The sequence below is a fragment of the Nelumbo lutea genome, chromosome 2 (genome assembly GCF_056320005.1).
Source record: "Nelumbo lutea isolate HS-2025 chromosome 2, American lotus-T2T, whole genome shotgun sequence".
In the NCBI taxonomy this organism is placed as follows: Eukaryota; Viridiplantae; Streptophyta; class Magnoliopsida; order Proteales; family Nelumbonaceae; genus Nelumbo; species Nelumbo lutea.
Genome location: NC_142685.1, coordinates 66,239,705 through 66,309,778, shown reverse-complemented (window position 1 = coordinate 66,309,778; position 70,074 = coordinate 66,239,705). Strand labels below are relative to the sequence as shown.

At 41.9% G+C, this 70,074-nt stretch overlaps 1 protein-coding gene across 2 annotated transcripts; it reads left to right on the top strand.

Annotated features, from left to right (window-relative positions):
• The first annotated feature begins 16,990 nt into the window (after positions 1-16,990).
• On the top strand, positions 16,991-50,328 carry LOC148871293 (TLD-domain containing nucleolar protein). Of its 2 annotated transcripts, none has more exons than XM_088971426.1 (8): positions 16,991-17,126; positions 17,215-17,317; positions 17,451-17,555; positions 31,982-32,067; positions 47,189-47,430; positions 47,958-48,147; positions 48,753-48,936; positions 49,727-50,328. In XM_088971426.1, exons 1-8 carry the CDS (start codon positions 17,074-17,076, stop codon positions 50,027-50,029), a joined length of 1,266 nt encoding a protein of 421 aa, XP_088827552.1. In that variant the 5' UTR covers positions 16,991-17,073; the 3' UTR covers positions 50,030-50,328. The 2 variants fall into 2 exon arrangements, with proteins under 2 accessions (XP_088827552.1, XP_088827553.1); XM_088971427.1 differs by having other exon boundaries at positions 17,024-17,126; positions 17,284-17,317.
• The last annotated feature ends 19,746 nt before the right edge of the window (positions 50,329-70,074 follow it).

The following is a 70,074-nucleotide window of genomic DNA, read 5'->3' as shown; positions in this document are numbered from 1 at the left end:
GACACTGAGAGTTGCAGGAACCTAAAGGACGAGATCGAGGAATTGATCCGTTATGGCTACTTGAAGCAGTTCATCAAGTGTGACGATAGAAGCTAACATGTCAACTAGCCTAGGGAGTCGAATAGGCACCAAGATCGTGATCAGCCACCTCGAGATCCACCACCACTAGAAAGGTCTATTCCCGAGGTGATCAACATGATCACTAGAGGTTCCATAGTGGCAGGATGCAACATAGCAGCGGAGAAGAACTCAATCTGAGAGATAGAGCATGAGGACGAGAACCTGCCGAAGCGCCCTCGTGTGGAGGAGGTTATCTACTTTATTGAGGATGATGCTCAAAGGGTCTAGTATCTGCATAACAATGCCCTTGTAGTCAAGATGGTGATCAAAAACTTTGAGGTGAAGCGGGTCTTGATCAACTCTGAGAGCTTTCCCGACATCATTTTCCTGGAGGCCCTCGAGAAGATGCAGTTGGAGCGGAAGGATTTGCAGATAGCAGAGTGCCCTTCATTAGCTTTAGCGGAGACATGGTAAGGCTCATAGGTCAGATCAAGGTACCGATAGTAGCAGTTCAAAGCCCAATACAGTCTGATTTGAGCACAACTTCCTAGTGGTCGCCACCTCATCCCCCTATAGCGCAACCTTAGGTCAGCCCATCCTACATGCACTATGCACAGTGGTGTCAACCTACTACCTCGTGATGAAATTTCCAACGAGGTATGGAGTAGGGGTTGTATGGGGTGACCAGTTGGAGTCATGAAAGTGCTACATCACAACTTTAAAGGGAAAAGGAAAACTAGCGGATGACGTCGAGATGGAGCCACCCCTCGAGAATACAGATGAGAGCTCAACCAATGGACCCTTTAGTCGCAGCTGGTAAGTTTCTTCAAATTTTAGATGTTTTTGAATGGTCGGCAACAAAAATATCTAGTATAAGCCCATTAGTAATTACTCATAAACTTAATGTGGACCCTTTAGTCAGGCCAGTCAGGCAATGGAAAAGGAACCTCGCCCTAGAGAGGTGGAGGGTAGTAGATAAGGAGATTGGAAAGGTCCATACAACAAAATTCATTAGAGAGGTCTAGTACCTAAGCTAGGTAGCAAACCTAGTGCTCATGAAATAAGCCAAAAGCAAGTGGCACATGTGCGTCAACTACACTGACCTCAATAGAGCCTGCCCAAAGGATAGTTTCCCGCTCCCCAGAATAGACTGCTTGGTTGACGCGACCTTGGGGCACAAGTTGTTGAGCTTCATGGATGCTTACTCTGACTACAGCCAAATTCAGATGGACTTAGAAAACTAGGAAAAGACCGATTTTGTAACCGATCTGAGGTTATACTGTTATAAAATAATGCCCTTTGGATTGAAAAATGTTGGAACAACTTTTTAGGGAATTGTAAATAAAGTTTTTCCCCATTACTTGGCAATAAAGTAGAATGTTATGTGGATGACATGGTCATGAAGACCTAGTTTTCGAACTCTTTAGTGGATGATTTAAATTCTATGGCTACATAGTGCACCTATGTGGCAACGAAGCCAACCCGGAATAAATCCAGGCAATCCTAGACATGAGACCACCTAGGTCAATAAAAGAAGTATAAAAGCAGGTCGGATAGCCACCCCGAACCAATTTATGTCTAAGTTGGTTGGGCGGTGCTTACCATTCTTTAAGACAATAAAAAAATGAGGACTTTGAGTGGACTGAAGAGTGTCAGTTTGCATTTGACGAGCTTAAAAGTTACCTTAGCTCACCCCCACTGTTGACCCAACTTGATCCTAGAGACGAGCTAAAACTCTACCTATCTACGAGTGACAAGGTAGTGAGATCGGTACTAATTAGAAAAGTAGACAAGGTGCAATGACCTGTCTACTACATAAGTAAGGTTTTGCATGCAACTAAGTCCAGGTACCTTGACATAGAGAAGCTAGCCTTCACCTTAGTCTTGGCAACTCAAAAGCTACATCCCTACTTCAAAGCCCACACCATCATAGTCCTGATTGATCTACCTCTAAGGCATGTTCTTCAAAAGTCTAAGGTCTTAGGAAGGTTGATGAAGTGGGAAATCAAGCTGAGTGAGTACGACATCTAGTTTAAGCCATGCCCAGCAATTAAAGCACAGGTCCTAGCAAACTTTGTTGCCAAGTGCACGTTCTACATGCCGGCCCCTGGGGTGACTAGGCCAATTAGCACATTGGAGGCATCAACCAGCGTGGCACCCATCTCGGATAGGTAATTCCCGACTTAGGATGAGGAACCCTAGATCCTCCACATCAATGGCTCATCTAACCAGCTAGGAAGCGGAGCTGGGCTAATACTTTACAGGCGTAGTTAGGTGAAGCTAGAGTATATTCTTTGGTTTGCGTTTGAAGCATCAAACAATGAAGCGGAGTATGAGACATTGATAATCGGGCTAACATTGGTGAGGGAGGTCAGTACAAGGCACGTTGTGGTGTGTATCGACTCTTAGATGGTCGTGAAACAGGTGAAGGGACAATATAAGGCTGGAGAGCTTGCCTTGTTAGCCTATTTGGCTAAGTTGACTCTCTTGCCTGGCTCCCACTCCTGGTACATCCAACAAATACTGAGGACCGAGAACATGGAGGTTGATGCACTACCCAAGATGGCCAGTGCAACCAACGTCACAATGAGGATAGTCTACATGGAAGACCTACAATGACCTAGCATCGAGAGGGTGCTAGAAGAGGTCACTCCTATTTTGGCAATAGAACCGAGCTGGATGGATTCGCTCATTGATTATCTAGGAAATAGGACCTTACCATCGGACCACAATGCAGCTTGGAGGGTAGAGCGCCAGTTAGCTCACTTCGTTATTATTGGTGAGTTGTTGTATAGGAGATCTTTCACCCTCTCCTACCTGCACTGCTTGCATCCTTCAGAGGCAAGCCAAGTGCTACACGAGATCCACGAGGGTCTTTGTGGAGGATACCTGGGGGCTAGGGCATTTGCCCAAAAGGTGCTAAGGCAAGGCTACCACTGGCCTATGATGAAGGCGGACGCACTCAAGCTTGTCTAGAGGAGTGACAACTACCGGAGGCACGCCAACATACCCCACCAGCCCATTGCCGACCTCAAGTATCTGGCCAACCCGTGGACTTTTGCCTAGTAGGTAATAGACATCCTTTGTCATTTCCTACTGGTAACTGGGCAGGGAAGGTTCTTGGTCATGGCAGTTAACTATTTCACAAAGTGGGTGAAGGCCGAGCCACTAGTAACAATCAGAGCTCGGACTATATGGAATTTTTTCTAGAGGAACATTGTATGTAGAATTATACTACCGAAGGTGCTAATATCTGACAATGGGAAGAAGTTCGAGGACATAAAGTTCCAAAATTAGTGTGCCGAGATGGGGATCCTACAGAACTTCACTTCAGTGGCTCATCCACAGGCAAACGGGCTGGCTGAGGTGACAAATAGGGCGATCCTCTACAGGCTCAAAGCTCGGCTCTCTTGAGCTAAGGGTTTGTGGGTAGACGAGCTACATAGCGTCCTTTGGGCCTACCCGACTATGATCAAAATGGCGACTAGAGGAGGCCAATGACGTCGAGTTGTGGACCAACCTCGACTTGGTGGAAGAAATTTGTGACCTAGCCTATATCTGGACTATGGACTACTAGCAACGAGTAGCTCGGTACTATAATGCCTGAGTCAAGAGACGTCACTTTTGAGTTGGTGACCTTGAGCTTCGTAAAGTCATGGTACCTGAGCCTAGTGTAGATAAGCTAGGTCCGAACTAGGAAGGTCCCTATAGAGTACTATGGGTGATCAAAGAATGAACGTACAAGCTCAAGACGTTGGAGGGGAGGTAAGTGTCCCGTGATTGGAATGTGGACAATCTAAGGAGGTACTACCTATGAGCTCGGGAGTCCAGCATCTGTGAGTTCAACAAAATGCTAAAAATTTCACTAAGTATAAAAGACCACCCACCTTAGTGACCTGGTCAAGTCGTCCTACTTAAGGAGTAGACCTGTTCATGGGCCGGGTCAGGCCAGGCTCGGGCCGGGCTTTCACTTGTCATTAAGGGAAATATGCTAGGCCCGAGCTCGAGCCCGGCCCGACCAACGGGCCTATAAATTGGGCCCAAGCCCGTCCTTGATTAAAAGCCTGAAGCTTGACCTAATAAAAAAACAATTTTCCCTATTCAAATTAGAATTAAAAAGTCAGATAGTTTTTTTCCTATTTAAATGAACAATGGGCCTACAAGATGGTTTTTTCCACTTTCTTTTATATTTTAAAACACAGTTTTACATTCTTAAATAAAAAAATTTATTCAAATGGGCATAATCACATTACTCACTTTAAGTCTAATATTAGGTCGGACTGGGTCAGGCTCGGGTCGGGCTATTTTGACAAAACCCGAGCCCTGCTCAAATTTATTGCGGGCTAGGCTTTTTGGCTTGAATTTAAGCCTGCGGGCCTATAGCCAGGTTCAAGCCCGTCTGGGGGGTGGCCCGATGTCGGGCCACCCGGCCCATGAACAGGTCTACGAAGGAACATGTCGGCTAAATTACACTCCAAAGGGGATGCCAAGTCGCTTTAAGCCTAAAGGCCCCCTATGCCAACCTTGTATTGACCTCGACAGTTAAACAAGCCTAGCCGCTTCAGTATATAGGCACTTTGGGTATATCTCATATTATGCCTAGTTGGAACATAAGCATTTTGGGTTATATCCCTTGCTATGCCTAGTTGCCTCGGCATACAGCTACTTCGGGTTAATCCCATACTATGCCTAGTCACTTTGGGAGCTAAGGCATCTCGGGGTAATCCTACACTTAGTTTATTTTTTGAGGTTTTAGGTTTACCCGAAGTACTAAAATAAGAAATGGACGCGAAGTGTGCAAAAAATCTATTTCATTAAAGTTGGGAAAAGAATACATCATCATCAAAAAAAAAAAAGAAGAAGAAGAAAAGTTCTTTAGACCAAGCTTGAAGGCTCGACACTTTTCATATATACAGGGGGTCCAAGAAAAGAGGCAAAAATTTTCAAACATCTTGGGGCTCATCATCCCCATCACCAACTTCGATAGCAGTGGCCTCCTCAGCAGTGTCTCTCAGCAGCAACCTCTTCAGCTTCCTCCTTAGCATCCTCCTCGTTGACCTCATCCTCATCCTCTTTAGAATCTGGTTCTAGGTTGACCTGGTCAGACATCTCGTTGGTGCAATCTGAGGACTTGATGGGTGCAAGGTCGAGCTTGAGGTACACTGACCTACAACTTCTCTTGCAACCAACCTGACAAGACCTTGAACTCCTCGATGGCTTGAGTCCATGTGGCCTAGACCCCATCAAGAAGTTGAACCTCCCATTCAGCAAAGTGAGCTTCCTTCTCTTGAAGATCCTTCTTAAGCCTTGTGTTTTGAAGCTCCAGTTCCCTGACATGGTTCCACTCGGTCATCAGATCATTTTTTAGCTTGTCGATGACATCGAAAGTTCATTCCACTCGGGACTAATATTCACTTTCCGCCACCTTGGCACTGTCAACCCTCACTAAATGATGATCAGAATGCTTTATAAGGGAATGAACTACGGAGTTTGTCTACAAAGAAGAAGAAATAGGCTAAGTATCAAGAACCAGTTCGGAAACAACATAGTGAAGAGATTGGAAGCTTACCACCGTGAGGCATCGCATTGCTTTGGCGCCCAGCTCAGCAGATTGCATCTCGGACATGTTAGAGACCTCCTCAGGAAAGATGGCCTCCTTGCTTTTGATCAAGGCAGTCCTAAAGTCCATGATGAACCACCTCTCCATGGGGGCCTCCTTAGCTATTGGAACCCTAGGTTATAGAGGACGCGCCTCGAATGTTTGGGCTACCTCAGTCTCCTGTGTAGGCCCTTCTGCCAAATCTTCCTTGACCAGGTCAAGTACTAGGACCTCCTCGGATATGGTTGATGCGATGGGCTCGGGAATGGATGCCCGAGGTGCACCTCTATGAGACAACTCCCTCCCCTTCTTCTTCCTCATGTCCGTGAGGAACCCCGAAGTCGCGATACCCAACATGTACCTACATAAGAAGCCTGAGAGTTAGTCAAATCAATGTGAAATGAAGGAAATAAACACCCAAACCTAAGACAACAACCTACCCGGAGGACTTAGTCCATCCTAAATTAGCTTCCCCTTGGCTAAGATGCCATCCAGCTTCAGCTCACACTCTACCAGGTCCCGCATCCTGGCCTACATTTGCTCACTCAACTCTTCCTCAACTTCTTTGATTTCCTTTCTCCAGTGTGTTAGGAAAGGCCATCCACTGGACAACATGAGGAAGAAGTACTTACTCTTCCAGGTCAGGACTTTAGAGGGAAACTCATGAAGAAGTTTGTACCTAGGCCGATAGGACAAGTAGTAACTGAACTTTTTAGGGAGCTAGCTGGATTTTGTTTTATTTGATAGAGGAAGGCGAAGGTCTTGATGTCAAGGCCAAAGTGGAAGAAAAGTGAAACCGTACCGAACAAGGTACAGGCAGAGTTTGGATGTAGTTGGTCAAGGGTGATATCGTAATAGTTTAACACCTCAGGAATAAAGGGGTGGAGTGGAAACCGGAGACCTGCTTTCAAAGCCTCCTCGAAGACGGCTACCTCACGCTTGTTGTGCTCCCAAGGAAAAGCACCAGTGGGAAGGGAATAACTATAATGGTTTGGGAATCTATACCGAGTTGCCAGATCACAAATCTCCTCAACAGATAGGTGGGTAGGACCGAAGTGGCCCAACACTCTTGGCCTAGCTACCTGGTGGGAAGAAGAGGCCCTTTTATGGGAACCTCGTCTGTCTCGGACTGAGGCCCCCTCCTCGGCCAGACGGACTGGACTCTCTCCTTGCTAGACTCACTACCAGACATACTAAAAGCAAGGAAAACTAAAGGAAATGAATGAGCAAAGGAAGACAAGTTACCTAAAAGGAAAGATTGACCTTGCCAACTGAACTAACAACATCGATGACAACACGCTCTGCGACCTCCGAATACACGAGAGTTCAAAATGGGACGAAGAAAATGGGTCCCCAAGGGCCCTACTTATAGCCGAGTTATCCAACCAAGAACAGTATAGATCAAAAAGATCCAATAGCTCCCAAGTGTCCAACAACTCCCAAGGATCCAACAGCTCCCAAGCTTCAACGGTCTAGATCAAACAGATCCATCGTGTTTTTGATGTCCACGAAAATTATAGTTCGCGTGACATCCGTGCGTACCTGAGATGTGGCCTCGCCCCTTAAGGTCAAGTCGATTGGGTCATTTAGGTTCGACCCATTGTTGGACCTCGGCTGAACCAGAGATTGAGCCAAATCCATCCAGCTAGTCAAAAACTCCCACCCTGAGTCAGTTACCTCAGGTTCGAGAGTAGGGGGCAAATGAGGGATAATTTGGCCTGACCAGTGACATGATGACACATGGAGCAATCCATTGGCTTGGTGTCATCTCAGCATTGTCGGACACCTCAGTAGTCCAAGTCACCTCGGGCACCTTGGGTCACTTAGCTAATACCGGGGCCCAAGTAGCTCGCCATACTCACCGACCTGCTAAGGTACCACGTAACCTCCTTCTAGAAGCTAGTCAGTTGTCTCCAATCTCCTCAGGATCACCCCGCACGCCAATGGATCCTATCTCTATCCCACTCGAATCAAATGAACCTAGATAAGCCTTATCAGCTTACACGGAGTCCATGTTAGGGTGAGGAACGAACTCCGAATTAGTCAGACTCATGATCTAGGACATGTTTCATGAGGCCCACGGTAGCTCGCATATATAAAGGCTTCGCCTCCAGCCTCACAAGGTACATGTGATTTAGCTCTCACTTGCTAGTATTCACAAGCTATTAGCACTCTATAATCTCCTATGCTAACTTAAGCATCGGAGAGCCCACATCAAGTAAAGTACCCCAGGACCTCTGATCTCCTTCCCTTGCAATTCGACCCGGTCACATAACAGTCCGACGTCCGAGTTGACTTCTAGCAAGGAGTGACCAGATCACGCTACATCAGGCCCCATATTGGCCTAGCTATCGCTACAAGTATTTTAAATACTTTACATGCTTATGGAATTGACAATAAACTATTTTCTACTAGTTTTGATAATGCTAGTAATAACAGTTCATAAATAATTATTTCATACCAGATGTGCATGTCACATCTTAAATTTATGTATTCAGGATTCTCTGAATATTATTTCTAATCATATTTCTAAAATTAGAAATTGTATTACATGTATTAAAAGTTCTGGAGCAAGAAAACAATAATTTAAATATTTAAATCAAAATCATGGTTTAAAATATAAAAATTGTGTATTATATGTTAAACATAGACGGAATTCTACCTATGCTATGTTAAAAAGTTGTATTTCTTACAAACAAATTCTTAGTGACTTTTATAATGCAAAAATGCCACATAATGTTATATTTGAGGAAGGCTAGGAAATGGCAAGTTGTATAATAGATTTTTTAAAACATTTTTATGATGTAACTAATGGATTATCGATCAGGTCTTTATACCCAACTAGTTGTAATTTAGCTTATTAATTAATGATTATTAGTGATTGTTTTGCAAAATATATAAACAATTTATAATTTAAAAGTATTGTTGAAATAATGGAAAATGAATTTAAAACATATTGGGAGAACATTTCTCCTCTTTATTGCTTATCTACAATATTAGATTCTAAGATTAGGAAAGATGGTTTAGATATTTTACTTGAAACATATTGTGAAAATATGAATATTGAAATTAGAAATAAAAAAGAAGAAATTAATAGTTTATTATTTAAAATGTATAGCTTATATGAATATGAAATAATAGGGCATAATAAATCTACAACTTGTACAAGTGAATCTTCCACATATGAAACTAGCTTCGGTAGTAGAAAAGAAAAATTTTTGTTTGTAATAAGTAGGAGGAAAAAATCTACAACCTCTTCATCAATAAGTTCATTTACTAAAATTGATTTTTATTTACAAACAATTTTTTCTAGTTTAGATGATTCCTTCACCTCGGAGAAAATGAATAATTTTAATATTTTAGCTTGGTGGAGCGGACATGAAAAAAAAAATATCCAGTCCTTGCCACCATGGCATGTGAACTACTAACCCCTTTGGTATTTACAATTCCATCAGAGTCTTGTTTTAGTGCAGGTATTAGGGTGTTGGATGACAAGAGAAGCTACATGAGTGATGAAAATCTGGAGATGTACATTTGCATTAAAGATTGGTTGGATAATGAGGATAGATTAAGGGACAAAGGAAGGCATGACACAACACCAAGTGTTTCACCTAAAGCAAATGATCAAAGCCAAGGAGATGGAGGTGCAAGTGGAATTTAAAGAAAATGTTGAAGTCAATATATATTTTTTGTACACTCAATAGTTGTATAGAATTTTTTCAAATTATTATAAATTTTTTAATTTTATTTAAATTATTTAATATTTTTTCAACAATGCAATTTTTTATTTTCAATTTGTAACTTGTTGTATTTTTATATTTTATTAATTTATTCCATTTTCCGTATTTCATTCATCCAACCATTGTATCGTTCTAATTTGAATGAAATAAAATTCATATTTTTTTCAATTTGTTGTCCACTTTGATTGTTTGACTTTGTAGTTAGTTAAGTATTTTTTTCATTTCTTTGTTAGATTTCTTGTTTTTTTAATTAGTTCCCCAAGGAAAGTTAAGTATTTTAGTTTTACTTAGCAAAAAATCAAAAATGTCAAAAAACAAAAAAGAAACAGTCTGGCCTGGCTTGACTTAGGCCCATGGCATGGTCTACAGCTTGCCCAGCCTAGGCCACGGCATGGCATGGACCCACATGGGCTCAGGCCGTGGGCTATGCTGAGTCGACCCCCAAATTATCCCAATAGAGGAAAGCACAGCCCAGAATGGCCCACAGGCCAGCATGGCATGACTTGCACTTTGCACGGGCCACACACAGGTCGTGTCATACCAACCCAACACGGCCCGTTTTACTCTTTGTCATTCCAATTCTTGACAAAGATTTGGAACTTCCTTTCACTATACCTAGATGCCAATCTCCTAATTTTTCATTGCTCCCATCATATGTGACTTGAAATATTCTCTATCCTTCTAGATTGTCCTTAAGAAAGCTGAAACTGCAAGTGTGCTTGTTAAGGCTACAACACCCATCGTGAAAGTTAGAGCGCCTCATCCCAGCTTCTTTTTTATCTCTTTTCTATAAGTGATGGAAAGAGAAGAAGTTCAAACAGTATTTGGAGTGAACAGGCTTATCTTCTTGTCCCGTCTTCTTCTCTTTCTCCTCTTTTTCATACCTTTTCCTTCCTTTCTTTTTATTTCAAACCAAATACAGCCTATGAGTGAACAGGCCTATATCAAATTACATATTTATGCTCGCAAGATACATGAATAAGAGACAGACAAGAAGAGCAATTTTGTAAATTGAGGGTAACAATCATAGAATCTAGCATGGCGACCATGCAATGTGCACTTTGCCAAAGGCAACGGGACTACCAAACAGGTCCATAGCGATGGTATAGGTAAGATCCCACGGGAGAACCTCGCCAGGGGAAGGTTGACTAAAAGCCCAGTTGGCTATCCGGTCAGCCTTGCTTTGGTTGCCTTCTTCTACTCTTTTATCTTCTGCGTTAATGTTCAGTCACTACTGCGTTAATGTCCACTATTCACATATTTTTGTTTTTGTTTTCCAAGAGTACCCTCAAATCACCTTCTCCTTTTATGTTTGAGGACCCCACATGGAATGATAATAATCTCCTTTTTCCTTTATTGTTAGAAAATAATAAAATATTAGAAATAATATTAATTAGAAATATATTCATAACAGAATAATAAAACAATAAAACATTAATAAAATGATAAAATAATTTTACAATTAATACTTAACTATCTCTCAAATGCTCAATTATTCAATTATTTTGTTAATTATTAAAATAATTAATAATGATTACAATTTTAATTAAGTAATTAATTAATTAGTTACATAATTTTTAAATAAAAAACAATAATTAATTACATTTTCATTAATTATATAACTACATGATTACATAATTATTAATTATTTTAATTTAATTAATTTAATTATTAGATATTTAATTAATTATTAAGTGCTTAGTTCTTCAATAATATGTATTTATTTATAATATTCCATTATTTATTAATCATTTTATACTCATTTAATTAATTATTAATTAGTTTATTAAGTAGTTAAACAAACTTTCTTATATCTAGGGTTAAAATGGTTAATTGTCATTTTCAAAACTTAGCATTAGATTTCAAAGCAACATCCTCTACATTAAGATTTAAGGACCAAGAAAAGTTCACCAACTCCAATGCATCTCTAAAAGTAATTATACCATTTCAAATGCATTTAGCTATCAAAATTTAGTGCAAATGAATAGGCCTCTCTAGGATGGGGATGTAAGTTTAAGTTGGGGAATGGTCTCTTTGAAAGACGAAGAGAAGCCTCGAGAGTGAGGGAAAGTGAAGGTCTTTAGGTAAAGGGCTTAGAAAAAATGAGACGGTCATGGATACTCGAGAGTATCAATAACAAATGCTTAAGATCAGATGAGTTCTAATGTGAGGAGGACCTCTATTTATGGAGGAGGTCCCTAGATCCTAAAAGGTAGGAGATTAAGATATTCGCTCCGTATTGGGGAGGGAATATTTGATTCATTGTCAATCATTGGGTGTGCTATTGAGGTATCACCACGTGATTCATGAGGATCTTCTCAAGGATTATATTTCCTTATCCTTGAGATTCCTCATTACTCGTGTGTGCTATTACCTTTTTGCGCATCATAACTAATCTTATGTTTTAACGGTGACGTCACCGTTTGGTGATACTTCGTCAGTTCTACAAGGCGGCTTGCAAAGTCCTTTGTTGTCTTGAGTTTGCATGTGTCTGGGTACACGTGGGCCTCGCCGTGGGCTCAACCTACTATCCTTTCTATCCCGTTATCCAGAGCGGGCTCGCAAGTCATGAGCTCATTGCACGTTATAGCGGGTGTGGCTTCACTGCACACTTAGTTGTGTTTGGATCTCTTGGATGGGTCTTTCTAAGGTTAATTTAGGTTTTGACGTTAACTAAACTTGGTGAGCCATGGGTTTATCACAGCTTTGCTTAATATTTTGTGGGTTCATTGCAAAGGTAGCAGTGTACCACAAGTTCATCACAGCATGGGAGTTGATTGCAAGCGGCTCGTGAATGCTTCTATGGCATTACTTTTGGTGTCTGAGTGTTCTTTGAGGGTTTGGGTGAGCTGTACATACCTACGCCCTCAATAGGCGGTATAGATGCATTCTAGGCTGGGTTGAACTTGAAGCATAAGCCCAAGTCTGACCCAAAAATTTGTGGTCATAATGTAGGCCTAGGTCAAGTTAAGTTGGGCTAGAGGATCATTGTGGCTTTGATCAGTTAAATCTAAAAACTAAACCAAAACTTTTGGTTTCATTTTTTTAAGTGAAAAAGTAGGAAATAAAGTGGATTTGAATCACTCTAAACCCAAGATCACCATGCATTACCTGACTATTTTTAATTTTTATTTATTTTATACTTGTAAGTTGCCCAAAATATAGCTTCCAATTAATATGAATTTTTTGGTGGAAAATCTGATAATAATACCATTCCAACTAGCTAATTGATTCCTCCAAAGGAAATCACACTGCTCCCTTTCTTTGTAGTTTTTTAGCACTTAGTTTAGAATTAATTGGGCACTAAAATAGAGCAGTTCTATTTCTCCTTTAGGTCTAGTCAAAATCTTATCTCTGAACCCTCTAAATATCTTATATATTAAGAGAAGCAGAGCTCTAAGGGGGGTGTGAGATCCTATTAGGGTTTCCATCCTTAAGGATTAGGGTTTCTCAGGAAATACTCTATCTCTTTACTCTTGGATTGAAATCTTCCACCTACTTTATCTAAATTGTGGTTAGGGTTAGAAAGACTTCCTAAAGCTGCAACAGTGTCGAACTACACTTTTTAGTTAAGTACTTAAGTCTTGAAAATTATCACATTAACCTCTACATGCAAAGTAAAAAGATAATTAAATCCTTTTGCACAAGTGTTCGAATCTGACTAGGAAAATTATCACATTAACCAAGAATTTTTCTCTAACTAGAAAAGCTCATTAGATTTAGTTTCTTGCTTTGAAACTATTTTAAGGTAATTGCTAGCAATTAATCACCCGGGTATATTGAGGATTCCCAAATCAATTAGGACACTATATGACAAGCTCTTGAAATTTCTGAGAGTCCTAGTGCCGCAAGGACTTTCCATATTCATTCCAAAGACTTCCGAGAGTGGAATACTAGAGTCATAGTTCAACTAGGATTCTTCCCAGGTGTTTCAATTCAACTAAGATTCTCCCACACTCATTTTGGCATTACCTAAGGACTCATATAGGAGTATTATTGTCACTAGGATTTCTCCACCAAAGTCCTAGTCTAATTAGGATTCTTATGTAGAGTCCTGATTTGAATCAACTACTTGGTAGTGACACTTTCATATTGTATGTAGGAGTACTCAAGATTCGAATTATTGATCCTGTGTGTTTTGATGATGATAAATTCATTAAGAGTACTAATATTTGTGTAGCTATAAAAAATGAACCCTTAATTGAACTCAAGAGACTTGATAAAGCAAATGGTGATCTGCAGCACAAAGGAGCAGCAAAATCAAATGATGGAACTCCCCAAGCCAAAAAAAGCAAAAATAGATGCTACAATGACAACATAAGAAAGAAGAAGAAGACATCAAGTTCTAATAGTTTCTATGTGTTTTATTTATATAAGACTTGATGTAATCATTTGCAAGATGCACAACATTAGGCTTAATTATAACTAACCTCAACATTACCAAGACCTTAGAGACCAATGGTTAACATAGTTTTAGGTGGCTAGGCTTTCCCCAAACTTTATCATAGTGTGAAAGCTTAAGGAGTCGATTTCCACACTCTAAGTGTCATAGGCTAAAATTTTCTAATTAAAGTTGGTCATATTTTATAGTCAACCGCTTGTAAGGCAATAATCAACTACTTGTGACAATTAAGATTGGTGTTATTAAGTATCAATTACTCATAGAGCAATAGTTGACTACCTATGACAGTTAAGCTTGGTGTCACATTGGCCCTAACTAGTAATCAACTAATGAGAAAGGGATATGTAACTATCCTTAATGGCTGAAAACTTAAGTGCATGACTAATAACAGGTCATAGTTGATTATTAGAGAGAAAAAAAATATATTTTTTATGAATAGTAGCCAATTACCTAAGACTATTAGTTGACTACCTACTCATGGCAAGCAAGGTTCCAATTATTGAAAATGCTAAGTGGATTAGAAAAACAAATTAAGAGGCATATCAAGATATGCCTTAGATGCGCATGGATATAAACAAATTTTTAAATAAGTAATTAAAAAATTATAGTTATTAATAAATATTCAAAATTTCAACATTTAGCATAATTTACATTAATCATTGTAATTTAATAAATTTTCTTTACAATTTTATAATAATAATTTATTGATAAAAGATATTACTAATTAGCGTAATTTACTAATTTTATAAAACCGATAACTATAGTTAACATTTAGCAAATTATTTAGGGAAACTAATAATCCATTATTATTATTCAACTAAATAATTATTAAAAAATTTAGGAAAATTAAATTAGGAAATTAATCTATCAGAAATTGTTTCATAATTATTTAATAATCCATTATTATTATTTAAATAAATAACTATTAAATAATTTAGGAAAATTATTAAGTCTATCCACACCGATCTAAACAACAAATGGTTTTATGTTGATTAACAACAAATGGTTTACTTTTATTTAAAAGTAATGTAATTTACCAAAATTACATTAATTTACTATAATTACATTTACTTTGATTAATAGTAAATGATTTAGGCTTAAAAATTAAATAATTTACATTAATTTATTGTTATTGTAAATAATTAATTTACTATACCTTACTACTAATCAATAGCAATTTCAATAATTTTTTGAAAATCATCATAAAATATTTTAATTTATTGTTATTTAATTGGTTATAGAAAATTATTAGAATTGTAGAGATGACAATTTTCCTTGTAAAACTAGGGCCCTACCTTGCCCCAACCTGAACAGGGGCAATGGACAAGGAGCGATGCCCTATCCCATGCATCACATGACCCCTACTAATTATATATATAGAAAAAGAGGGAGTGACGAAGAGAGTAATGCAAGGACATTTGGACAAATAAAGAATGGGGAAAATTTCCGATCAGTGCCTGTACTTTGGCTCAAGTGACAATTTGGTCCCCAAACTTTAAAATGCAATAATTCAGTACCTAAACTTTTGAAACGTGACAATCTAGTACTCGTCATTAAGTGGCATATGAAAAGATACAAATGCCCTTTAACTATTATCTAATTTTCTTTATCAACCGTCCACTAAAATTAGAACCAACCATCAAATTTTTCATCCCTTTTAATTTTTACCTCTATGAGATATCAACCAAATAGTAAACTGAACAAAACAAGAATGATCTATTAAGAGAAGGGGGGGGGGGATTGAGAGAGTATAGATTGAAACACTATAGTACTACGCATTTTGGAACTTGGAAGGGCCAAGCCTGGAATTCTTTATTTTCATTTGTGACCTATTTTTTCGGTAGTTTCATTTGTGGCCCAACACAATGACACAACAATGCAAAGCAATTTACATTTTTGAATTGGGTACCAGTCAAGTAGTCAACTAGATTTTCCTACATAATCCAGCGGTCTTCGACCCTACAACTCACTTTCTCTCCTCTACCCGTTTGAGAGAAGACATGAAACCCTATAATTAGTCCCGGGAGAGAGAGAGAGAGAGAGAGAGAGAGAGAAGATGGCTTGCTTAACCATGGTTTTCAAAACCGGACTGGATTGGACGGTTAGACTAGAAAAACTGGGATCGATTTGGTTTTTTCCTAAAACTGCTTTTTCCCCAAAATCATTGATTTTGGTCAGCAAACCGCTGAACCAGCTGGTTAATCGTTCAAACAATTTTGATTGTTTTTTAGTTTATTTATTTATTTTTTAATTTTTTAATTTTTTTGTTAGAAAGGGCTTGTTGTTCGGGTCAAACAGTTGGACCATTCAAACCGGTAACCGGCCCCATGACTGGTTCGGTTTTAAAAACCATGTGGTTAACTCAATTTCTAGCGGTTGTACCATTCCTTGCAATAAGGGTTCTTTTCTCTTCCAAAATCTTCGGATCAAAATCAGATGGTGGATATTCGTCGATGCTATACTTCTTTTTGAAGCTCGCTCATCTCTTGTGTTTCTCTGTTGCTTTTGACACAAATCTTTGGGTTACCTTTATCGTCAGAATTGTCATGTTCAAGTATGTTAACCCCTGCTTCTCTCGTCTCCCACTCTATCTCTTATTTAATCCCAAAATTTCCATCCTTCTAGTAACTATAGACTGTGGTATGAATTCTGATTAGAAATCTAAAACTTGTTCATCGATCTATCAATTACTTGTTTCTTTCTTGTTCTAGGAATCTTTTGAGGCACTAATTCAGGAACCTGTAGACCAAGATGTTTCCAACATATTTCTTGATGGTTGGGGTCTGTTGTGCAATATCTGTGGCATCCTTGGAGTACCTCCATCTGTGGCGCTCATTGTCCTCTCAAGAAAGATATCAACTTGGGTTTTTGATATCTACCTTCACCTTCAATCTCGCCAAAATTTTCATGCCCAGGACCATCCAAGTAATTCATCAGTGATAATAGTGTGAATTCAATTAATCAATCAAGGGTGTTTTTATCTTGAAACGACGATCTAAACTGATTGGGAATCTTCCTTAAGGATAAAGATATATTATCAATTTAACTTTTATGAATTTCTCCAAAGCCAAAGGCAAGTATTCCCTTTATATATAATATTTAATGAAATTCGGTTTAACTGAAATAACCGAAATCTGTTTTGTAGTAATTCGGTTTCGGTTCGATTTTTATCCAAATTTCGGTTTATTCGGTTCGAACCGAATGTTCACCCCAGCACTCAACGCTTCAAATCGCAATTGACGAGGAGATTGAAGAGAGAGGAGCCATTAGTCATGGGCAATGCTCAGTCACCCTCGATTGATCCACGCTTCACTTCGGCCACTCGGTAAATCATCCGCATCTCCTCTTCTCTTCTCTCCACTCTCTCATTGATTGTCTTTCTTTCTTTCTTTCTTTATTTTTTGTTGTTTCAGCTCTTTCACTCAAAACGAGCTCGAAAATCTAAAATCTCTCTTTGTGTCCCTTGCCGCCCAATCGCAAAGCAATTGCAAATTCATCTCTCCCTCTGTTTTTAAGGTGAATTTTTAAGTCCTCCGTCATGTAGTTCAGTGCACATGATTCTTTTGTTTGAAATGTTCTATGTTTATCTCAATTGTAGATTTCCTTCGTTTCTATCTCACTCCTGGGTGATTTTTTTTTATTTAATTAGGCGTATTTTAGAATTCCTGGGTCTCTTGGGCAGAGAATGTTTGATTTGGTCACGCATAAGCAAAACGATCAGGAACTCACTTTTGAGGATCTTGTAATTACTAAAGTAAGCTCTTTTCCACTCAAAATGTTGTAATGGATTGTGGCTTATCTTTTTATCCTCACCGTTTTTCTTAAAGTAATTGAAGCTATGATGTTTCTTTATCTTTTTTTTTTTTTTTGTGGTTCATTTCTTCTCTATGTTTTAATGGCATTTCTGTTGCAAATTGTTGCAATCAAACTCGGTTCAACCTTGTTTTTCAACATACATTTTATAACCAGACTAATTAAAGTTCTTGGAAGGAGAAGAGTGGTTGCACTTAAAAGCACAGGAATGTAATATCTTTATTTTGTAATTTGTTGGCATGATAATTGACCTATGGCTGTATTTCACATTCTAGTGTTTGCATGGCAATATATATATATATGTGTGTGTGTGTGTGTGTGTGTGTGTGTCTTTTATGGATAGTGTTAAATGTTCTTTTCTCATCCATTTCTGCGGTTACTATTGTGCACTACTTTCGCACTACTCATCTTTTCATTGTAGCAATCCATGCCCAGTTCAAGGTCCTCTGGCATGATTGCCCCAACAGTTTTTGTGTTCGTTATTTTGTTTTTATATTTCAGAATTTTACCTTTTATCTATCATTTTCAGGTCCTACATTATTGTTCACAATATTTCCATGCCTATTAGGACTTCAGATTCTTTTTTTTTTCTTTTTGAGATGTTTTGACTCTGCAAACCAGATTGCCAGATTGGCAATTTAATAATTCAGGTGTTTTGTTTAATTATCAATTTTTTATTAAATGTTTGTGGAGTGTTTATACTTAATAGTAGCCTGTTTGTACACTAGTACATATCTGTACTCTGTATATTTCTTTCACCAAAACCTTTTGCTACAAAATTTCATCAACTTCTGAGTGTTCTTCACAAGATTTTGGAGTTTGTAAACCTTTTGGAACTGGTAAAGTAAGATTATATTAATTACAAAAAGAAATACCTGTGTACAACAAGAGACTGTACATTGGGGAATGTGCAAATTGGATCACTATGCTCATTGTATATAATTACAAAGAAAAGGACCTCTGAATCGAAAAAAAAGCTGCTGTATGATCTTTCCTTTGAACAAAAATTGTTGCCCAACCACGAAAATAACTTTCCTTTTATAATCTCTACCACCATGTGTGCTGCATCACATTTGTGCTCAAATATGCAAGAATCTCCTCTCACAAAAACACTGCTGTCGGATTACGAAAAAAAAGTAGTGCTGTCGGGGCCATGCTTCAGACTACCCTACTTCTTCTGCTCAAAGCTTTGAGATGCCATGCCTTCAAAAACATAAGCATTGTTTCTGGAGCAGTCTTACAGTCCAAAAATGTTTAATATCTGCTCTGCAACACTGAAACAAAGCTGTAATGAAGGAATATGTGATCTGAAATTTCAATGCTGCTGGTGCAGAATATGCAGTTCAGGTTATCTACAACCATTCCCCTTTTCATGCGATTCTCAGTAGTTAGGTATTTATCTAAGGAAGTTGTAGAGAAGATGGGCCGAATGGCCCATAGGCTGTTTATCCTTTTTTATCTTTTATGTTATTTGCTGTAATGGGTCTTAATCTGGGCTTTATTCTTTCTTATGCTATGTCTTTTTAATTCTCTGCCCAACTAGGGGCTTCTCTGTAAATTACTAAAGTTTAACTTAATGAAATAGAATTAAGGGTGTAAGAGAAGAGATCATGTTCAAAAGTCTCTCTCTGAACCCAAGTTGCCGCCACCTTCTTTTTCTTCTCTTCTCTTGAACTCTGATTTTTGCTACTCTTTTTTGAATTTTTGCAACTTTCTAAACAGTCCTTTATTCTCAAAAGATTGTTTTTCTTCTTGGTATTAGAGCAGACTCGTTTTTCCCTTTTTTTCACATTTTTTTCCCATACATAGTGTGTATGGAGAACTGAATCATATGAATAGTTAAAGAAAGAAACCTATTTCAGCCTAGTTGTTAGTGGTTTCTAGAGAGAAGGGGACTGGTTTTGTCACCCTCTTGACAGATTCAAGCGTGTTACCCAAAACCCTAATTTTTTGAAGAAATCTGATTGCGGGATCCACAAGGAGTTTGACCTGGGCGCTTGGTGATTGAAGGCATTCTCATTCTTCTTCTTGAAGATCGAATCAAGTGGATTGATGTTCTGTGAAGTCTACAAGGAGCGACTGAGTTTTCTTTGTTTCTCCCAGCTTTCGGCTGTGATGCAGGTTATTGGTACGGCTGCATAGAGGTTGGCTCACAACACAACTTTTGTTTTGTCTTCGTTTGTTGTTATTCAAAGTTGTTTGAAGTCATTTTTGAAGTATTTAAGACGATGAACTCCTCAGACTTTGAAAACAAGCATGTTGCTGAATCTAGACAAGTTCTAGGAGCCTCTGTAGATTCTCTACTAGCTGTGACTGCAGTCAAGCTGGATGGAACTAATCATCTGGCTTGGTCATAATTAGTAAAAATTCATATTTGTAGTAGAGGCAAATGGGGTTTTATCTCTGGGAGCAAAAAGGCTCCTCTAGAAGATGATCCATCATATGAAAAGTGGATACAAGAAAGTTATATTGTTATTGGATGGCTTGTGAACTCAATGCAACCACAAATTAGTTAGCACTATTTGTGGATGAATTCAGCAAAGGAAATTTGGGATGCTGAAACATATTCCCAAAAATTAAATGTGGCAAAGGTTTACAAGTTGAGAAGTGATGTGAAGAATTTGAGACAGGGGGAGAAACCATTAGCTGTATACTTCTCAACACTGAAGTTTTTATGGAAAGAAATAGATTTGATAGAAGCTATAGCCTGGGATACCACTAAGGATGTTGAGACCTATAGAAAACTGGTTGAGAGAAACAAGGCACTTGAGTTCTTGACAGGGCTAAATCTAGAGTACGACATTACAAAGCAAAATATTTTATCCAAGGATAGTGTCTCACTGTCTTAAGCATATGCCTTGGTAAGTAGTGAAGAAAGCAGAAGACTTGTCCAGGTCCAAGGGGCTGGTCTAAATGATCACTTTGCTAATATGGGAGTGAAACCCAAAGGGGTTGCAGGGACTCCATGTAGCAAAGGGAAGAAAGAGATTATCTGTGAGTACTATAAAAAGCCAAAACACACTAAAGACAAGTGCTGGAAATTGCATCCTGAGCTCCTACCACTTTGGTTTCAGAAGAAGTCTGATAATATAAAGGCAGGGAGTGCCAAGGTTGCTGTTGGTCCAGATAGTGACAGATACCAAACTAAAGAGATGACGGCTAGTGAGCAGTTAGCAGCTATGAAGGCAGAATATGTGAAGTTTGGGAGGATGATCAGTCACCTAGAGGGTGTGACCTCTTCTTCCAACACTCCAGGAAATTCAACCTCTTTTGCATTTGCTCATTTAGGTATACGGGCTTCTGCCAACCATACAACCATTTCAGGTAATCGTAGGATCCCTTGGATTATTGATTCTGGTGCTTCTGATCATATGACCAGCCTTTCTACTTTGTTTGTTTCATATGATTAATTCCTGGACATGACAAAATCACCTTAGCCGATGGCTTTCTTGCCCCTATCTCTGGTAAGGAACCATCAAGGCTACAGACTCCTTGGTTCTTCCTTCTGCTCTTCATGTACCCAGACTAAATACAAACTTGTTATCTGTAAGTAACCTAAGTCATTAAACTGTTGTGTAACCTTCTTCCCTTCCTACTGTGCTTTTCAGGATCTGGAGTCTCAGAAGGTGATTGGGAGTGGCCGTGAGGCGAATGGAATATATCTGCTGTATACTCCTGGACAGTGCCATGAACAACCTAAAAAAGCTGCTTTTGGGTCTACATCTACAAAGTCCATCAGTCGAGTCATGTTATGTCATTTTCGTTTGGGTCATATTTCTTTTTCTGCATTAAGTCATTTATTCCCAAAACTATTTAAGGGAATTAGTTTGTCCAATCTTCATTGTGAGTCTTGTGAACTGTCAAAACATTATAGAAATAGTTATCCTCTGAGTAATAAAAGATCTTCTTCTCCTTTTAATATTGTGGATTCTGATGTGTGGGTGCCTTACCACACCTTCTATAGGTGGCTACAAATATTTTATCATGTTCATTGATGACTTTTCTCGATTCACTTGGATATTTTTGATGAAGTCCCATGATGAAGTTCCCAGACTTGTGAGACAATTCCATGAATTTGTCCTAACCCAGTTTGATACTAGAATTAAAATTTTCAGACCCGACAATGAAATAGAATATTTTGAGAAAAACCTGACTTGCTATCTCACGGACTGTTAAAGAGACTTTGTTCATCCCAGTTGTTAGTGGTTTTTGGAGAGAAGAGGACTGACATTGTCGCCTCCTTTGCTGATTCAAGTGTATTGCTCGAAACCCTAATTTTCTAGAGAAATCTGTTTGCGGGTCCCACAGGGTGTTTGGACTGGGCGCTCAGTGTCTGGAGGATTTCTGATTTTCCTTCTTGAAGATCAAACCAAGTTGTTTGGTGCTTCGTTAGTCTACAAGGTGCAACTCCATTTTTTTCTATTTCTCCCAACTTTCGGGTGTGACTCAGATTTCTGGTACTACTGCATAGAGGTAGGCTCACAACACAGTCCTTGTTCTATCTTCATTTGGTGTTCTTTGAAGTTGGTTGAAATCTTTTTGAAGTATTTAAAGAGATGAACTCCTCAGAGATTGAAAACAAGAATGTTACTGAATCCGGGCAGGCGGGAGCCTCTGTTGACTCTCTACTGATTGTGACCACAGTCAAGATGGATGGAACTAATTATCTGGCATGGTTACAATCTGTAAAGATTCATATCTGTAGTAGAGGAAAGTGGGGTTTTATCTTCGGGAGAAAAAAGGCTCCCTCAGAAGATGATCAATCTTATGAGAAGTGGATGCAAGAAAATTATACTGTTATTGGGTGGTTTGTGAACTCAACGCAGCCACAGATTAATCAACACTATTTGTGGATGAATTCAGCAAAGAAAATCTGGGATAGTGTTGCTGAAACCTATTCCCAAAAATTAAATGTGGCCAGAGCTTACAAGTTGAGAAGTGATGTGAAGAATTTAAGACAAGGGGAGAAACTTTTAGTTGTATACTTCTCAACGCTGAAGTCTTTGTGGCAAGAAATAGATTTGATAGAAGCTATAATCTAGGACACCACTAATGATGCAGAGACCTACAGAAAACTGGTTGAGAGAAACAGGGTGTTTGAGTTCTTAACTGGACTAAACCCAGAGTATGATATTACAAAACAAAATATTTTATCCAAGGATAGTGTCTCACTGTCACAAGCATATGCCTTGGTAAGTAGTGAAGAAAGCAGAAGGCTTGTCCAAGTTCAAGGGGCTGGTCTAAATGATCACTTTGCTAATATGGGAGTGATCCCCAAAGGGGTTGCAGGGACTCCAAGTGGCTCAGGGAAAAAAGAGGTTGTCTGTGAGTACTGTAAAAGGCCAAAACACACTAAAAACAAGTGTTGGAAATTACATCCTGAGCTTCTACCTCTTCGGTTTCAGAAGAAGCATGATAATAAAAGGGTAGGGAGTGCTAATGTTGCTGCTGGTCCAGATAGTGACAAATACCACACTGAAGAGATGACGACTAGTGCGCAGTTAGCAGTCATGAAAGCAGAATATGAGAAGTTTGGGAGGATGATCAGTCACCTAGAGGGTGTGACTTCTTCCAACCCTTTAGAAAATTCAACCTCTTCTGCATTTGCTCATTCAGGTATACGGGCTTCTACCAATCATGCAACAATTTCAGGTAATCGTAGGATCCCTTGGATTATTGATTCAGGTGCTTCTAATCATATGACCAACATTTCTACCATGTTTGTTTCATATGATTTACATCTTGGACATGACAAAATCACCCTAGCCGAAGGTTCTCTTGCCCCTATCTCCAGCAAGGGAACCATCAAGGCTACAGACTCCTTGGTTCTTCCTTCCGCTCTTCATGTACCTAAATTAAATACAAACTTGTTATCTGTAAGTAGTCTAACTAAGTCATTAAACTGTTGTGTAACCTTCTTCCCTTCCTACTGTGTTTTTCAGGATCTGGAGTCTCAGAAGGTGATTGGGAGTGGCTGTGAGGCGAATGGAATATACCTGCTTGACACTCCGGGACAGTGCCCTGAACAACCTAGAAAAGCTGCTTTTGGGTCTATATCTACAGAGTCTATCAGTCGAGTCATGTTATGTCATTTTCGTTTGGGTCATATTTCTTTTTCTGCATTGAGTCATTTATTCCTTGAACTGTTTAAGGGAATTAGTTTGTCCAGTCTTCATTGTGAGTCTTGTGAGTTGTCAAAGCATTGTAGAAACAGTTATCCATTGAGTAATAAAAGATCTTCTTCTCCTTTTAATATTGTGCACTCTGATGTATGGGGGCCTTACCACTTACCCTCTATGGGTGGCTACAAATATTTTATCTTGTTCATTGATGACTTTTCTCGGTTTACTTGGATATTCCTGATGAAATCCCGTTATGAAGTTCCCAAACTTGTGAGGCAATTCCATGAATTTGTCCTAACCCAGTTTGATACCAGGATTAAAATTTTTAGATCTGACAATGCAAAAGAATATTTTGAGAAGAACTTGTCCTGTTATTTCACTGATTTGGGGGTTATTCATCAAAGCTCTTGTGTTAGGACCCCATAACAGAATGGAGTTGCTGAAAGAAAAATAGACATATTGTTGAAGTTGCAAGAAGTATTCTATTTGCCTCACATGTCCTTACAAAATTTTGGGGTGATGTTGTTTTCACTGCTACCTACCTTATAAACCGTATGCCATCTAGGGTTTAGGGTTTAAGTCTCCCTTCAATTTTCTTCATTCGGACAATGATCTTTTTCCTATTCCTCTTTGTGTCTTTGGCTACATTTGTTATGTATATATCCCAAGTGTCTAGAGACATAAATTTGAACCAAAAGCCCACAAGTATATCTTCCTTGGTTGTTCCCTCACACAGAAGGGTTACTGTTGTTTTGATCCGAAGACTAGCACTCAGTATGTCTCAATGGATGTCACCTTCGATGAGCTTTCTTCCTTTTATGGAATTTCTCTAGAGAGACATTGTCCAAAGGGGGAGGAGTTGTCACAAGTGTTTGCTTTTCCTCTTCCTGTCCCAATTTCGTCTTTGCTGAGTCTCTTCCTCCTTCAAATGAGTCAAGGGAGGATCAGTCACTTCACTCTCATTCCAGTGTTCTTATTCCTCTTCCTTTACCTCCTCGCCCTCTTTTTAATCCCAAGTTGTACCAACGGCAGAGAACTAGAAATGAACAGATTGTTTCCTCTCTAACACATGAGCCTCATGCACTTCCAATTACAGATGAGACAACGGGTACTGTTACAGCTCCTTTGGAGCCATCATTCCCAGACCTTGATATCCCCATTGCTATTAGGAAAGGAAAAAGGAAGTGTAGCACATTGCATTTCCAAGCACCTTTCTTATAGTTTGCTCTCTCCTTCATATTTTGCCTACCTTTTTTTTGTTGCTTCTAACCCAATTCCCAGGTCCGTGTCAGAAGCTCTTACTATTCCAGAATAGAAGGATGCTATGAGAACAAAAATTGATGCCCTGCACTAGAATGACACTTGGGAAGTGGTTGATTTGTCTGAAGGGAAGGATCCACTAGGCTGTAAGTGGGTTTTTACTATCAAATATCTTGCTGATGGCACCATTGAAAGGTACCAAGTTAGGCTGGTTGCAAAAGGCTATACACAGACATATGGGATTGATTATCTAGAGACCTTTGCCCCTGTTGCCAAGATGACTTCTGTGAGAGTTCTGCTATCTTTGACTGCACACTCAGATTGGCCACTTTATCAACTGGATGTAAAGAATGCATTTCTGAATGGAGAGTTACATGAGGAGGTTTATATGTCTCTTCCTCCAAGGATGTATGAAACAAATATGAAAGGAAAGGTCTACAGGCTGAAGAACTCTCTTTATGGACTCAAACAGTCCCCTAGAGCATGGTTTGAAAGGTTTAGGGCTGCCCTTGTTAGCTTTGGCTATGTACAGGCACAGTCTAATCATACTCTCTTTGTGAAGAGGAGAGTATCCTTGGCCATTTACCTGATTGTGTATGTTGATGATATTGTTGTGACTGGTAATGATGTCTCAGGGATTAATGATCTCAAATCTTTCCTTCATACAGAGTTTGAGATCAAAGGTCTGGGGGAATCGAGATACTTTCTTGGCGTAGAAGTTGCTAGATCCAAGGATGGGATTCTTATCTCTCAGAGAAAGTATGTTCTTGATTTGCTCTCTGAAACAGGGAAGATGGGTGCTAGACCAGTTGCTACTTCTATCGATATACTCTTTGCTTCAGATGGAATATTGTTAGAATATAAGGGAGTCTTCCAGAGAGTACTTGGAAAACTTCTTTATCTATGCATGACTTGGCCAGACATTGCATATACTGTCAGTTGCATCAGTCAGTTCATGCATGCTCCCCGGGATACTCATATGGAAGCAACAGAGCGAATTCTGTGTTATTTGAAGGGCTCCCCTGGAAAGGGAATTCTATTTGCTAAGCATGGCCATAAGAAACTTGAAGCATACACAGTTGCTGACTGGGCCGAAAACATTGATGACAAAAGATCTACCTCTAGGTACTGTAGCTTGGTGGCAGGTAATATTATCTCTTGGAGAAGCAAGAAATAATCAGTTTTTACTCGATCTTCAGCCGAAGCAGAATACAGAGCCGTGGCTTGTGGAGTTTCTGAACTATTGTGGCTTAGATCCTTGATCGAGGAACTAGGTATTGAGCATGATAAGCCAATGATGTTATACTGTGATAATCAAGCCGCCATCAACATTGCTCACAACCCAACGCAACATGATAGAACTAAGCATATTGAAGTTGACAGACAGAGTGGGTTCTAGAGAAGTGTGTTTACCTTTCATCACCTCAGAAGGACAGTTAGCTGATTTCCTCACCAAGGGCATTCCCAAGGCTAAACTTCAGCATGATATTGGCAAGCTTGGCATGATTGACATCTATGCTCAGCTTGAGGGGGATTGTAGAGAAGATGGGCTGAATGGCCCATAGGTTGTTTATCCTTTTTTATCTTTTATGTTCTTTGCTACAATGAGCCTTAGTTTGGGCTTTGTTCTTTCTTATGTTTTGTCTTTTTAATTCTTTGCCCAACTAGGGGCTTCTCTGTAAATTACTAAAGTTTAACTTAATGAAATAGAATTAAGGGTGTAAGAGAAGAGATCATGTTCGAAAATCTCTCTCTGAACCCAAGTTGCCGCCACCTTCTTCTTCTTCTCCTCTCCTCTTGAACTCTGATTTTTGCTTCTTTCTTTTGAATTTTTGCAACTTTCTAAATAGTCCTTTCTTCTCAAAAGGCTGTTTTTTTTCTGAAGCCATCCAAATAATGGAAAAAGTTTTGGAGGGAATGGAAGCATTCCACACTTTAGCACTCTTGGGAATGGAGTACCTTCATTAGATTAGAGCTATATAAAAGCCGCAACTAGGGATGTCAATGGGCCAGGTTTGCCACAACCCGAATCTGACCCAATGGCACTCTAGCCCAAACATGAAGTGACCCGACCAAATAGAGAGGGTCTATCGATCCAATTAACAGCAAGAAACCCAAGAAAAGAAGGAAAAAGTAAAGGAGAGAAGAGGGAGGAGGAAGGAGAAGAGAGAAGAATTGATTTTGAGTAAGAAAAATCAGGCTAGTGGTGCCAGCTGTTCTTTTTATATTAAGAGGTAAAAAGTAAAAACAATAAAATGACAATAGTGCCCCTACGGCACCTATAAAGATAAAACAATAAAAAACAACATACAACACTCCCCCTCTTGGAGAATAGATATCTATCATGCCCAACTTGTCACAATGACCATTGTGCTACAGGTGAAGAAGCCCCTTAAAACACATCTACAAGTTGCTCCTTGGAACTAATATAGGGAGTGGAGTGCATACTTCCCCCACTTTGAAGCTTTTCTCTAATAAAATTTTCATCCACTTCTATATGCTTGGTTTTGTCATGCAGCACCGGATTGGCTGCAATATTAGTGACTAAGTTACCTCCTATAAAGATACAATATCCACTGGTGGGCCTTCTATCATTAATTCACCCAGCCCAATTAGCATCAATGTACACTTCAACCTTTAGGTGGCTGAACAACAACCCAGTTCTAGGGAATTTCTTGAGATACCTAAGAACGTGCTCTGCAGCCCCTATGTGAGCAACCTTAGGGACATGCATAAGCTGGCTAAGTATACCACAACATAGGCATGGATGGATCGTCGCCCATTGATGATGCTTAAGATATTTGGAAGATGACCTAGAGTTATCGGGAATACCAAACAAAAATCATTTGGATTTGCATCCCCTTTGCAATGTGTTGGGAGGTTTGGAAGGAAAAAATAGAAGAATATTTGAAGGGAAAAGGACAAGCAATGAAGATTTAGGGGTGTTAATCAATTCCAAGACTCTCCACCAATTCCCATGTACCATTCTTATGCATGGCATTGATTTCCTTCTTCATTACATTTGTCCATTCAGGAATAGTAAGAGCCTCTGCAGCATTTTTAGGGATGGGGACATTGTTAATGGATAAGAGGAAAGCATGAAAAGAAGGTGAGACATTTTCATAGGAAACACAATGTGAAATTGGATGATTGGTGGTACAAGATCTGACACCCTTCCTTTTGGCAATGGGAAGGTCCAAATCACTAACAACAGAGGTATTAATATCAATAGGATTAGAAACATCAATCGGGATAAGGGTACCTGGCTGAGAGGGATCTTCCCTAGAGATTTCATGATATGGGTTGCACAGCTTCAGGTTGATCCCTGGCTCTTGAGCTTTACTAACCCTTAAGACGATGGAGGGAAACATAGAAGAGAGGAGGATCAAGAAGAGGAGGGAACTGAACCTGAATTGGTTTCTCCTCAACCCTACTCTCCCCTTTAGGAGAAACAAGGAAGGACTTAGTCTTAAAGGACACATCCATGGAGATATAGTACTTTTGGGACACGAGATGAGAACACTTATAGCCCTTTTGTGAAGAGGGATAACTGAAGAAGACATGGAATAGCTTTAGGATTAACCTACCACAAGTAGGGGACAAATAATGGGCAAAACATTGGCATCCAAACACACACATGGGAATTGAGAGCAATGGAGCATTATGAAAGAGAACTTGGTGTGGGGTCTTATAATCTAACAACCAAGAAGGCATCCAGTTGATAACATAGGCAGTAGATAGCACAACATCCATCCAAGAACGGTTAGGGACATGCATATGAAATAGCATGCCTTGAGCAACCTCAAGGAGATGATGGGAAAAGACTCGATAGGATGATGGTACAATAGAGAAGTACAAGGCTAGGCTAGTAGCAAAAGAGTTCAAACAGGTGTATAGAGTGGATTATATAGAGACTTTTTACCCTGTAGTCAAGATGAATTCCATTAGAGTTCTACTATCTTTGGCTGCTAACCTAGACTAAGATCTTCATCAGCTGGACATCAAGAATGCCTTCCTGAATGGTGACTTAGAGGAAGAGGTATACATGGTTCAACCCCTTGGTTTTCTTATTTTGGTTTGATCTTGGCTTCACTCAACTCCTGAGCCCACTTCGGCTTTCCAATAATGTGCCAACAACTTTCTAGAGTATGCCTTGTTCGCTGACAATAAGTGCACCATAACTTATTTTTGTCCACCTTTATTATGGAAATCACCCTTTCTTAGAGTATTCATTGTACCCCTAACTTCCAAGGCTATTGACTCCTCCTCAAGAGGATTCATTGCATTCTTTCTACTTTCTTCGGATAGGATCAAGGCATGCACTTCTTGAACAAATGAGGGATTCTTGCTACCTAAAATTTGAACTCTAATAGGCTCATACACTAGGCTCATTCTAAGTAAGAATGCAAACACACACAACTGGGATGCCAATTTCTTGTAGGTCTTAGCATCCTTATTACTTTCCCATTCAATGCTCTGATAATGGTCCAGTTCCTTCCAGATAGTTGTGAGTAGACCTGTTCATGGGCTGGGTAGCCCGACGGGCCAGCCCGGCCCGACTCGATCTAAGTTGGGCTTGGACAAGATTTCAGGCCCGTGGGCTCGGGCTCGGGCTCGGGCCTAAAATATTGGGCCTGACTTTTTTTTGGGTTAGGCTTGGGCTTTCTCAAAAAACCCTGGCTCGAGCCCGAGCCCGACTTGATAATGTATTATATTAATAAAAATATATTTTATATAATAAAAAAGCATATATATAATATATTTTTTCTTCTCTTTTTTCAAGTAATAATGAGGCTTTTCATTATTTTTTTAGGTTTTGAGGTCTTTTAGTATAAATAAAACAACTTTTAATTGAACTAAAAAGGAAGAATCTTTTTTTTTCAAATTTCTAGTCGGTCTCGGGCTTGGGCTCAAGACCTAGGCCCAATGGTCGGGCCGGGCTTGGGCTTGGGCCTGAACATTTTCTGTTAATGTAAAGGCAAAGCCCGGCCCGGCCCGTGAACAGGTCTAGCTGTGAGAGCTGAGTGATAAACAGATAGGCTGCGTTTGCCCCACTTGCATGTAGAAGACTCTGCTTACAACTGATAGATCCTGGCAGAGTGTCTCTGTTTGAACATGTAGTGTTTGCTTGTTCCCAGATTTCACGGGCTGTATCTACCCACATAAAATTCTGTTTGATTGATGACACCATGGAAGTAAGAAGCCAAGACATAATTAGGCAACATTCCTGATCCCACTTACTATGTTCTGTAGTTCTAGGCTTCGGTTCCTTCACTGTTCCATTAATATTAGTCTATTTTCCCCTTAGTTGTATTGTACACCTTTATCTCCTTGGACCACACTAGGTAATTTTTGCCATCAAGAGGAGTGATAGTCATGGAGAAGTTCATATGATCTACCCCCTAATCAGCCCTCATTGGCTAGAAGTCATTCTAGATGAGGCAGTATCATTAGACACCATTGTGATAAAACACCAAAGTCCTTATAATTCACACTAAAAGAGGCACAGGAGCAACACTACTGAACACAACTAAAAAATTGCTGCACCCTTTAAAGACAATCCAGACCATCCCAAGCCTGGATAGAGGTTACTCCCCACCAAGTTAGGTCACACGATCACAAAAAACTAGGTGATCACTGCTGTTAGAGCAGAAATAGGTCATATCAGGCCCAACAAAGGTACTAACCATGTTACAGAGGAATAAATCAGACCACACATCCACCAAACAATGGCTCACTACTGCTGTTACTGTGAAAAACTACCATACCAGACCTGGAACTGGCACGTACCTGGTTACAGAGGATCACATGATCCACACAGAGGTTGGAAAGAATTCTTAAACACCCTAACACCATCTAGCCACATTGTCACTGATTTGTCTTGGTACCACGGCTAAGAAGGAAGGAAAAGGCTACTTGAACTGTTTCAGACCCAGCCAATGTGATCTTCATTGAGTTTCAATCCAGAAAAAGTAATAAACAAAGGAGGCTTGAACGATCTGCTCTCAGGTTCCAATGGTGCGCTCTGATAACATATTAACAGCAAGGAACCCAAGAAGAGAAGGGAAAAGTATAGGAGGGAAGAGAGTCGAAAAAATTAGGCTAGCAGTGCCAATCATTCTTTTTATATTAAGAGGCAAAAATAAAAACAATGAAATGACAATAGTGCCCCTGTGGCACCTACAGAGATAAAAAAATAAAAAACAGCATACAACAGATCCCTATCCAACCTGTCCCACGATACATCTATGCTCAAACAGACCTATATATATATAATATTTCAATGTTACAGTGCCGGCAAGTTGGCTTCAGCAAAGTTCCACTGCAACCTGAACCCAACCCGAAATCTGATCAAGGTTGACCCAACCCTAATCTGACAGGGACAGATCAGGGCGGGTTTACCACTTAACCCGATCCACTGACATCCCTAGCTTCAACGGCCCATTCATTCAAACTTTTTCTAAGCAGGGGGCACCAAACAATAGTGTGGTCATTCTGGACGTCATGGTTTTCCACAATTCTAGATTCCTTAGTTACAGCAATATCAAAAAGAGAAGGGAATAATACATCATTCAAGGGCCTCTTGGGACACCAAATATCTTCCCAAAAACTCACACTTTCTCCATTTCCCACCACATACCTGGTACTCTTAAAGAAGCTTTTATAAGATTTTTCTATCCCTTTCCAATTACAACATCCATAAAAAGAATTACCCCACCTTGGGTTGCATCCTTTTTTTCTTGAACCATATTTTGCTTATCTCTCTGTCCTTTCCAAACAGCACATGTATATTTTGGAGTTTGTAAATGTTGGTAGGGCTATTGATTGTTGGAGCTTCTTGTACTTTTGTTTGGAAATTATTAAAGAAACTAAGTTGTATTTATAATTGTATACATGTATTTATGTGTGCTTATCTCTCTGCCCTCTTACTTCTCTAGTTTGCAATATCCCACTTATAATACTTGCTATAATTTCCATAATGTAGGGAATCTATGAGAAAGGATCAAGAGATGAAATTGAGGAGTTCATTTATCAGTTATTAGATGTAACTGGGGATGGCGTTTGGGGAAGGTACAATCATTATTCCATTTATTCATGACTATCTCTAGGCTCAAGGGAAATTGATTATTGTCTTCTTTAAATCATGTGATTCAAAAACCACTCTGCTTTTGCTGGCAACGTTTAGGTACCTTTTTTTTTTCCTTTTCTAGGATCAAATATTAAGAGTATCTAACTATTATGCCCAAATATGGATATGGATATGGGAAATGGGGATCAACTCTCCATTTCCTAAAATCCTGGACACAAATATCTAACTCTTCATTTCCCATGCAATGTTTGCAAGTTGTTGACCTGCCTGGTCAGATCATTCAAACTGTCAACCGGACAAGAAAGCAGGTCTGTTTCACCCTAAACCTGGAATGTAAGAATAAACCATAGACTTTAGTCAAAAATCGATGACCCGGACAATCAAACCAGTGAACCGCTCGAGTCGTTTGCAGGTTGCGGTTCAACCCAGAGTCAAATATATATAAAAGTTAAAAAACCCTACTTCTATGTTTTCTTCTCTTTTCCACATTCTTCATCTTTTGTTTCTTCTTATTACACTAGCCTGCAGCTTCTTTTTACAGAAACCACCATTCTATCATATTTCTAACATATCTTTGCTTCCATTTATAATAACCACACTAACCCACTGCTATTGACTTCTTGCCACTGCCATAGATCCATCTAGCATTCTTGTTGCTGCTAGGCAACTTCTAGGGATCTATTGCTGCTGCTATGCAAGCAAGGTGCTGCCGATGTGTGCTCTTTGGGTGAAAATCTCTCCAAGCAAGGAGATACTATACTTCTCTCTCTCTCTCTCTCTCTCTCTCTCCCAATGCTCCTCCCCCTTTGCTGCTATTGCAGCTGCTAGAGAGCCATTGTCATCTTACTGTTACCACTGCTCAACGTTTCACCTTCCTCCCTCCATCTTAATTTCTCTCCCTTGTCTCTATCTCTCTCCCCCCTTTTTTCCTCTCAATCCACTAATCCTAGATCTAAGGGAGTATAGACATGATTCCAATCCAAAGGTTATAATGCAGTTGCAGGTTGAACTGCTGCCCTGGATGGTTGAACCACTGACTTGTGACCCAGAAGAAAAAATGGTTCCGTTTCCAGGTTGCTTTTTAGAACACTTCTAGTTTATGAAGTTAAATGTCATTTTTAAAGATTTTAAGTCTTGCTAAATTTAATAAATTTCTAACATGTACATATCTTTTTGTAGTATAATTTGTTATAACTTGTAACATACTATTTTACATATTTTAGAAGTGTTAATTCCATAAACCATGTCTAGAAGTATTTGTGCAGTATCTGGTATCATATCCGGCACTGATATGCTTTGTAGCGGGATACTCAAGGAAGACATAACTTTAGGATCAAATATGACACAAGAGAGGCTCAGATCATGCAAAACAAACACAACCAAAGACTCTTGAGGGAAGATTGAAAGCATGTTTGTCACAATGCAACAAGTGATGTGGGGATTGGGACTTAAGGATTCTTGACAGCAATCTATTAGTTAAGTACATTGTGGTTTGAATAGCGTCTCTCTGAAAATGAGTGTGGACGTTCATTTGAAAAGTAAACATCTTGTTACTTCTACAACATGCTTGTTCTTTCTTTCTGCTACACTATTTTGTTGAGGTGTATACATGCAAGAGCTTTTATGAATAACAACCCTTTTCATCAAGAAACAAAGTGAGTCCCTTCTCAAAATATTCCTCTTCATTGTTAGATCTAAAACTTTTATTTTCTTCTCAAATTGATTCTCTACTATCTGGTAAAAATTTTTGATAATTTGTGGAACCTCTTCTTTGCCCTTAAGGAGATATAGCCATGTGAATATAGAGAAATCATCAATAAATAACATAAAGTATCTGTAACCATCCATGCTGGCCAGAGAATAAAAGTCCCATACATCATGCACGATATGAAATGGAAAAGCACTTCTTCTATTGCTTGGAAAATAAGTTTCTCTACAATGTTTTGAGAATTGACATGTTTTGCACCGAAGACTAGCCATCGACATAGACATAAAAAGATTGGGAAACAATATTTACAAAGATTCAAAGGACACATGGCTCAAATGACTATGCCACAACTTTATTTGATTCACCTACTCATAATCACAAGGACATTGAGAGGAACATGCCAAAGATTGAGCCGTTTCCTGGTTGAGAAAGTAAACTCCATTGTTTTCAACTCTTCATTTCCACTTCCAATCATCTTCCTAGTTTTTAGGTCCTAAAAAACACAATGATCAGGATAAAAAAAATTAGACAACAATTCATGGTTTTTATAAGAGAATTGACAAATAACATATTAGCATGACTTGAAATCTATAAATCAATGAAATAATAAAAAATTACAAGAGAGAAAGATGGAAGATTAAGAAGAAAGGGGTGCTGAAAAAAATGTGCAGCTGTCCCCATGTATTGGTATATCTATCGATTTACTAAATAGGTGTACATTGACCAAAACACCTATGGTTGCCCCAAGAATATAAAAAAGAATAAACAGCTAGTAAACAAATAACATAAAGGTTATGTAAACAAGAACAAGTACACTCTCAACACTCCCCCTCAAGTTGGGAATATATATCATTCCCAACTTGCTTAATGCTCCACCTTGTTCTTAATAACTCCTTTAGTAAAGATGTCATATAGCTGCATACTTGATGCAATTGATGGCAAACAAACTTCACCATAAGATATCATCTCTTTGATGAAGTGTCTATCTACCTCAATATGCTTGGTCCTATCGTGTTGAGCTGGATTGTGCGAAATGTTAATGGTAGCCTGACTGCCTGATTGCCACAATACAACATCAAAGGCTGCCTAAACTAAAACCCAAGCTCTCCAAGGTTTGGATCCATAAAAGATCAAACACACCATGAACCACGGACCTATACTCAACTTCTACATTGGAGTGAGCAAGTCTGTTTCTTAGGGCCCGTTTGGTTTGCGGGAATAGGGGTCTGGAATAAGATGTTTGGTTGGGTGGAGCCGGAATCGCATTCTCATTCCTGGTGAAATGGCATTCCTCCATTTGAGGGAATGGACATTAACTCCCCCTCTCTTGGGAATGAAATTCCATTCTAGCTGATTTAATTCCCATTCCTATTCTTGTTTGAACCAAACAAACTATGGGAATAGATCATTCCAATTCCGATTCCGATAAATCTTGATTTTGATTCTGCTTCTGATTCCAACTGCGAACCAAATGGACCATTACTTTTCCGAGATACTAATTTTCCCCCAACAACAATGTAGGAATCTGATGTATACCTTTTATCCTCTAAGGAACCTGTTCAATCTGTATCTATATAAGCTTCCACCTTTATGTTGTGGGCCCGGGAATAGGATCTTGTCACGGGTCAGTCCATGGGGAGAACCTCTAGTTTCCCCTTGCCCCTCCATTTTTGTGTAGACCCTATCGTGGCGACCTAAAGGGGGTGATTTGTTCAAGAGATCACCCTAACTCTCCCTTACTTTCTTTCTTGACTGAATTGGATGCTTTATTCCATAAACGCAGCTCCTTAAACAGGAGATTACAAGAGGTAGAGTCCTCCTTGTAGGAAGACTCCTTGTTGAATTCGACTGCTTATAGATAAGACTCCTAACTTAAGAAGGATAGGACTCCCTAAGATAAATCAGACTCCTACTAATCTTCTACTAATCCTTATTGGAATAGATAAGGTAAGAAACAAATAAGATAGGATAAGATAGATAAGATGAACTGTGACTAGCTAGATAATTTGATGAGGACACCTCATCACTGCTGCTGCTGGTGGTGGTACTTCTTCCCAACGAACGCATCCACAACATTACACCCCTCTTGGGCGACGAGCTTGTCCTCAAGCTTGAGATCTGGATATGTGTCTTGGAGATCAGTCAAGGGGATCCAGGTGGCCTCGACCGATGGTAAGTTATCCCATTCCACCAGGACTTCGAGAACACCCCGATTGACTCTGGATCGAACAAGAGCTCGAGGTTGGGGAATGGGTCTACCATCCTTCAAGGGTGGTAGTGGGGGTACTTGGTCAGGTGGAGTGCCCGTAAATGGCTTGAGCAGGGATACATGGACAATATCATGGAGTTTGCTATGCTCTGGCAGTTCTAGCTGATATGCAACTGTGCCGATCCGCCGCAAAACCTTGAAGTGTCCAAAAAATTTAGGAGCATTGTCGATAGGGCTGGAGCTTCAACCACACAAACTGTCTTGGTTCAAGTGTTAATTCACGATGGTGCTGGTCATAGGCGTTCTTCATGCATGATTGTGCTTGTTGCAAGCGGAGAGACACTTCAACTAGGAGGGCATCGCGTTCTTGCAGGGAACGATCAATCTCATCCAACCGCGTCGAACCGGGCTCATAGGATAACAAGCAAGGAGGGTCTCGGCCATAGACAACCCGGAAGGGTGTCATGCCAAGGGAAGAATGATAGGCCGTGTTATAACAATATTTGGCCCAGGGAAGCCAATCAACCCACCGACGTGGTTGGTCTCCCACAAAATAGCGGAGATACATCTTGATCGTACGGTTCACGACCTTTGTTTGACCGTCTGTTTGAGGATGGTAGGCGGAGGAAAAAGCTAGGGTCGTACCATGCAACTGAAACAGTTCCTTCTGGAAGGCGCTAGTAAAAACTGGGTCCCTGTCGTTGACGATGGATTCCGGTAGCCCATGTAAGCGGAAAATATGTGTAAAGAAAACGTGGGCAACTGAAACCGCACTATACGGATGGGACAGGGGGATGAAATGGGCATACTTAGAAAAGCGATCCACCACCACAAATAGAACAGATTTCCCGCCAACCTTGGGTAGGCCCTCAATGAAATCCATAGAGATATCAGCCTAGATTTGTGTTGGAAGTGAAAGGGGCTGGAGAAGGCCCGCCAGGTGCAGGTTTTCCCATTTGTGCTATTGGCACATGGAGCAGTTCTGGATGAAGTCCCGAATAGAAGTCTTCATGCCTGGCCCATGGAAATCGGCTCGGACGCGATGCAATGTCTTCTGAATGCCTTCATGGGTGGAGTTATGTATATTGGAGATGACAGAGGGAATTGAAGAAGAGTCGGCTGGGAGGTATATCCGTCCTTTGTATAGCACCAGCCCGTCGTGAACGGACCAATTCGAGTCAGTCGTTCCGAACTGTATTTTCTGAACAAGGTCCCTCCATTCTGGTGATTGGGGCAGCGTACTCCTAATGCCTTCTAACAAGGTGGCTCGGGGCCGTGAAATCGCACAAAGGAGCATAGCATCTTCGTTACGTCTGGACAAAGCATCTGTGGCCTGATTTAGGGATCTCGCCTTGTAATCTACCTGGAAATCAAACCCGAGCAGTTTGCTAGCCCAATGTTGTTGAGGCGGAGTGGTAAGCCGCTACTTCAATAGATACTTAAGGCTGTAGTGATCAGTTTTGATGACGATGGACTTTCCCCACAAGTATGGCCTCCAGTGTTGCACTGCTTTAGCTAACCCAATCAATTCGTGCTCGTAGGCGGGTAATTTTAGATGTCGGTCTGCCGGTTTGCGGCTAAAGAAGGCAATTAGGTGTCCTTGATGCTGCAGTACGGCTCCAATACCTACACCAGATGCATCGCATTCGATTGTAAATTCTAGGTCAAAATTTAGCAACTACAGAACTGGTGTGGAGGAGAGGGCATCCCTTAAGTTTGCAAAGGCGGTGTCGGCTGCGTCATCCCACTAGAAGGCATTCTTCTTTAGCATATTGGTTAATGGGGCAGCCAATAGTCCATAATTTTGTACAAACTTGTGGTAGTACCCTGTCAGTCCTAGGAACCCGTGGAGAGCCTTGGCGGATTGAGGTTTGGGCCATTCCTGGATTGCTTGAATTTTGGAACTATCCACCGTGACACCTTGCTCACTGATTATATGTCCCAGATAAAGAACAAAAAGAACATTTGGACTGCTTCAAGAAGAGCTTGTGTTGGCGCAGAAGTTCAAAAACAGTCTGTAGATGATGCACGTGTTCTATCCATGATTTACTGTAGACGAGGATGTTGTCAAAGAACACTAAGACGAATCTGCGAAGGTGGGACTGAAATACCTCGTTCATCAGAGACTGGAATGTGGATGGGGCGTTGGTGAGACCGAATGGCATAGCTAGAAATTCAAAGTGACCATGATGCGTTCGGAAGGCTGTTTTCTCTACATCCTCGGGCGCCATCTGAACCTGAAAATATCCCGATCTGAGGTCCAGTTTCGAGAAGTACTGGGCTCCATGGAGTTCATTCAATAGCTCGTCCACCATGGGGATAGGGAATTTATCCTTGACGGTTTTGTTATTGAGCTCTCTGTAGTCCACACAAAATCTCCAAGTACCGTCTCGCTTTGGCACCAATAAAACCGGCGAGGAGAAGGGGGAGCGACTGAGACGAATGATTCCTTGTTTCATCATGTCCGCACATTGCTTCTCTATCTCGTCCTTCTGCAGATGTGGGTAGCGATACGGCCGGACGACGATTGGCTCTGAACCCGTTATCAGAGGGATCCGATGGTTGCAAGCTCGGGCGGGTGGAAGTTCCTTGGGTTCTTGGAATATATCTGAGAAGTCGGTGAGGAGTCTTTCCATATTTGCTGTGTGCGTAGTTTCGCCTTGAAGTGTATGTACCTGCGGTTTTTTTGCCTTTACTCTGGTTCCTTGCCAAGTAACTTGTTTTCCATTCAGGCGGAATGACATTGTTAGGGCGCTGAAATCCCATAGGATAGGGCCTAGGGTGATCAACCATTTAACTCCAAGTACTATATCAAGTTCATCCAAGGGTAGCACAAATAAATTAGCAGAGAAGGGTTTGGATTCAACCTGTATTTGGATGTTCTTACAGATTCCGGGGCTGTGAACCCTCTCTCTGTTTGCGACGGGTACCTGCAGTTGCGGTCTGATTTCCATGGGTAGTTTCAGCTGAAGGGCAGCTTGCTCCCTTACAAAATTGTGCATGCTTCCCGAATCTACGAGGATACGTACTGGTTTCCTTGCCACCTGTGCCCACAATTGCATAGTTTGAGAGGTCTTTATCCCAGTGATTGCGTGGAGGGAGATCTTGGGTTCTAATGCTGCGGGTTCATCCTCGTCTTCCTCCTGTTCGTCCACCAGAAGGCAGAATAGCCTCTTGCACTTGTGCCCCGCCGAATATAGCTCATCGTAGTTGAAGCATTGCTCCCTTGCCTGGCGATCTGCCATCTCGGCTCTGGATAAACGTTTGATGGGGGGTGTCGTCATGCTGTTTCCTGTGCTTGATGCCGACCTGGGAACAATACTTGTGTGAAGTTTTTGTTCCCTTCTGGTTACCGAAGAAGGGGCCACCCCGGTTGACTTCGGGGGTGTCCATGATGTCGTCGGTCGACCCATACTGAAGGTCCCGCTGCTGAGCTGTAGCTTACATTTGAAGGCACGAGCTAGGTTCATGGAGGTGACCAGGTTGGGAGGATGTTGCATCTCCACATCCACCCTCAGGGGTTCAGCTAATCCGGCGGTGAACATGTCCACCTACTGATCCGGTCGTACCGAGGCTGCTCTGGCAAGGAGGGTCTGAAATTGGCGCTGGTATTCAGCCACGGTGCCTGTCTGCTTGAGGTTGATCAATTCACCTAGCAGGTTGCTCGTCAATGGGGGCCTGAACCTGAGGAGGCAGTAGGACTTAAATTGGCCCCAACTGAGCCTGGGTTCCTCCTACTCCACTCGGTAGAACCAGAGTTGTGCTTCTTTCGTTGGATGGAATGCAGCCAGACTAACCTTATCTCTGTCTTCCGTACGCTGATTGCGAAAGAATTGTTTACAACGGTATAGCCATCCCAACGGATCTCCACTGCCATTGTACGAAGGGAACTCCAGCCTATTGTACTTGGGGACAACAGCGACTGCCGGGGCAACGATCTGTTGTTCACCGGACAATTCCGCCAAATCTGGTTGGCGGCTGTTGGTGGTTGCATTTCCTTGGGGCTCTTCTCCTTGTTAGAGAAATACGACTCCAGCAAGCGTCGTAGCTCTCGGACATCGTCCTAGACTTCACGTACCTCTGCGTTGTTCTCCACGAGCCAGTGCTCCAATTCCTGGACCCCGGACGTCAGCTGCTCCAGATCGCCCATGACGTTTGGCTCTGATAACAAAATGTTATGGGCCCGGGAATAGGGTCTCATCACGGGTCGGTCCACGGGGAGAACCTCTAGTTTCCCCTTGCCCCTCCCTTTCCGTGCAGACCCTATCGTGTCGACCTAAAGGGGGTGATTTGTTCAAGAGATCACCCTAACTCTCCCTTTCTTTCTTGACTGAATTGGATGCTTTATTCCATAATCGCAGCTCCTTAAATAGGAGATTACAAGAGGTAGAGTCCTCCTTGTAGGAAGACTCCTTGTTGAGTTCGACTACTTACAGATAAGACTCCTAACTTAAGAAGGATAAGACTCCCTAAGATAAATCAGACTCCTACTAATCTTCTACTAATCCTTATTGGAATAGATAAGGTAAGAAACAGATAAGATAAGATAAGATAGATAAGATGAACTGTGACTAGCTAGATAATCTGATGAGGACATCTCATCACTGCTGCTGCCGGCGGTGGTACTTTTTCCCAACGAACGTGTCCACAACACTTTATGTGGCCATAATTCATAAACAAAATGCCCCTACTGAGGAGCTTCTTTAGACAAGCAAGAATCCTGCCAGTAGCAGCCAAGTGGCAACTCCTAGGAGCATGCGTGTACTGGCTCACTACGCTTATTGTATAAGAAATACTAGGTTTAGTCATGTACAAGTAAAGTAATTGATCAACTAGCCTCTGATAGCCCCAACATCCTTTGCAACTTTCCTTAGGACCTTTAATCCTATGATTTTGGTCAATAGGTGTGTTAAGTGGTTTAATACATTAGTACCAAACTTGCTCATCTCCTTCAATAGATACTTACATTGGATAATGAAAATCCTATATTTGGATTGAACCACTGTTTCAAGCACATAAAAGTAATGGAAGAACATAAACAAGAGAGATGCTCCTAAGTTATGCTAGAGGAGAAGATCGAGCAACTCATGTCCTCGGAAATTTCCTTTGCCTTTTCTGCTTTCAGTTTGTCTGGTGAGTTTACCTATTATTGTTCTTCAACTAATAATCTTTGGAGATTTTGGCGCCTCCAATCATATGATGGGGGTAACTTGTGGTTAGTCTTCCTATCCTATTTCTTCTAATAAGCATATTGTTGCAGTTAATGGTTAGAAGCTTGATATTGTTCGTTGTAATGGCTTATCCTTGGCTATCTCTCTCTCTTATCCTTTGTTATTGCTTCAAACTCTATTTGTTCCTAAACTTACCAATAATCTAATATTGTTGGTTGGATTGTTGAACATGGTAATGTTGTCACTTTCTCACATGATAGTTGTTTAATAGAGGACTAGTGCACTATGGAGGTTAGGGGCATTTGGATAGACTAGGACGACTCATTGCACTGGAATTTGAGAAGAAGCTCGTTTCTATTGCTACTAGTTGTCTTTTTTCTACTACTGCTAGTTCTCATATTTGTAACAGTGATTGGGACCTATGGCACCGTCTTGTAGAGAATCCCTTTGCAAAGAAACTTGATTCACTTCTATCGTCTAGATATTTACCTTCATCTACTTCTACTTCAAAGCATATTGATAAAACTTGCATGTCTTGTTATTTTTAGTAAAAGTCATGTTTTTCCATTTCCTGTTTCAACTTTTTAGTTATTGCATAGTGATATTTGGTCATCTCTTGTGATTTCTGGAATGGGATTTAAATATTTTATTACTTTTATTGATGATCATATCCGTTACACCTGGATATATTTTCTTCACAAGAAATCTGAATCCTTTTTTGCATTTAAACTTTTTCATGTTAGGGTTACTTCACCGTTTAATGCCACTATTTGTGCCCTTCATTTGGATTCAGGGAGAGAGTACATTTATGGAGAGTTTTAGACATATTTGTAGCAACATGGTATACAACCCTAAAGATCTTGTCCTGACACTCTTCAACAAAATGAAGTGGTTGAATGCAAGAATGGCCACATCTTGATTGTTTGTAAGAACCATGCTGTTGGATTCCCATGCTCCAACAACCTTTTAGATGGGGGCCGCCATCATTGCTGTACATCTCATTAATATTCTTCCATTGTTTGTTCTTCGTAACCTTTCTCTACATCAGTCCCTTTTCAATTCATCTCCTAACTTCTCTTTGCTTCATGTCTTTGGGTATATCTATTTTGTGCATGTTCCTCTTCATGAGCATACTAAGTTGTTGCTTCATGTGCTTTCTTGGGGTATAGTCCTGGTCATAAGGGATTTGTCTGTTATGATCCAAAATCTCATTGGACTTAGATTTCTCATAATGTATTTTTCTTGAAAATCTCTCGTTCTTTAAACATGTTACAAAACTCCTTGCTCTAGTGTCAATTTTGCAACATTTTGAGCCTATATGTACTTTTGAAGCACTTCATCTTGTTTGATTGCCATATCAGACTTATTTCAGGAAGCATATAGTTACTCCAGTTCCTACACTCCCAATCTCTCCTTTTCCCGAGCATGGCTCATTATCCACTCCATCTCCTTTAAGTATTCCACCTACTCCTGTTGATCTTATTGCTCCCTCTACAGATATTCCTCCCTTTAATCGTTGTTCTTCTAGAATTTCTAGATCACTTGACTGCTATGGTTTTCTTTCCAACCATAGCTCCTTTTCTGATGTGTTATCCTCTACAAATATACTTGTCATATCAGCAGGCTGTTACTTATCCTCATTGGCAAGAGGCCATGGCAATGAGATTTCTTCTATCTTGAGAATGATATATGGGAAATTAGTTCCTCTTCCTGATGCTTCTATCATTGGAAGCTGGTGTGTTTATTCAATGAAGTTAAAGTTTGATAGTAGCCTTGATAGGTATAAGGCTAGATTGGTTGCTCAAGGTTACAAACAAGAGTATGGGATTGACTATTAGGGGACGCTTATAGCTAAGATGACCATAGTTCGTCTTCTCATTGCCACTTCTGCGATAAAAGTTGGGCAATTCATCAGATGGATGTGAAAAATGCCTTTTTGCATGAGGATCTGAAAGAGACAATGTATATGAAGCCTCCTCCTGTATACTATTCAAGAAGTGTATATGAAGCACCTTGAGCATAGTTTGAGAGATTCAGATCTATTATTATTGATGCCATTTTCACCCAAAATTCCTTAGACTACTCTTTCTTCACCTCATATCGTCCTTAGAGGATTACTCTCTTGTTACTATATATCGATGATATTCTTATAACTGGAGATGATCAAGATGGTATTTCATCATTTGAAGCAACTTCTTAGTCAATCCTTCAAGATGAAGGATCTTGGTCCTATTACTTGCCTTTTGAGATTCAAAGCTCATCTTAACTCTCGTGGCTACTTTGTCAATCAACAAAAGTATGCTACTGATTTGGTTATGCTTGTTCACCTCACAGACTCCAAATTGGTTGATACTTTAAAGATAAATTTAAACCTCAGTAAAGATGATGGTCCCCTCCTCGAAACAGACTCCAAATTGGTTGATTCTCTAAAGATAAATTTGAAGCTTAGTAGTAAAGATGATGGTTCACTCCTTGAAGATGCCACCCTCTACCATCAACTTGTGGGCAATCTTATTTACCTCTCCATGATACATCTAAATATATCTTATGTTGGTTAGATTGTTAGCTAGCTTGTTTCCTCTCCTCGACAGCCACATGTGACTGTTGTGCCTTGTATTATTCACTATGTTAGGGGGATTTTGTTTCATGGTCTTTTCTTCCCCTCTATATCATCTCTTTAGTTGTCGGCATATGTAGATGCTGACTGAGTTGTCTGTCTAGATACTTGAAGGTCTACTACTGGATGGTATATTTTTTTGGGTAATTCCCTTATTTTCTAGAAGTTAAGAAACAACAAATAGTCTCTAAGTCTTCTACTGAAGCAGAATGCCAAGCCATGTCCTTTGCTTGCAATGAAATCATTTGGCTCAAGTCTTTTATGCATGGCCTTTGCCTTGATCAAATATCTCTTGTTCCTTTATTGGATGACAATCTCAGTGCTATCAAGATAGCATCTAATCTATTTTCCATGAGCAAATGAAGCATATTGAAGTGGATTGATACTTTATTAGGGATCTCCTTATTGCGGGCTCCATCTGACTTCCTCATGTTCACAATTCTATTACAAGAGCTAGGCATACTTTTCTTATGGGCAAACTAATGCTAGCACCCTTGCATCAGTTTCTTGTACATATTCTTTCTATTGTTTTATCCTTGTGCCTTTACTCTTTGTATATTAAGGGAAAAGTGTCCTTCTATTTCATTAATATAAATACTCCTTTGGTGTGGTCGACCCATTAGACACACCACCAAACTGTTTGCTTCTCTTGTTTGAACTGCACTGACAAAAATTACAGATTAGCCCTCTATTAGTATAAAATATTGATAAATCAAAAGTGCCCTTAGATTGTGCTCTCATGTAGCTAACCCTGGCAAATCTCTGATTGTGAGAAGACCTCAAAGATTTTGTCCCTCATTCTCTCTTTTATTTAGGCTTTGTTTTATTTTTGTAAAGCCTCAACTAACCACATCATAGTGGTTGCTTAAAGCAATTTGTATGCATATGACAATATAAACGTAAATCTAATACTATTTTGGTAGTTAGAGATAAAACCAACAAAACAAAATTATAAAAATAATTGTGCTTAAACTAGGTGGACTAGTTATTAGATGACCTGATCAATTCTTAGCCATCCCAGTTGCGTAACTATGGTTAACTAGTCAATTATGCAATTTTTATGGTACTGGCACTCAACTGACCGGTTGGTTGAGTATTCATTGCTGATAACATTGGAAGGTGATGCACCTGTATTTGGTTAATGTACAGATATATTGTACACTTCCATGTTGAATTTGGAGGTACATTTACATATATCACTCATTGGTCCATTTAATCTACTTATTCATGAGAGGCATTATATTTCCATTTAAAGACTGTTTAGATATCACTTACATTTTCATTGGATCAGAAGAAAGGTAATAGTTGAGTAAGATCTTTGAAAGAGAAAGGAAATGTTGGCATAAATTGCATGGTGATGCATAATCTGGGAAAAGGCAAAATAGGATTTGTGCAGTTCAATCCAAGTAATTAGGACATTGCTTGGTTGATGATGATAGACCCTTGAATAATATGTATAATGAGTAATTACACAATTACACTTGCGTATTCTTAGCCTGATTAGAGGTGTAAAGTGGGCCGTGCCGGGTCGACACGACACAGCTCATGGGCGGCCCGTTCAAAGTGGTACTTGCACTAAAACAAGACTCCGATGGAACTGTAGCTTCTAGACACTGGAGGGGTTAGTAGATCACGGATCACGTGCCATGGCGGTGAGAACTGGATAATTTTTTGAATGTTCACTCAATCACTCCACCAGGCTAAAATATCAAAGTTATTTGTTCCCTCACCTAAACTAGAAATATTTTCTTGTAAATAAATTAAGTTCAGTTAATGAACTTGTTGTAGAAATAGCAGATTTCTGCCTTCTACTTATTATTTCTTACTACTTCAGATAATCAGATTCATATAAACTGTACATTTCAAATAATAAATTATTAATTTATTCTTTTTTATTTCCAATTTCAATATTCATATTTTCACAATATGTTTCAAGTGAAATATCAAAACTATCTTTCCTAATTTTAGGATCTAACATTGTAACTAAGCAATAAAGGGGAGAAATGTTCTCCCAATATTTTTAAAATTTATTTTCCATTATTTCAACAATTCATTTAAATTGTGGGTTATTTCTTCTTCCTTCTCATGTGTGAGAAAATGTCTACTCAAATGACCAGTACCACCCTTGCTACAATAGCTAAAGTCTTTTCTACATTTTTGGCAAACTGCACTTTTCCCTTTCCCCTCAACATCCTCTATTTAAAATTTTTCCAAATCGGGCTACTAAACTTGGGGTTTTGGGAAGAGTCGACCATTTTTTTTTAATTCTAAAAAATAAAATTAATTTAATTGGACTTACCTTGAATTGCCAGTTCAGAATCCCAACTTGATTTCAACAGTTAAAGCCTTCCAACGTCCAAGGCTCCAAGCCTCCCAAATTTCTAACTTGGAGAATCAGACAATCAGCCAACCAGATTATCAGAGTTCACTCAGATTGCAAAGAATGTATGAGAGAGAGGTAAGAGATTAAGAGAATTGTTGAATGCTGATTATTGAATTGGTGTGATGAGAAAAATGGTGGAGGATAGGGCTATTTATAGGAATTGAAAATAATTCAGTTGCCCAAATTACCCTAAAAACTAATTGTTTTTTAGTTGTTGGGAGGGGTATTTTGGTCATTGTAAAGTCATTTATAACTTTACCCAAAAAGCCCTGCTAAACTAGTTGTTATATAGTTGTTGGGGGGCATTTGTGTCATTTTCTCCCCTTCATAAGCAAAATACATAAATACCCCCCCTATATAGCTGTTTATAGCTGTTAGGGGCGTATTTATGTAAAACCCCCCCAAAAAGCTGAATCTAGCCATTGGGGGGACTTGGGGGAGGGGTCCAACAGCTAGTTTTTGGACAGGCCGAGCACAACCCGCTATGGGCCTTATAGGCTGTGCAATGCCGGCCTATGCTGCGGGCCGTGCCGTCACGTGGGCCATGGGCGGCACGTTACGAACAGTCATGCCATTCCGTGCCGGCCCGTGGACTACGAACCCTGGGCCCAGCATGACACGTACCATCGTGCTGGGCTTGGCACGCCCGTGGCTATCGTGCCGTGCCGGGCTAAGCTTGATAGCTAGGGATTAGGGCACTTAGATATTGTTATTATTTAGTGGATTTGCAAGTCATTTATGATAGAAGAAAATTAACGGAACCGTCAAATTATTTTATGCTGAAATCCTAAGTCATTAAACTCAATGAGTTCCAAAATGTCTGAGTAGGGATTTTTCCTTTGGAGTGGGGAGTAATGTGGGAGAGTACCATCTCTTCTAATTGTATCAATGAAGATTATTGTCTATGGCTTATGTTAGAAAGGTATATATATATATTATGAACATATCATATATATTGTCTGATCACCATTCTATGTTATTAGTGTGATGATGCTATGAATATATACTTGTCAGGTCCGATCTGGAAGCTGTTTTAATTGCAGCCTTTGATGCTATTTTTCCTTCAAAGAATGCTGAAACTGGATTGAGTTCACAACAGTACATCATCCGTGTATTTCTTAATACTGCAAAATTTTCGAAGCAAGTTGAAGGATCTGCTGTGAATAGTATGTCCTTTGAAGATTTCAAAAGTTGGTGTAGCTTTATTCCATCAGTGAGGAAGTTTCTTGGAAACTTGTTGATGCCACCTGATCCAGGTTATCTGTTTTATAAAGTTCATTTTAAACTATTGCTAGTCATTTTAGGTTTGTTGTTTAGTTTAAGTGATTGCTATTTCAAGCTGAAAAAAGATCAGGGCTTTTCATTGATATACATACATACATACATACATACATATATATATATATATACATCATCATCATCATCACCATCCATGCCTTATCCCAACTATATGGGTTCAGAGCAACATGAATCCTATTTCACCAATCTGTTCTATTTAAAGCCACATCCACTGTTAAATTATTAGTGCTTAAATCATTCCTGCTACTTCTACCCATGTTCTTTTTGGTCTATCCCGAGCTCTTCTAGCCCCTTCAATGTCTAACAAATCACTTCTAACTGGATTGAATTTTTCACAAATTTTTAGATGCATTTCCTTTCTTGGATTGAAATTTTCATTTAGCTTCAGTTCATTTAGCTCGTCTTTTTCTGGTTATTTGGTGCTAAATCATGAAATCAACTTTGATGGGCTTTGCCTGTTCTCTAACTGGTTCTTCTTGTGTAGGGAGACTGGGTTTTCAAGTTCCTTCCCTGTTGCATTCAGAAAGTGTAGATTCTAACTTGCTAATTCTAAGGAAAGAATATGCTTGGCATATAGGAGGGGCCCTTGCTCAAAATGAACTGGAGGAATGGAAACTTCTGTACCATAGTTCTATTGATGGATTTAGCTTCAACACATTCTTAGGAAAAATATCGTGAGTATCTATGCATTAATTTTATTGATTCTCTTAATTGTTCCTCTTTTTCTTGCAAATCTTCTACAACTCATATAGCTTGTGATCTTCAGTTTGTAGAAGTATGATAAAAAAGAATCATAGTATTCCATGTCATTGTCTTGAAACGAAAACCATTGCCAATTCAACTCATGCCAAGGAGCTCTCTCTCTCTCTCTCTATCTCTATCTGTCTATCTATATACTTTCTGTTTATCATCATCATCATCATCATCCAAGCCTTCCCCAACTATATGGGGTTGGCTACATGAATCCTGTTTTGCCTGTTCTGTTTAATGCCATATCCATTGTTAAATTATTGGTGCTTAAATAACTTCTTACTAATTTTACCCATGTCCGTTTTGGTCTACACCTTGCCCTTCTAGTCCCTTTAACTATATCATTTCTTACTACTACCCATATATCTCTACCTTCTGTTAGCAGATTGAAATCTGTACAACTGGCAGGGACATGATTCCATCTGCACCTTTAGCATTAGGCTAAAAATTCTATATTTTTGTTTCAGTTTCTCAGTGTTGCAACCTTCTTTTGACTAGAAGAATGGGTAACTGTGCAATTGAATTGCAGAATTGGAGAAGGGTCAACGGTTCTGATAATCAAGGATAAAGAAGGTTATATATATGGAGGTTATGCATCTCAGCCTTGGGAGAGACATGGTGATTTCTATGGGGATATGAAATCATTTATATTCCAGCTATATCCACAGGCATCCATATTCCGCCCGACTGGAGCAAATGGTAATTTGCAGTGGGTAGGTTTCTAAATCTTGTCTCATAATTTTGAAATAGACGTATTCATTATAGTGTACCTTTTTCTTCTTAGCTATGATGGATCCCAGTTGAACCTCACTGTATTATTGATGTCTGTTAAACTAGTAAAATTGATTTGTCCGTTCTGCATCAAGGATTGTGATATTTGAAAATTATGGTTTTCCATGGATGAAATATAGGCAGCCAAATTAGTTGTGCAGTTGCTCGATATCCAATATTGATACCCCCCTCTCCCAGAAAAAATAAAAGAAAAAAAAAGAAAAGAAAGAAATAAATGAGAAGAAAATAGAAACATACATACAGAAAAACCCATACATTCATGAGAGAGAATAAAGGGAGGATCTTCCAAGTCTCTACTAAAATATTTTGTTTGGTTTGATGCTAATGAATTTTCATTGCATACTCTTTCAATTATTAAATGGGTTGAGTAATTTTTATCAGAATGTAGAAACCACCAAGTTAATTTGTGGGTTAAGACTGATAGCCAACCTTACCTTTTTATCCTACCTAGCACATATTTACCTAGGAGTCAATGCTTGGTGTAATGGTAAAATCTTGTGCTGAGAAGTATGATAATACTGGTTTGATTATGAGAGTGGCCACTTTGTGTTAAAAGGCAGTAAGGTTAGGTTTCATCTAGCTTACATTGGAGAGTCACCTTCCTTGGCATATATTACTGCATCACTGTACTGGGTATATATATTATAACATTTTATTTGCTTTATTTATCATTAACTGCTTTATGAGAACTTGGTTACTTTCTGTCCATAGTGTGCAGTGAATTTCAGTTCAGAAAGCATCCCCAATGGACTTGGCTTTGGAGGAAGAGTGAATCACTTTGGTCTTTTTCTCTCTGCAAGCTTTGATCAAGGGCATACATTCACGTGTAGTACCTTTGGTAGCCCATGTCTTTCGAAGTCAAACCAAGTATATCCAGAAGTGATAGAATGCTGGGGAGTTGTGATTGAAGGTGTGCAAGAGGAGAAGTCTGACATCAAAGGTACTGTTCTGGAGAGGTTTAAGGAGGACCGTCACATGCTCAACTTGGTGGGGCTTGCAAATTCTAGTGAGTGAATCTGGCGAGTTCTCATCCTCTTTTGAAATGTCAATCTGATGCAATGTCCTTGGTGGTTTGTTATCATGGAAAAAAATCCCTCCACAAAAATTGTAGAAGTTTGTGCAATATATATATGAAATACTTTGTTGTACATTAGAAATATAGGTTAATGATTCTTTATGGTCTAGCCATGACTGGTAGCATTTGATTTGGATTTTCGCATCTCCTTTTAAAGGCGATTGCAAAAATAACCTATGTACATTGGGGATTTATATCATTATCTTATATCATATGATGAGCATAACATCTTTATCCAGAGCCAAAAAGCCCCCTAAAACAGAATTAAGGAGCAATCCTATAATTTTTTTAAAGATGAAGTATAATTGTATTAATATGAACAATATGTTTACAGCAGCATGATGTGCTCAAGGACCTCTCTCCTAGTATAACCGTATTAATATCTTAATCAGTGTTTAGGAAACCGGACTGAACCGTCCGGTTGGACCGGTTGAACCATGACCAGGTCCCTGGCTGGTTTGGTCATACCCCAATAATCATTTTTGTTAAAAATCCGGTGAAAACTGGTTGTTTGGCCAGTTTAACTGGAAAACTGGTGAATTGGTCCCAGTTTCATGAAACCATCTAATCCATTAAATAATTAAACTTTAAAATGCATTTAACAAGACTTGAACTCACAAACTCTTATTTTCATATATTGCTTAATTAGTATTAGTCCACCTATTTATTTATGTTAGTTAATGATTCATTATTGTATATATTACTTTATTATGCACGTATTTTAAAGATTTAAATTAAGAAAAATGTCATATAGTATTTATATGTCACGTAGTATATATACATATATGCCATATCATTACAGTTTGACCCCAATTGAACCTTTGACCTATGAACCTCTACCTTTCTAGTTCTATGCTTGGTGTGGTTCTTTGAATATTGGTATTAATATGTATTTTTTTACAAAAGATCTCGCCCTTCTTGGTTGATGAGGTTCCCTTGAAGACTCATGTACTACATTAAGATATACAAAGAGTGTGAAGATTAGATTTATCACGACTCTATTCAATATCCCCAATTAGGGGTGTAAATGGATTGAATTTGAATCGGATCAGGCAATATCCAAATTCGAATCCGATTAAATATTAGAATATTCGATTCTATTTGAATTCGATTAATTAATTATTTTAACTAATTAATAAGTATATAAAATATATATAAATATATAAATTTTTTATATAATTTAATTATTATATATAAATTATATAAAAATTAAAAAAATGTATATATTATATATAAAAATTAAATAATCGGTTGAACTCAAATATTTATCGAATCGAATCAGGTCATATTTGAATAGCTATTCGATATGAATAGGATATCCGAATTCGATTGGTTAGATATTTGAATTATTCGAATTTGATTCGATTATATTGAATCTCGAATTCTAAATCAGATTTTTGAATACCACTGACACCCCTATCCCCAATGAGAGATATACCCCACATAACAATACCTAATTTTGTCATTTGGCAATTGTGTTCTCCTATCTAATTGAATTGTGAATGGGTATTTTTGGAAAATTCATCCCTATCTTAACATCAATTAATGGAATTGGACTTTATTGTTGAAATTTGGAACTACAACATAGCTTTTTAGCACAAGTGAAAGTTTGGGCCCACAAGGTCTTGTTCATTTTGTGTTACTCGAGTAAGGCATTTTCCAGTGCAAGTGAATCATGGGGAAATGTTACTTAGGTAATCACAACTACAATATTCATCTTGGCCAAGGATTTGCCCAAATAAGGTGCGAGAAATAAGGTGATTAGCATTTTTTGACGGGTGGATAAGTAACTTACTCACCCTCCATGAGTGTATTGATTATCCGGGTAATCAATACTCTTAAGAAAACTATTGCATTCTATGGTACTCATCGGACCATTCAAAGTCCATTCTTTTTAATTGCCTTAAAGAAGGATAGGCCCCAACCTACCGATTTAGACATAAACCGGTTTAAGGCGGCTACCCATCCAGTTAGCCTTTCTACTTCTTTTATGTTCTAGGGTAGTCTCATGTCTAGTATGGCCTTTATTTTGTTTGGGTTAGCTTCGATGCTACGCTGGTGCACTATGTAGTCAAGGAACTTGCCCAACGTGACCCCAAAGACACTTGTTCAGGTTGAGCTTCATGTTGTACTTTTTTAAAATTTGAAAAACAACAAATATTTAAATCATCAAGTAAAGAACTAGAAAATTGGGTCTTCACGACCATGTCACCAAAATAGCATTCGAAATTATTGCCTATTAAAGGCTCAAATATCTTATTTACAAAGCGTTGGAAAGTCGCTTTAGCATTTTTTAGTTCAAATGGCATTACTTTATAACAATATAAGTCTAGTTTGGTTACAAAAGCGGTCTTGTCCTGGTTGGCTAAGTCCATCTTAATTTGGTTGTAGCCGGAATAAGTGTCCATGAAGTTCAACAACTCGTGCCTCGAGGTCGCGTCTACCAGGCAATCTATTTTAAGAAGGGAGAAGCAGTCCTTCGGGAAGGCTCTGTTGAGGTTGATGTAGTCGAAACAGTCATTTGAGCAAGCTCTATTCTAGGAAGGGTTGTCTACCCAGCTCGGAGACTAGACCTCTTTAATGAAATCTACTACGAGGAGCTTCCCGGCTTTCTCATCAACTACCCTCCACCGCTTCGGGACGAGGTTCCTTTTTCTTTGTCTAATTGTTTTGAGTAAAGGATCCACATTTAACTTGTGAGTTATGATACTAGGGTCAATGTTGGGCCTTTTTGTTGCTGACCAAGCAAATACATCTAAATTACTAAGTAATAAACTTACCAGTTGCGACCGGAGTGGTTCATTTAGGTGAGCACCGATCTATAGGGTCTTCATCGGCTCGACATCAGAGACTGGGACCTAGACTGTCTCCTCCATAGGGTCAGCTCGCTCCTCTGTATGCTTGGGGGGTGGCTCCAGTTTGACGTCATCCACCAACTTCGCCTTGCCCTTTAGTGTGGCCACATAGCATTTTCGCGACTCTAGCTGGTCGCCTCGTACTACCCCTACTCGGTAGCTCGTTGGAAACTTCATCGACAAGTAGTAGGTCGACACCACCACATGTAGGGCATGCAAGATAGGCCGACCTAAGATTGCATTGTAGGGGGACGAAGTCGTGACCACCAGGAAGGTATGCTCGAACTGTACCGTGTTGGGCCAGGTCCCTACTATGACTGGAACCGTGATCCTTTTGAGTGGCTTCACCACATCTCCACTGAACCCGACTAGGGGTGTATCTGCTGGCTGTAAATCCTTCCGCTCGAGCTTCAACTTGTCGAACATTTCCAGGAACAGGATGTCCGTGGAGCTACCTGAATATACCAGTATCCGCTTCACCTCGAAGTCATTGATTACTAACTTGACCACGAGTGCGTCGTCGAGCGAGTACTGGATCTCGCGAGCATCATCTTCATTGAAGTAAATCACCTAGTCCACCCGAGGTCGCTTTGACGGGTTCTCTTCCTCGTGCTTGAGCTCTTGAATTGATGCATTTCCCACTGTTGTACTACACCTCGGCGACCTGACCTAGAACCACAAGGTGTAGCTGGACCTTTGAATAGGAGGGGTCCTAGATCGCTGACCTGACCTAGAACCACAAGGTGGTGACTTCTTCGGCGACTTGCTTCGCCTGCACAGGGACTTGCTTTGCTTTGGCGACTTGCTCTTCTGTCGCCAATGCTTGTTGCTACTATTTCCTTTGTTCTCTCTCTTCCTCTTCTCGCCCTAGTGCATCTCTAACCAGGACCCGAGGGCTTCTTCTGCCTTGATGAACTTGTCGGCATCGTCGAGGAACTTTTCCATTGTCTTCGGTGGGTTCAACTCCAGATGCCAACGAAACTTGATGTGGTGAACCCCCTTTTGGGCCACAGTGAGCTGCACATCTCGGTCGAGGTCGGGTATTTTCAAACACTTCGCATTAAACCTCTTGATGTAGCTTCTGATTGACTCCTTTTCCCGTTGGACCATGTTTAGAAGGCTCGCTATGGACTTTGGGCACTTCTTACTAGTGATGAAGTGGGTGGTGAACAAGTCAACGAATTTTTCCCAACTCTTGATCGAGCTTGGTGGTAGGTTCCTGTACCATAACCTGGCCGTGTCTCTGAATGTCGTTGAGAAGGCCATGAACAGGCTTGCTTCATCTGCTCCAGCGAGTAACATCAAAGACTAAAAGCTATTGACGTGGTTGGTGTTCCCATTGTACATCTCTATTGCATGTGTCTTAAAGCCTTTTGGCCTTAGGGTCGCAAGGATCTCCGGTGCTAGGGGGGAAGGCCGGCTCAACAAAATAGGAGCCGGCTGTGTAGCTACTGAGTTCACTTCTTCCCTTCCCTTATCTACTATTGCTGGTGGGCTGCTCTTCGCTAAAGTATGGTGTGCTCTGCGATGGTGTCACTTCCTCGCGACCTCCTAATTGATGTTGTTCACTTAAGTGTTGTCTGGTACTTTGACCCTGGTGTGCTCCCAATCTCAAACACTGTCACGAGGTGGGAGCTGGTCTCTATTGCTAGCGTTGTCACAAATGCGAGCTCGTTCATAGTTGTTATGAGGGACAGAGGGGTCTTGAACTGAACCCGCGCCTCTTACCCTAGGCTGCTGGTTGCTGAATTGGGTTTCACGGCTCTCATGCCGCGATTGCTACTGCTGATCAGTCCTGGACTGACAACTATTCTGGGGCCGATTCCTCTGGTCTACCACCTGGGGAGGTGGTGGTGTGCGCTGACCCGTTGCTAGGTCCCAAGGTGGGGTTTGGCCCCAAGGAGGGGCTGGGACCCGATATGTTCCTGTACCCCCGGGAGGAGATTGGCACACATTTTGTTGGTGCTGATTTTGGTTCTGGTTTTGCTAAAGAGCGGGGTACTGTTACTGATAATAAAACTATTGGTACTGGTACTATTGATACTGGAACTGCTGCATCTACAACTGCATAAGGCGGACACTCTACACCAGCTCATGGAACTGCTGTGCTTTGATCCCAGTAGGAACCATAGACAACTCCGCCACTAGGAGAGCGGCGCTCACATGAGGCAAGGGAGATGTGACTGATTGTGTAGTGGAAGTCTGAGTCTGGCTTGTCTGAATCCCAGGGATGATAATCTAGCCAATAGTTATTGAGGGGCCTTCAAGATAAGAAGCAGTATGATCTTGCCCCCAGTAACGCCTATATTGATGCCCTTGACGGTGTTTCTTGAGGATTCCGTTGATAAAATGTTGAGAGAGTAGTTGAGGTAGGAACTTGACTTTTTGTCGTGTTTTCCACAGACGGTGCCAATTCATGGTGTGTGATTTGGTTGCCCCTAGCTAGATGGCAGGTTGGACGTCGGTTGCTTAGGTGGCCGGTTGAACTGCAAAACAAGTAGGATCAGAGAACCTAGGGTGACTAACTCGGCGTGGTCACTCTGATGCTTAAGTTAGTATTTGCTGTAAGCGAGTTGAAAGTTTGAGAATTGGAGAGCTAGAATGCACTAAATTGCGCGTACCTGGGTTTTAGAGGCTGGTGCTCTTATATAGATGAGCTACTGTGGGTCTCATGAAACACCTCCGAGATCCTTGGCCTGCGCCGTTAGGAGTCCATTCCGCCTTGGGAGGTGGATAGCGTGCTAGCCGATAAGGCCTATTGTGTCCATCCGATCCGGGCGGGAAGAGGATAAGACCTACGGTTGTATGGTGTGATCCTAAAGAGCTTGGAGACAGTTGGCATGCTTCTAGAAGTCTGCCACATGTCACCTCAATTGCTTGGGCCATCTCGAGCTACTTGGTCCTCGGTCCTTGCCAAGGTACCCGAGAAACCCTAGGTGGCCTGGTTCATCGAAGTGACTGGGAATACTGATGTGGCAGAAAAATGCCCAATCATAGTCCAGTCATCAGGTTGAATCTAAATGTTCACTGTTTAGTAGGTCGGGCCAAATCACCCCTCATCAACACCTTTCTTCAGCTCGTCGTCCCTTGTGCAAGATGCCGTCCCCCTTTACAAGACACCTTTCTTCAAGTCTCTATCCCCTGTTCTAGATCCTATTATGCAACCAAAGCTGCCATCCCCTATGCAAGACACCTTTCTTCAAGCCATTATCCCTTGTTCTAGGTCCTATTGTAGAAACAGAATCGTCCCCTGTTCGAGATGCTTCATCCAAATTGCGGCACCGTGAAAGAATTAAATCGTTAGTTTTGATCAAAGAATCAAACCAAAGATGTTAAATATTTTTAGGTTTTCCAACTTTACAGAAGGGCATCAGTGGAAAACAAATGTCGTCCGCCCCTACCGAATGCGCTCAGAAGTAGCTCGATAACGTCTACAACTAAACAACCGCCGGCCACTAAAGAAACAATATTTTCAGCGTTTGGAGGTCTGATCAATGATACTGAACGCCACCTTATTCAGTTTCTAGAGTATAAATATAAGAACATTAGGTGTGCAAGGATCAAATAAGCATTTTTTGTGATTGGGTTGCTTTGTCAAACACAGATAAATGCAAACCTTTTCAGCTTTATTGGAATACTTTGAACACAATGAGATCAATGTCTTTCAATGAATAGAAATCTAATATATAAGGGAGGGCATTTTAGTCATAAAAATGTATTTAATAAGGCTGATTTTCCATTCAAGGGCAGTTTGGTCATGAATAAGTGCATTTATGCTGCCATTAACAACTTTTGTGAATGAATATTAATGGTGTTCTAACGGATGATGAGTTTAGAAAAGCAAAACGTTACTGACATAGGATTTCTTGGATGTTTTAAAAAGTTATAATGAGTTTAAAATTCATGATAAATTTTAGACAAATTTTCTTTTTTTTTTAAATTTTTTGAGCCGATAATTTTGACAGAAAATGTCACATCACATATATTAAAGTTTTAAAACATTAAAATTATCTAATATATAGGTGACCCTGAAAACGGATACATATCGGCGATATGTGCAATTTGACCCATAGGCACACCGCACACACATGATTGCCGGGTTGGGTTGTTTCCGTGTTGATGTGACTTCCTACTGGGTTCAGATTGATCTGAATATGTGCAGAACCAGGCCAATGCATGGCACCAGCTAAGGAAATATAAGAAAAATTATTTCTAAAGTGGCCTCTTTATGCTGTGTATGGTTGCAGTGTAATTTTATTTGCAGTGATACAAATACATGGGAGTGCAAACGAAAAAATGTAAATTTTTGTTTAATTTTGTTTTAGGTTTTACTTTATTCTATTTCATGTTTTAATTCTATTAGGGAAACTTCTTAAGGCTTTGTTTTTTTGCCGTGTAAATCTAAGCAGTTTGTAACTATGATTTGCATTCCTACTTGATAGAGAATTGTTACCTTTTGTTTCATTTGCAGTCCTACCTAATACAAAATTGATACTTTTTGCTTCATTTGCATCTGATTCGGTTGTGCACCATTTTTCTCCATCAATTCTCTCTCATATGAAGTAGGACGACGACATCTTGTTCCTTACCTACTTTTAAACAAATACCTCTCCTACCTCTATTTTATTTCATACGAGGTAGAAGCCACATCATTTACTTCTCATAAACAAGTAAGATAAAATCAAATTTGAAGCAAAATCAAACCATAATTTACACTTAAATTATTCGCACTCTTATGTGTTTATACAAGTGCAAATGAAAGTCGCACTACAAACAAACTGCTCAGGCAACATTAAAAACATATGATTACAACTTAGTTACTTAAAATAAACAAGCCCAGACCCATTAACACTTAATTACAGAAGTATGTTCCAACAATAAATAGAAAGACATAACATAAATGGGCCAAGACCGACACTGTTAAATCCCACAATAGTAACAGCTCCACTTAAGCCAAGCCCTTCACATACAGTTTGAAGGGCTGCTTAGAGCACTGCACCCTATTTTAAATCTCTCTTCTTCTTCTCCTCCTCATTCTTCTTTTCTTTTCTTCATGAATCATAATATAGATATCGTATCAGAGCATTAAGCCAATCTCATTCTGCTTACCTATTGATGGAGCGCGATCCGGCCGGTCTTAGCTGTCCGCTGCCTTGCTTCCGAACGGGGTAGCAGGGAACCTGAAACGGAGATGGAGAAGCTCCGGGGGGAACCCGGTGTAGAGGCTCCGAAGCTCAAGTTAGAATCCTTCAAAAGCAAGGTAATACCAGATAGCGCAAAGTTTGCATACCTCTGTTGTTGGGGGGCAGGGGGCTCTTATAGTCACTTCGTGCACTCGTCCCGGGCCCCTTGTCAGGTCAAGTATGATTACCCTTGTGCTTGTCAATTCGGCCGTCGTCCTTTCTGCTGAGACTGAACCGTCACTGCCTAACCGTCATCTAACTAGAGATGGCGGTGTCAGCGGTAGTGGCAGGTGGCCGTCTAGGGTGCTACCGCCAAACGTCAGATCCCAAGTCAGTCAGGCGCGGCGCCCTTGGGCACGAACTTCCTTAGTGTCAGGCGTGGTACGACTTGTTTGGTTTTGGTGCCAAGTGATGCGAAGTGCTGAGTGGGGCGGTCATGAGCTCGGAGGTATCTATAGGGCAGGTCAGTTCGGCGAAGTGTATCCCGAGCTGTTACAAGGTGGGTCAGTTCGGCGAAGTGTATCCCGAGCTGTTACAAGGTGGGTCAGTTCGGCGAAGTGTATCCCGAGCTGTTACAAGTTTAGTTTGGCGAAGTATAACCCGAGCTGTTACAAGGTGGGTTAGTTCGGCGAAGTGTATCCCGAGCTGTTACAAGGTGGGTCAGTTCGGCGAAGTGTATCCTGAGCTGTTACTAGTTTAGTTTGGCGAAGTATAACCCGAGCTGTTACAAGGTGGGTCAGTTCGACGAAGTGTATCCCAAGCTGTTACAAGGTGGGTCAGTTCGGCGAAGTGTATCCCGAGCTGTTACAAGTTTAGTTTGGCGAAGTATAACCCGAGCTGTTACAAGGTGGGTCAGTTCGGCGAAGTGTATCCCGAGCTGTTACAAGGTGGGTCAGTTCGGCGAAGTGTATCCCGAGCTGTTACTAGTTTAGTTTGGCGAAGTATAACCCGAGCTGTTACAAGGTGGGTCAGTTTGACGAAGTGTATCCCGTGCTGTTACTAGTTTAGTTTGGCGAAGTATAACCCGAGCTGTTACAAGGTGGGTCAGTTCGGGCCCCTGGTAGGGAGTTCAGTCCACTCGTGTCCCCTTGTTCCTGCCTAGGCTTGGCCCCTTTTGCCGAGCTATTGTTTCTGCCACGTGTCACGTAATAGGGAGGTCGGGCCAAACCTTCCTTCATCAATTGGCCCCCACTCCTTGCGCCGGGGGTCTTGCCATGGTGCGGGGAGTTTTCGCGAGGTAGCAGGTGGATTTGTCCCGTCCTTCGAACCTTCACTGCACGAGATGCTTTTGCTAGGGTTCTTTCGGTTTTCAAGAAGGCCGAAAACGTGCTTACTCAAGAACGCTGGTGGTTGTGACAACGCGCGTTTTAAATTTCAAACCAATTCGCGCCGCTAGGATGTGACAGCGGGTCTTTTCAAAAAGGCGCGCCACTGCTGTACGTGCGCGGACGACTGTCAGGGAGATGTGTGGCACGTCAGTTTCGGAAAAGACACGTGTCGAAGCGACGTTGGTTTCAGAAAGACGTGCGCTGACGTTTCACTTTTTTCGGAAAGACGTGCACCAATCACGTCTCGACCTTAAGGGTTGTGCGGTTGGTAAGAACGTGGGCCGTCGGATCGTCTTTGGTCTGCACGGTCGATTCTTGGTAACTGTAGCTATAAATAGTGGGGGACCCCGGTTGGTTTGTCACTTCTGCGGTTTGTCTACTGAGTTCGCGTCCAACATTTCAGCTCGTGTCCAAGTCTTTTCCAGCTCGCGTCAAGGCTGGTTATACAGTCTTCACGGTTCTTTGGCTTGTTCTTCAAACTTTCCGGTGAGTACTTTCTTGAATCCATCTTTTCCCCAATGTCTAGCTTTAATAGCTCAGACGATTCTTCGAGTAGGGCCGACGTAGGTTCCACCAACCGAGCTGTGTCCCCAGACTACCTCAGTGATCCTGAGCTTGAGGACTATGAACCAGTAGGCCGAGTTGCTTCGGGCAGTTTGGCGTCTACCTCCCGCCGAGGTCGGATGCTAGACAGGTTTGGTCCTTTGACCATGATGCCTGAGGGGCTTCAATCCATACTTCTGTCTTACAATCTTCCTAGGGGGTACACATATTTTATTCCTTCGGGTAGCTTTCGTTGGGAACACGGTCCTAACGAGATCGTGATTTTTCAAGAGCAGCTCGCTGCAGGGTTGCGACTTCCTTTCCATCCCCTTCTCGTCGAAGTCATAAACCACTTCGGTGTCACCATTGGCCAGTTTCATCCAAACTCTATTTGGAACCTGGTGGGGATAGTTTCCCTTTTTTGTGAGCAGAACTTCCCCTTGGACTTAGAGATATTCTCCTCTATCTTGATGCTCAAGAGACAGGCGGGTTCTCTTCCTGGGGGGAGACGGGCGTATTACCTTACCCCTTGCTAGGGTTTTAAGCTTCTGCACGATCTTCCTAACAAGGTCTCGGCGTGGAAGCGGGACTACTTTGGCGTGCGAAGTGCACAAGGATGGCCTTTTCAGACCGGGTGGGGTGAGGCCGCTCCCGATTTAGGTGTGACTCTCGATAAAGAGATGGTTAAGGGCCTCCGGCAATGGGCGCGGCAAGGCTTAAAGTGCCACCACTACTTAACGGAGGCCAAGCTTATTGCAGCCGGCCTGAGTTCGGGTAGGTTTCTAGCTATGCGGTTCTTGCTTGCTTTGTTCTTTTCGTTTTTTCTGATGTCGAATTTGTTTCTACAGGTGTCATGGACGCGGAGAGAACTCGTGGGGGGCATTTGTTCCAAGGTATGAAGAGGAGGAAGCGGGTCGCCAAGCGAACTCGTACCGAGCTGCCCCTGGAAGAGTAGGGACGCTACTTTCCCTGAGGAGGTCGTGACGTGGACCGATCTTCCCTTGAATCAGGTTGCTTGCCGTGCCGTAACACATGCCATGGTGGTAAGTTAGATTCTGTCTTCCTTTTTTATTCCGTTGCTTCTGCTGTTATTTGCTCACTTGTTTCTTTTGGTAGGTGAATTCTTCAATTCATGCCTTGGCGGCCCAAGTGGAGAGGAGCTTGCGACAGGCGCGAGCTGCTGAGGCTGCCGCTCATGCTGCTGAAGAAGCTTTCCGTGCTGTAGAGGCAAATACCCGGGCTGCTGAGGCGGCTGCTTACGCTGCTGAAGAGGCTGCTCGCGTCGCGATGGCTAGGCAGGTGAGGTCTCAACGTGATGCCGAGGCCATGGGGGTAGTTGTCAAGCATATGGCGGACTTGAAGTTGGATTTGCAGCATCAAGTCGAATATCTTCAAGAAGACATCAGGGAGAGAACACAGATTTTTTCCCAAGGCATTGAAGACGCCAAGAAGAAGGCAGTTGAAGACTACATTGCCTCTCTGCGTTTTGACGATCTGATGGTGGACTCTTACAGGAGGGGGTTCAAGTTGAGCCGGTGGATGATCCGGAATACGTACCCCGACCTCGATGTAAGTGCCATATCCACTTCGCGTATAACTCAGGAGATGGCCAATGCTGCTGATGGCGAGCCGGACTCTGAAGGAGAGGTAGGGCCTTCGGGTGTTGTTGAAGTGCCTTTCGATGGCGAAGAAGTGGCTCCGGGCATGTAAAATTTTTTTTTTTTTTGCCAATGTACTGTTTCTTGCAATGGAGTGTCTTTTTCCCCTTGCTCATCTTCCCCGAACTATTTCTTTGTCTGCCACTGTCCGGGTTATTAAATTTCCGCGGTCTTTTATGCCACGAACTGATTTTTTGCCGAGCTAATAATATGCTCTTCTTTGTTTGTCTACACCGAAGTTCCTCTTGGCTTGCCTCGTGGCACATAGGACCCGATTTCGTCCACTTCACTTGGTGGTTTATAGGTAGTATCGCCTTAAGTTCACGATGTTCCATACTCGAGGTACTCGTTTGCCTTCCAAGGTTTCGAGTTCGTATGCGCCCCCGAGAGCTCTTTTTACTTTATAGGGCCCTTCCCAATTAGGTCCAAGCTTGCCCATGCCGGGTTCGGGCACCATAATCTTACAAAGGACCAGGACGCTGACTCGGATGCTTCGTTGCTTTACTCTGCTATTGTAGTAGCGAGCCACCTGCTGCTGGTATGCCACTGTTCGGATGTGTGCGAGGTCCCTTACCTCGTCTAGTAGGTCGAGGTTGGTACGTAACTCGTCTCCGTTCGTCCGATCATCGTATGTTTCTAATCGCAACGTTGGTATTTTGATTTCCGCCGGGATCACTGCTTTAGTGCCGTAGGTGAGGTTGAAGGGGGTTTCTCCCGTGCCTGCTTTTTCGGTAGTTCGGTGAGCACATAAGACACTTGGTAGCTCTTCGGCCCATAATCCCTTAGCTCGATCCAGACGTGCTTTCAGTCCGCGCAAGATGGCTCTGTTCATTACTTCCGTCTGACCGTTTGCCTGCGGGTGCACGATTGACGTGAAATTTTGCCGAATCCCCATGTTCTGGCACCACTCTTGGAACTTGATATCCTCAAACTGTTTGCCGTTGTCAGAGATTAGTACCCGAGGTAACCTGAACCGACATACTATGTTCTTCCAAAAGAAGTTCTGTATGTTTCGAGCCGTAACAGTTGCCAGAGGTTCGGCTTCTATCCACTTCGTAAAGTAATCTACTGCAACAACTAAGAATTTTCTTCCGCCTGTTGCTGGTGGGAATGGCCCTAGGAGGTCGATGCCCTATTGTGCAAAGGGCCACGGGCTGGCGAGGTATTTGAGGTCGGAAGCAGGTTGATGGTGGATATTAGCGTGCTTCTGACACTTGTCACATTTTCTAACGAGCTCGACAGCTTTTGCCTTCATCGTTGGCCAGTAGTATCCTTGTCGAAGTGCCTTTTGGGCGAGTGCTCTGCCCCCCAAGTGTCCGCCGCACAGGCCTTCATGAGTGTCGCGGAGTACGAACTCGGCTTCGGCAGGTCGCAGACAACGCAAATAGGGAAGTGTGTACGACTGTTGGTATAACCGTTCGTCTATTATGACGTATTTGGCCGCCTGGCGCTGCACCCTCTTGGCCGCATTGCGTTCTGCAGGGAGGGTTCCTTCTATCAAGAAGCTTGCGAGTGGATCGATCCAGCTCGGCTCTGCCTCCAAGACGGGAGTGACCTCCTCTGTCCCCCCGAGAATACTAGACCGATGTAAGTCCTCTATGTACACAGTTCTCATATTGTTGTGACTTGTACTGGCTAACCGGGACAGGGCGTCAGCCTCAGTGTTTTCTGACCTCGGGATTTGCCTGATGATGTGTGACCGGAAGTTGAGCAGGGCTTCTTTTACTTTGGCCAAATATGCGAACATGGAGAGATCGCGTGCTTCGTACTCGCCGGTAACTTGGTTCACTACGAGCTGAGAATCGCTGCAGATGACCAAGTGTTTTGCCTTTACCTTTTGTGCTAGGTCCAGCCCGGCGATCAGTGCTTCGTACTCTGCCTCATTGTTGGATGCCGCGAACTCAAAGCGTAGCGCGTATTCTAATTTTGTGCCGCCCGGGCCACACAAGACTATTCCAGCTCCGCTGCCTTGCCGGTTCGAGGAACCGTCCACGTGAAGGATCCAGGGCTCCTCATCCCAGTTCGCGCTTCGCCTGACCAGGAGAGATGCCACACTGGCTGCTACTTCACGGGGTTCGGACTCTATGGGCTCAGGAGCTCCGGGTTCGCCCGAACTGGGGACCTCGGGCTTGACCTGTGGGGCTTCGTGGCTGAAAGTACACTCGATGATAAAATCTGCCAAAGCTTGGGCCTTGATAGCGGTTCTCGGTTTGTACTGGAGGTCGTACTCGCTGAGTTTGATGGCCCATTTCGTCAGTCGGCCGGAAACCTCGGGTTTGATAAAAACTTGTCTAAGAGGTTTGTCAGTTAGGACGATGACGGTGTGAGCCTGGAAGTATGGGCGGAGTTTTCGAGCTGCTATTACTAGGGCGTATGCTAGTTTTTCTATCTCCGGGTACCTTGCCTCTGCTCCCTGCAAAATTTTACTAACATAATAGATGGGTCGTTGGACCCGGTCTGTTTCTTTTATCAGTACTGAACTGACCACCTCGTCACTCGCCGAGAGGTACAGTTCTAAGACCTCGCCCACCTCGGGCCGGGCTAAGGTTGGCACACTAGCGAGGTAACCTTTTAGTTCGTCGAACGCGAACTAGCAGTCCTGGGTCCACTCGAACCCTTTGCCTTTGATTGCCTTGAAGAAGGGTAGGCAGCGGTCTGCTGACTTAGACAAGAAGCGGCTTAGAGCGGCTATGTGGCCGTTTAGCCTCTAAACTTCTTTTACTTTCCGAGGTGGTTTCATATCTAGAATGGCTTTTATTTTGTCCGGGTTGGCCTCAATACCGCGCCGATTGACAATGTATCCTAGGAACTTGCCCGAGGTGACACCGAAGACACACCTGTTGGGGTTCAACTTCATGCTAAACTGACGCAGGATTTGGAAAACAGAATCTAATTCTTGTATTAATTCTTGTGAAAACTGAGTCTTGACGACCATGTTGTCTACATAGCACTCTATCTTCGTACCAATCAGGGGCCGAAATAGCCTATTTACAAGTCTTTGGAAAGTCGCTCTGACATTTTTTAGTCCGAAGGGCATGACTTTGTAGCAATACAGGCCGAACTCGGTTATGAAGCTGGTTTTTTCCTCATCGGATGGGCCCATCCTAACTTGGTTGTAGCCCGAGTAGGCATCCAGGAAGCTTAGCAACTCGTTTCCCGAGGTCGCGTTCACTAGGCGGTCAATTCTAGGGAGGGGGAAGCAATCTTTCGGGCAAGCTCGGTTCAGGTCGGTATAGTCAACGCACATGCGCCACTTGCCGCTTGCCTTTTTTACCAACACCGGGTTGGCCACCCAGCTCGGGTAATGGACTTCCCTTATGAAGTTTGCTACGAGGAGCTTCTCGACCTCCTTGTCGACCGCTCTCCAGCGTTCTGGGGCTAAGTTGCGTTTCTTCTGTCTAACGGGTCTGACTACAGGGTCAGTATTAAGTTTGTGAGTTATCAGTCCGGGGCTAATACTGGGCATGTCGGCCACGGACCAGGCAAAAATATCTAAATTTTGAAGTAAAAAACTCGCCAGTTCGGCTCGTAGGGGGTCTTCGATGGAAGCTCCAATGCTTAGTGTGCGAGCTGGGTCCGTAGCCGAAGTCGGGATTATGACAGTTTCCTCCGTGGGCGAAGCTCGTTTCTCACCTTGCTCCGCAGGCCGCTCCAGTTCGAGGTCATCGGCCGCCTTGGTTTTTCCCTTCAGGGTGGCAACATAGCACTTGCGGGACTCGAGCTGGTCGCCCCACGCTACCCCTACATCGAAGTCCGTAGGGAACTTCATGGCCAAATAGTAGGTGGAGACCGCCGCCCGTAGGATATGCGTGATCGGCCGCCCTATTATGACATTGTATGGGGAGGGGGTCGCGACTACCAGGAAACCATGGTTGAGTCTGACCGCACAAGGCCTTGTGCCGACTTCCATAGGGACAGTTACTTTTCCGAGGGGCCTGACTTCCTCTCCGCTGAAACCCACCAGGGGAGTGTTCGCGGGCTTCAGCTCGCTCCTCTGTAACTGCAGCTGGTCAAGGCTGATTTGAAGAGGATGTCCGCTGAGCTGCCAGAATCTACGAGTACGCACCTGACCTCGAAGTCGCTGATCCTTAGTTTAATGACAAGCACGTCATCATGGTGGTAGTGGACTCCTCGCGCGTCGTCCTCCATGAAAAAGATTGGTTCTTCGGTCTTTGGTCTCTTTGGGGGGTTCCGTTCTTCGAGGGCCGCTTCGCGAACTGAAGTCCGGGCTGCTGTCGAGGTACACCCCGCTACCATCGAACCTCCCACTATTACATGGATGGTTCCCCGAACTGGCCTCTCTTCCGGAGGCTGCTTCTGCAATGGTTCGGCAGGTCTGTTGCTAGACTCGGGGGCATCCTTTTCGTGCTCCCCTTGCCGAGTTGCTTTATTGTTATTGTTGTGCTGTACAAAGTTTCTCAAGTATCTGCGATGGATGAGCCCCTCTATCTCGTCCCGGAGGTTATTACACTGTTCGGTGCTATGACCATGGTCTCTATGGAAACTACAATACAAATTCTTATTTCTCTCGTTCGGATTTCCCTTTAGGCGAGGTGGCCACTTAACGTACGTGGCGTCTTTGATCGTCATTAAGATCTCTGTCCGCCTCGTGTTTAATGGCGTGTAGTCCGTCTGAACTGCTAGGGGGGCCCGGAATGACTGGTTTGGCTTCAGCTCCCGGGTCGGGTTTTTTCTATTCATCGGGTTGGAGAGCTCGCCTTCTCTCTTTCTTTTCTCGTTCCCGCCTTCGGTTCGTTGGTTGATTTCTTCCTCTGTCCTCATGAACTTATCCGCGAGTTTGAGGAATTCGGCCACGATTGCGGGCTAGTTGGCCACCATGTGCCATTTGAATTCTTTGTGCGTCACCCCTCTTTTGGCCGCCACGAGCTGCACTGCGGGGTCCAACTGCGGTATCTGCAAGCATGCTTTGTTGAATCACTTGATGTAGCCCCGAATAGATTCTCCTTCTCTTTGGACTACTCCGAAGATGCTTTCCTCTGTTCTGGGGCACCGTTGGCTGGTGACGAAGTGTGTGGTGAAGACTTGCACGAACTAGGCCCAGCACTTTATCGACCCGGGGGCCAGGTTCCTGTACCAAGTGCAGGCTACCCCCCTGAGGGTGGTGGTAAAGGCCACGCACATGCACGATTCGCTGGCCCTGGCGAGGTGCATTTGGGACTGAAAGGAGTCAATGTGGTCGTTGGGGTCGAAGGACCCGTCGTACTTGTCCAGGGGTGGGAGCTTGAAGTCTCTGGGTAAGGGGACCGCCAGGAGTTCTGATGTGAGGGGGGAAGGAACCGAGAGAACCGGGGCAGCCCCTACCTCGTCCGAGCTCGTGTCTTTGCCTCTGAACTCCGACAAGGCATGGGTGGCGGTTCGGCGACTTCGCCGGCGCCTTCGCCATTGAGAGGGCCTTGTACTGTCGCTGCTGGCCTCCATGTTACTGAGCTCGATGGGCCCCGAATGCCGGTAGTCTGCCGCCAGGGCACTGAATCGGTTTTCGGTGAGCGGGAGCTCGGGCATGGAGCGTCGGGGTGCCGACCTCGCGGGCGAGGTTCCCAACCCGCCCGCGGGTTGCGAGGCAGGGATGACATTTTTCTCTCTTCGGCCTGGGGACGAGGCCTGGCTGTTGGGGTGGTTCTGGGGCCGGGAGGCCTTCGCCTTGTGGGGGCGTCCATCCTGCGGGGAGGCCTTGACCGGCCTTGGAGCGGGGTGGTGAGGTGGAAGTAGTGGTTGGTTCAGTGGCAGTTGGGGGAACTGCTGTTGATAGTGATACTGGGAGATATTGTGCAGTACTTGGTGCTGGTGAAGCTGGTGCTACTGGAACTGTTGCATTTGGGCTTGCATTGCCCGCATGCACTGCATTAGGTCCTCCAACCGGTTTTGGCTAGCTGCCAGGGGGACGGCAGTCGGTTCAGTGAAGGTTGTCTCAATGGGGAGAGGAAAGGGGATGCTTGTGGTAGGAGGGTTTACGGGTGCCACTGCTTGTGGCGTGTTCAAACTGGGGATCCCATCCGCCGAAAGGGGGATGGTGAACTGTCCAACGCACACTACGGGGACTTGAAGTTGCTCCCCAATGGCGTTTGTCTCCATGCCACGTCTGGTGTTGCTGGAGGAGGCCATGAGTGTTGGGTTTTTTTTTTTTTGAAGAAAAGGGGTTATCGAAGTTTGGAGGGAGGCTTTTTGAAGCGTTTCCCACAGACGACGCCAATTGATGGAGCGCGATCCGGCCGGTCTTAGCTTTCCGCTGCCTTGCTTCCGAACGGGGTAGCAGGGAACCTGAAACGGAGATGGAGAAGCTCCGGGGGGAACCCGGTGTAGAGGCTCCGAAGCTCAAGTTAGAATCCTTCAAAAGCAAGGTAATACTAGACAGCGCAAAGTTTGCATACCTCTGTTGTTGGGGGGCAAGGGGCTCTTATAGTCACTTCGTGCACTCATCCCGGGGCCCTTGTCAGGTCAAGTATGATTACCCTTGTGCTTGTCAATTCGGCCGTCGTCCTTTCTGCTGAGACTGAACCGTCACTGCCTAACCATCATCTAACTGGAGATGGCGGTGTTAGCGGCGGCGGCAGGTGGCCGTCTAGGGTGCTACTGCCAAACGTCAGATCCCAAGTCAGTCAGGCGCGGTGCCCTTGGGCACGAACTTCCTTAGTGTCAGGCGTGGTACGACTTGTTTGGTTTTGGTGCCAAGTGATGCGAAGTGCTGAGCGAGGCGGTCTTGAGCTCGGAGGTATCTATAGGGCAGGTCAGTTCGGCGAAGTGTATCCCGAGCTGTTACAAGGTGGGTCAGTTCGGTGAAGTGTATCCCGAGCTGTTACAAGGTGGGTCAGTTCGGCGAAGTGTATCCCGAGCTGTTACAAGGTGGGTCAGTTCGGCGAAGTGTATCCCGAGCTGTTACCAGTTTAGTTTGGCGAAGTATAACCCGAGCTGTTACAAGGTGGGTTAGATCGGCGAAGTGTATCCCGAGCTGTTACAAGGTGGGTCAGTTCGGCGAAGTGTATCCTGAGCTGTTACAAGTTTAGTTTGGAAAAGTATAACCCGAGCTGTTACAAGGTGGGTCAGTTCGGCGAAGTGTATCCCGAGCTGTTACAAGGTGGGTCAGTTCGGCGAAGTGTATCCCGAGCTGTTACTAGTTTAGTTTGGCGAAGTATAACCCGAGCTGTTACAAGGTGGGTTAGTTCGGCGAAGTGTATCTCGTGCTGTTACTAGTTTAGTTTGGCGAAGTATAACCCGAGCTGTTACAAGGTGGGTCAGTTCGGGCCCCCGGTAGGGAGTTCAGTCCGCTCGTGTCCCCTTGTTCCCGCCTAGGCTTGGCCCCTTTTGCCGAGCTGTTGTTTCTGCCATGTGTCACGTAATAGAGAGGTCGGGCCAAATCTTCCTTCATCACCTATCTTCTTCTTCACTTCACCTTTCTTCTTTAAGTTCTCTTTTTTAATGTTGGAGTAACAAGGAGTTCTACTATTGGTCGTGGTTAGCAGAATTTTTTATTTTAGGGTTTTGACTTTGGAAAACTCTAAGGAGGCCTAGAATAGTTGTGGGTATGCCTAGTTAGGGCAAGAAACTATGGAGTAGTTGTATGCATGGACTACTAGAAAAACCTATTTGACAAGTTTAGCCATTGGACTAGCAATAGTATCAGTCCAGGAGATTAGTTTACGGTCCAGCCAAGCTTGTTTACGAAGTTTGTGTAAAGGGAAGTGGTGTTAGACATATTCTACTTGCTAAATATCAGATTATGTGAGTTCATAATGTCTTCCAGCATGAGTGAGGTCTCCTCTAGACATTCTAGGATTATTGATAGTGTTATTCACTTTGGAAACCCTATGGTATAGATTATTAATGTGAAGCTATATGAATACAATTATAGGAAATGTGCCATTTCAGCAAGATGGTCCATAGTGAGCCATGGACTACAAGGCTACATTGATGGGAAGATTAAGGAGCCTAGGGAATATGAACCAAGTTATAGGACTTGGTGTAGGGAAAATACAACTGTGATGTCATGGTTGATAACTTCTATGACTCCCAAAATTGTAAGGATTGTTCAACATTATACAACAACCCACAAGATTTGGGAGAAGCTATACAACACTTATGGTCAAAAGAAAAATATAGCGAGGATTTGGAGGCTGAATCAGGACATCTTTGGTTCGACTCAAAGGGACATGATTGCTGCAACCTATTTTGCTACACTAGAAGGCTTATGGCAAGAGCTTGATCACCGTTTAGTTATTGAGTGGGATAGCACCAATGACAAAGAAGGCATTACAAGCAAATTGAAGAAGGAAGAATATTCAAGATCTTAGCTGGTTTAGACCACTCATATGAAAGCATTGGATTTCAAATTTTAAGGAGAGATGAACTTCTAGATTTGCATCATGTGTTTTACTTGATTAGAAATGAGGAGATAAGGAAGA

Coding starts and splice junctions, on each gene's coding strand:
- LOC148871293 (XM_088971426.1), top strand. CDS start 17,074: ATGGGCAATGCTCAGTCACCCTCGATTGATCCACGCTTCACTTCGGCC. Junction 17,318..17,450: donor TCTCTCCCTCTGTTTTTAAG/GTGAATTTTTAA, acceptor TTATTTAATTAG/GCGTATTTTAGAATTCCTGG. Junction 32,068..47,188: donor GGGGATGGCGTTTGGGGAAG/GTACAATCATTA, acceptor TATACTTGTCAG/GTCCGATCTGGAAGCTGTTT.